This window comes from Triticum dicoccoides, chromosome 7B, assembly GCF_002162155.2.
Source record: "Triticum dicoccoides isolate Atlit2015 ecotype Zavitan chromosome 7B, WEW_v2.0, whole genome shotgun sequence".
Taxonomy (NCBI): Eukaryota; Viridiplantae; Streptophyta; class Magnoliopsida; order Poales; family Poaceae; genus Triticum; species Triticum dicoccoides.
The window spans coordinates 104,107,920-104,180,008 of record NC_041393.1 but is presented as its reverse complement, the minus strand read 5'-3'; the positions used below and the strand labels follow the sequence as shown (position 1 = coordinate 104,180,008).

Sequence of the window (72,089 nt, the reverse complement as noted above, 5' to 3'; positions counted from 1 at the left end):
TGTTCCTGCATTTTCTGATTCTTCCCTTTCACCGTTTCTTATATACCCAAAGATCCATAACTCCGATTGGATTGAAACCTTCGCCATGATTTTTTTTCTTCTGAAAATTAGCTTTCTTGCGGCAAAAGAAGAGCAGCAACTGCCTTACGGGGTGCCCACGAGGGTCAGGGGCGCGCCCACCCCCTGGGGCGCGCCCCTGCCTCGTGGCCCCCTCGGGCATCGTCTCGCGTTGATTCTTCTTCCCAACTATCGCAAATATTCCAAAAATATTCTCCATCCGTTTTTATCCCGTTTGGACTCCGTTTGATATGGGTTTTCTGCGAAACATAAAACATACAACAAACAGGAACTCGCACTAGGCACTGGATCAATATGTTAGTCCCAAAAATAATATAAAAAGTTTCCAAAAGTATATGAAAGTTTAATAATATTGGCATGGAAGAATAAAAAATTATAGATACGACGGAGACGTATCAGCATCCCCGAGCTTAATTCATGCTCGTCCTCGAGTAGGTACATGATAAAAAAGATAATTTTTGATGTGGAATGCTACCTAGCATAATCTTGATCATGTAATCTAATCATGGCATGAATATTAAGACACGAGCGATTCAAAGCAATAGTTTATCATTTGACATTAAGACGATAATACTTCAAGCATACTAATAAAGCAATCATGTCTTTTCAAAACAACAAGGCCAAAGAAAGTTATCCCTACAAAATCATATAGTCTGGCTATGCTCCATCTTCACCACACAAAGTATTTAAATCATGCACAACCCTGGTTTTAGCCAAGCAATTGATTCATACTTTAGTATTCTCAAACTTTTTCAACTTTCACGCAATACATGAGCGTGAGCCATGGATATAACACTATAGGTGGAATAGAATATGATGGTGGGGGTTATGTGGAGAAGACAAAAAAGGAGAAAGTCTCACATCGACGTGGCTAATCAACGGGCTATGGAGATGCCCATCAATTGATGTCAATGTGAGTAGTAGGGAATTCCATGCAACGGATGCACTAAGAGCTATAAGTGTATGAAAGCTCAAACTGGAAACTAAGTGGGTGTGCATCCAACTTTCTTGCTCATGAAGACCTCGGGCATTTGAGGAAGCCCATCATCGGAATATACAAGCCAAGTTCTATAATGAAAAATTCCCACTAGTGTATAAAAGTGAAAGCATAGGAGACTCTCTCTATGAAGAACATGGCGCTACTTTGAAGCACAAGTGTGGTAAAAGGATAGTAGCAATGCCCCTTCTCTATTTTTCTCTCATTTTTTATTTTCTTTCTTTTATATATATATTTTTTATTTTTTTGGTGGGCTTCTTTGGCCTCTTTTTTTATTTGGGCTTCTTTGGCCTCTTTTATTTTTCATAAAGTCCGGAGTCTCATCCCGACTTGTGGGGGAATCATAGTCTCCATCATCCTTTCCTCACTAGGGCAATGCTCTAATAATGATGATCATCACACTTTATTTACTTACAACTCAATATTACAACTCGATACTAGAACAAAGATAAGACTCTATATGAATGCCTCCGGCGGTGTACCGGGATGTGCAATGATCTAGCATAGCAAAGATATCAAAAAAATGGACAAGCCATGAAAACATCATGCTAGCTATCTTACGATCATGCAAAGCAATATGACAATGAATGCTCAAGTCATGTACATGATGATGATGGAAGTTGCATGGCAATATATCTCGGAATGGCTATGGAAATGCCATGATAGGTAGGTATGGTGGCTGTTTTGAGGAAGATATAAGGAGGCTTATGTGTGATAGAGCGTATCGTATCACGGGGTATGGATGCACCAGCAAAGTTTGGACCAACTCTCGAGGTGAGAAAGGCCAATGCACGGTACCGAAGAGGCTAGCAATGATGAAATGGTGAGAGTGTGTATAATCCATGGACTCAACATTAGTCATAAAGAACTCACGTACTTATTGCAAAAAATTATTAGCCATCGAAACAAAGTACTACACGCATGCTCCTAGGGGAAGGGTTGGTAGGTATTAACCATCGCGCGATCCCGACCTCCACACAAAGGATGACAATCAAAAAATAAATCATGCTCCGACTTCATCACATAATGGTTCACCATACATGCATGCTTCGGGAATCACAAACCTCAACACAAGTATTTCTACTAATCCACAGTCACTCACTAGCATGACTCTAATATCACCACCTTTATATCGCAAAACTATTGCAAGGAATCAAACATATCATGTTCAGTGATCTACAAATTTTATGTAGGATTTTATGACTAACCATGTGAATGACCAATTCCTGTCATCTCTCTAAATGGATATAAGTGAAGCAAGAGAGTTTAATTCTTTCTACAAAATATATGCCCACGCTCTAACAAATATAAGTGAAGCAAAAGAGCATTCTACAAATGACGGTTTTCTATGTGAAGAGAAATAGGCAATCCAAACTTCAAATGATGTAAGTGAAGCACATGAAGCATTCTATAAAGCCATACTCAAAAGATTTAAGTGAAGTGCAATGAGCATTATATAAGTCAACCAAGGACTATCTCATACCAGCATGGTGCATAAAATAAAAGTGAAAACTAAATGCAAAAGATGCTCCAAGATATGCACATATCGCATAAACGAAACGAATCCGAAAACATACCGATACTTGTTGAAGAAAGAGGGATGCCTCCGGGGCATCCCCAAGCTTAGATGCTTGATCCTCCTTGAATATTTACTTTGGGTGCCTTGGGCATCCCCAAGCTTGAGCTCTTGCCTCTCCTCCTTTTCCTCATATCGAGACCTCCTAGATCTTTGAACACTTCATCCACACAAAACTTCAACAGCAAACTCGGTAAGATCCGTTAGTATAATAAAGCAAATCACTACTCTAAGTACTGTTGAAAACCAATTCATATTTTGTTTTTGCATTGTGTCTAATGTAATATAAATTTTTCATGGCTTATTCCACTGATAGAAATTTATAGTTTCATCAAAACAAGCAAACTATGCATCAAAAACAGAATCTGTCTTAAACAGGATAGTCTGTAGTAATCTGAACATTCACCATACTTATGGTACCCCAAAAATTCCACCAAAATTAGGAAAAATAAACAACTTTTATAGAAAGACAGTGCAAAATTAATCATAATCGTTTGACGTTCCAGTAAAAAATGTAAAATTGCGCACTATAGCCAAAGTTTCTGTCCTGCACCGCACAAACCAACAAGCATTGTAAACACCCTAAAGGCAAACCTTCGCACATTATTTTTATAATACAATGGAATTGTACAAGGGGATAATTATTTTTGTTGAAAAGTTTCTGTAATCAAGATTCACAAAGTTTCCGTGAGCATGAACAAGGTTCAAGGAGCTCCCCCACTTCAACAATGCTTGTCTTTCCCACTTTCACTTTCCTTTTTGAAAAGTTTTGGTTTCCCCTCTTTATTTTTTTGTCTCCCTGGCAGCGCTTTCTTTAAAGCCATTAATCTAGGCATATAGTGCTCAAGTAATGAATCCACCCGGATCCCAAGGTATATCAAAGCCAATTTTAATTAACAATGATTTGTGATTTAGTAGTGATCACAAAGTAACATATATCATGCAACAACAAAGTCTAACTCTCTTCCTATGCATCGGCATGTCATAAAATAACAATTCATGCACACCAAGTAAAGGCCAATGCATAGTATAAATAGTTTCTTGCAATTTCATTGTGTGGGAAACATAGAGATGTGGAGTTATAGTTCCTCTCTCATAATAATTGCAAGTAAGAGCAGCAAGCACATGCATATTATATCTATCAAAATTATCATGTGTAGTAGTAAAACACAACCCATCAATATAATCCTTAATAAGGGCAAACTTCTTCGATATAGTGTAGTAGGGAGAATTCAAAAATATAATAGGACTATCATGCGTGGGTGCAATAGCAACAATTTCATGTTTAACATAAGGAACTATAGCAAGTTCATCTCCATTAGCATAGTTCATATTGGCATCCTGGCCACAAGCATAGCAAGCATCATCAAAAAGGGGTATTTCAAGAGAATCAACGGGATCATAACAATCATCAGAGCAATCATCCTTCGGTAAGCACGAAGGGAAATTAAACAATGTATGAGTTGAAGAGTTACTCTCATTAGAAGGTGGGCACGGGTAGCTAATCTGCTCTTCCTCCCTTTGTTCTTCGCTCTCCTCATCATCTTTTTCATCCAATGAGCTCACAGTTTCATCAATTTCTTCTTCCACAGACTCCTGCAAAATATTAGTCTCTTCTTGGACAGCGGAGGAGTCCTCAATATATGGTTTAACATAGGCATTAGAAGCATAATTATCATAACAATATTTAAGTATGGCAAAATTTTCAGATTTGTAGAGAGTGGCATCATACTTTTCAATCCAAGAAGCAATTTAAATAAGCACCCTTAAAAGCAACAAATTCTTCAATTTGTTGAACATCATAGTAATTATAAACACCCTTAGCATACGAAGATGCGATTCCATTATCACTAAACTCACATTGGTAGGGAAGGTGTTTCTTAGGGTTTTCAGAACAACAAGTAACATCATATATTTCACATAAATTCCAAGCATAGCATTGCAAATGATGAATTTGATCCAGTAAAAGTTTCCCCTTTTGAGATAAGCGGTGTCGCACATAGCAAGCATGTTCATCTAAAGATTTGCCCTCAACTAAGCTAGTTGGGGTTTCAGCACGAGCACATAGGGATCAAAGATGATCCAAGTAAAAAAGCTTCAGGAGTGTGATAGATTTTGAGTGGTTCTTCAACCATTGGTGTAGTAGGTACAACTAATTTTTTTGGTATTTTGCATTCCCTACCCATAACTAAAGATAGAAAACAAGAGCACAAAAGAAAAACTACTTAGTGATAAAGCAATCAAGCACACACGGGAATATTCATCCCACGCTATGACTCCCCGGCAACGGTACCAGAAAAAGGTCTTGATAACCCACAAGTATAGGGGATCAATTGTAGCCTCTTTCGATAAGTAGTCGAACCCAACGAGGAGCTAAAGGTAGAACAAATATTCCCTCAAGTTCTATCAACCACCGATACAACTCTACACATGCTTAACGTTGCTTTACCTAGAACAAGTATGAAACTGGAAGGACTTTGCAGGTGTTGTTGGATAGGTTTGCAAGATAATAAAGAGCACGTAAATATAAACTAGGGGCTGTTTAGATAGAGAAGCAATAAAGTAAATATAACGAGTGTGGAAAAGTGGTGGTAGGAGTTGTGAAATTGTCCCTAAGCAATTGACTACTTTACTAGACCGAGGCAAGTTTTATGTGGGAGAGGCATAAGCTAATATACTTTCTCTTCTTGGATCATATGCACTTATGATTGGAACTCTAGCAAGCATCCACAACTACTAAAGATCATTTAGGTAAAAACCCAACCATAGCATTAAAGTATCAAGTCCTCTTTATTCCCATACGCCATGACCCACTTATCTGTGTTTGTGTTTCAGTCACTCACGCAACACAGATAATAAGCAAACCATGAACATATTGCAACACCCTACAGCGGGGGCCCCTCACGCTTGTGCGACACGGAGAGCACCATAGGACGGCAACATAACCACAAGCAAATTAAACCAATCATACCAATTCACCAATTACTGATAGGACAACGAAAATCTACTCAAACATCATAGGATGGCAACACATCATTGGATAATAATATGAATCATAAAGCACCATGTTCAAGTAGAGGGTACAGCGGGTTGCGGGAGAGTGGACCGCTGAATATAGAAGGGGGAAGGTGATGGAGATGTTGGTGAATATGACAGCAGTGTTGGTGTAGATCGCGGCGATGATGATGGCCCCCGGCGGCGTTTCGGCGCCATCGGGAGCGAGGGGGAGAGAGCCCCCCATTTTCTTCTTCTTCTTCTTCTTCCTTGACCTTCTCCCTAGATGGGAGAAGGGTTTCCCCTCTGGTCCATGGTATCCATGCCGTGGGAGGGGCAAGAGCCCCTCCAAGATTGGATCTGTCTCTCTGTCTCTCTCTGTTTCTGTGTTTTTTGATTCTGCCCATTCACCGTTTCTTATATATCCAGAGATCCGCAAGTCTGATTGGATTGAAACCTTCGCCACAATTTTTTTTCCCGAAAATTAGCTTTCTTGCGGAAAAAGAAGAGCAGCAACCGCCTTATGGGGTGCCCACGAGGGTCAGGGGCACGCCCACCCCCCTGGGGCGCGCCCCCTGCCTCGTGGCCCCCTCGGGCACCGTCTCGTGTTGATTCTTCTTCCCAACTATCACAGATATTCCAAAAATATTCTCCGTACGTTTTTATCTCGTTTGGACTCCGTTTGATATGAGTTTTCTGCGAAACATAAAACACGCAACAAACAAGAACTGGCACAGGGCACTGATCAATATGTTAGTCCCAAAAATAATATAAAAAGTTGCCAAAAGTATATGAAAGTTGAATAATATTGGCATGGAACAATCAAAAATTATAGATACGACCGAGACGTATCAGTTACAAATTGAAAACACAACTATTATGTAAATAATGGGCGTTCTACTTACCAATTACGTGCCGCCATGCGTCCCTTTTTTTATTGGCTAGGAGGTGCGATGCGGGGTAGTTATTTGAGTATGGGAGGCGTGCGATCGGACCCCTGCACGTGCTCACCGGGAGGAGAGCCCTTTGACCTCTATCCGCCGTGCACCTCCCTCCCAACGTCTCCATTAATGGCACCCGAGCCTCTGTTTCAGGGCGTGGCTATGTCTCACTGGACTGAGATTTAAGAGAGAAAAATGAAAATTTGAAAAGAAAGTTTTGCACGGATCTTGATGTAAGATCCGACGGACCTATATAGCATCGTCTGCGACTTATAGAAAGTATGATGAATATAAGAACGATGACAGTGGATAATAATTGTGCTTACATATTTAGGAACATAATTAAAAAAGCCACATGCGGCAATGCCCGAAATACACAAGGGCAAAAGAAGAAGGAAGACAACGATCTGGCTCGCTGATCTCTACTTTCTTGATGCGTTGATGCAGGCCACGGGAACTAGTCTCCGCGGCAAGCGGCGATTAGCTCTTTCCTGTCTTTAATATGCTGCTTGAGAGCATCCACGGATTCCTCCACCAGCCTTTTGCACTTCATGCACAACACATCATTCTCGTCCATAAGTTTCTCGACGATGACACTGGTGCTCTTCAACAAGGCAGTGGTCTCCTCCTGCTGCTCCGCACTTCCGATGATCTTCGCCCTCAATAGGTCATGCTCGCCTTGGAGCTCCTCATTGCTTTCCGTTAGTTGCCGGATGACGACGGTAGCCTGTTCAAACGAGGCTTTCATGTCATCCTGCAACCCCGCCCAGCCAGAGATGTGATCCATCTAGCTATGGACGATCACATGCATGCGACTGTAAGAGTCCTCGCCTGCCCGCGAGACATTTTCCCAGGCCGCCACAGCACGAGAGGACATATGTGCTGCTTCCGCGGCATGGCCGGACATCTCTGCTGCTTCCGCGGCGCAGCCACACCAGTTTGCTGCATCGACGGTGCGGCGGGGACCTCCGTGCTGCCTCGGCGGCACGGCGGCACCTCTGTGCTACTACGGCCGTGCGGCGGGACATGTCGGCTGCTTTCGCGACGAGGCGGGACATCTCTCGTGCTTCCACTTCCATGCTCGCCTCTCCCTGGTGGCAATCTCTCGACCCAGAACTCATGTGGCCATGGCAGACGCAAGGGAATGATGATGAATGACTTGTTTGTTTTTATGGATGAGGTATTGAGGAGGAACGTGCAGTCATCTTGGAGTAGTAATATTTATAACTGAGTACTAATATGCTCCTAAGTGGGAAACCATTTAGCTTTTGATCGGTGTGAACAGGTTTGCAATTTGGAATGTGACGGGATGCAAGCTCAAAATTTATTGACGGTTCTATAATTTCTAAGTGCGGCACTATTCCCGGACGACGTAACGTGGGCATGCTTTCTCGGCCGCGCACGTGGCGTTTGCACCATAGGGTGCACTGCTACGTCTCGAGCTTGCGTTGGTTTTCCCCGAAGAGGAGGGAGTGATGCAGCACAGTAGCATAAGTATTTCCCTCAGTTTTTGAGAACCAAGGCATCAATCCAGTAGGAGGTCATGCGCAAGTCCCTCATACCTGCACAAAACGATAGCAACTCGCAACCAACGCTTAGGGGTTGTCAATCCCTTCACGGTCACTTACGAGAGTGAGATCTGATAGAGATAATATTTTTGGTATTTTTGATATAAAGATGCAAAGTAAAAAGTAAAAGCAAAACAAGTAAAATAAAGTAATGGAGATTGATATGATGAGAATAGACCCGGGGGCCATAGGTTTGACTAGTGGCTTCTCTCAAGAGCATAAGTATTCTACGGTGGGTGAACAAATTACTGTTGAGCAATTGATAGAATTGAGCATAGTTATGAGGTTATCTAGGTATGATCATGTATATAGGCATCACGTCCGTGACAAGTAGTGTTGGAGATATTCCCTAGAGGCAATCATGTATGATGATATTTCCTATGTGTTTATGAATAAAGATAGTCCTTGGACATTATCAATGATGTGTATCAGCAAGTACGTGACTTGTTTGTGGGACTATGCATTGTATGATGACTGTCCTAAAAGGTCCCTAGTCGAAAGGGCTGTGTGGATGCGCAGCCGACTAGACTAGCATATGACTCGGTCGATGGCTGGGTCTCACTAGCCATGGAGCATTGGATGCTAACCGGATAATATGGACTTGGAAAGGTCTGGTCGGATTCGACGTAGTCGGATCCGAGTCGAGATAAGGTCCGAGTCGGACAGACCCAACTATGAGACGCACCGATATGTCATCTGTGAGTCTCTAGTACAACATACGTTCTATGTCCTAAGACCTGAGCTGACGCATGTACTCGGGATGGTGACAGACTTGCTTTGGGCCGACCAAACGCTACTCCGTGACTGGGTAGTTACAAAGGTAGGTTTCGGGTTTGTCCAGTCCCATGCTGCGAGACATGGTCGAGCAAGATGGGATTTGCCCCTCCGGTCAGGAGAGATATACTCTGGGCCCCTCGTGTGATCCGACCAGGAACAGCATGGCCACGCGACAAGGATTATGAGATAATCCGGATAGTGGTCGGTATCACTGGAACGAGAAAGAGGTCGGGTTAGCACAAGGATGACAGTCTCGCCTTGAGCCCGACAACATATATCGTGCGACAAAGGGAACAGAAGTGTGACATGTTGTACAGGTTCGCCTAACCAGCTTCATCGCCTGCTTGGTGGTCGGCACGCCTTGCTAGAGGTTGCTACCAACCGTGCAGGTCGGAGGTGATCCGAACTATGACCAAGCCGACTTGAACCTAAGGGGTCGCGCGCTTAAGGGAAGGAACCTACGAGGTCGGTTCTAGGACACTGGTCAGATGTGATCTGAACTGGACTAGGAACGTGACCGAGTGGACTTTGGGCTTTAGGGTCCGTGCGAGGCCCAAGTGTTGAGCCCGCGACGGGCGCCTATATAAAGTGGAGGTGCGGCACACTCATGGGGTTGATCGCTTCGGCGCTGCGACTAGGGTTTGCATGTGTTGCGAATAGCCACCTCCACTCGCTGCCGACTGTGCGATCGGACCTAGCAGTCCGCCGCACAGTGTTCCTCCTGCACGCGTGGATACCGTTAGAGGCGGTGCACTTGCGCCGCTCCGGCGAACTCGTACGTGGGATCGGACGACCGGCTGTTCGAGGGAGATCGAACGAGGAGGAGACGATCCATGCGGACGCATTGCCCCAACTCTTCTTCCGCTGCACGGCACCGCGCGTCTAGTGGTAACGAACTGTGATCCATCTCCCGTAGCATGTTCCTGGATGTTCTGCGCGTAGGAATTTTAATTTGCAGTCGACGCACCCTACCGTAGAACCCAACAAGTAGATCGAAACGATTCTGCATCTACTACTACTATTACTCCACTCATCGACCGCTATCCAGCATGCATCTAGAGTATTAAGTTAAAAACAGAGTAACGCTTTAAGCAAGATGACATGATGTAGAGGAATAAATTCATGCAATATGATAAATACCCCATCTTGTTATCCTCGATGGCAACAATACAATACGTGCCTTGCAACTCTTTCTGTCACTGAGTAAGGACACCGCAAGATTGAACCCAAAGCCATGCACTTCTCCCATTGCAAGAACTACCAATCTAGTTGGCCAAACCAAACGGATAATTCGAAGAGACTTGCAAAGATAACTCAATCATACATAAAATAATTCAGTGAAGATTCAAATATTATTCATAGATAAGCTGGATCATAAGCCCACAATTCATCGATCTCAACAAACACACCGCAAAAGAAGATTACATCGAATAGATCTCCACAAGAGAGGGGGAGAACATTGTATTGAGATCCAAAAAGAGAGAAGAAGCCATCTAGCTACTAGCTATGGACCCGAAGGTCTGAAGTAAACTACTCACACTTCATCGGAGAGGCTATGGTGTTGATGTAGAAGCCCTCCGTGGTGGATGCCCTCTCCGGCGGAGCTCCGGAACAGGCCCTAAGATGGGATCTCGTGGATACAGGAAATTGCGGTGGTGGAATTAGGTTTTTGGCTCCTCTTCTGATCATACGGGGATACGTAGGTATATATAGGAGGAAGGAGTACGTCAGTGGAGCTTCGAGGGGCCCACGAGGCAGGGGGCGCGCCCAAGGGGGAGGGCGCGCCCTGCACCCTCGTGACCGCCTCGTGGCTTTCTTGACGGAGGGTCCAAGTCTCCTGGATCTTATCTGATGAGAAAATCACGTTCCCGAAGGTTTCATTCCGTTTGGACTCCGTTTGATATTCTGTTTCTTCGAAACACTGAAATAGGCAAAAAACAGCAATTCTGGGCTGGGCCTCCGGTTAATAGGTTAGTCCCAAAAATAATATAAAAGTGGAAAATAAAGCCCAATATAGTCCAAAACAGTAGATAAAGTAGCATGGAGCAATCAAAAATTATAGATACGTTGGAGACGTATCAAGCATCCCCAAGCTTAATTCCTGCTCGTCCTCGAGTAGGTAAATGATAAAAAAGAATTTTTGATGCGGAGTGATACTTTGGCATAATTTCAAATTAAATCTTCTTAATCATGGTATGAATATTCAGATCCGAAAGATTCAAGACAAAAGTTCATATTGACATAAAAATAATAATACTTCAAGCATACTAATCAAAGTAATTATGTCTTCTCAAAATAACATGGCCAAAGAAAGTTATCCCTACAAAATCATATAGTCTGGTTATGATCCATCTTCCCCACACAAAGTATTTAAATCATGCACAACCCCGATGACAAGCCAAGCAATTGTTTCATACTTTAACATTTTCAAAACTTTTTCAATCTTCACGCAATACATGAGCGTGAGCCATGGATATAGCACTATATGTGGAATAGAGTGGTGGTTGTGGAGAAGACAAAAAAAGGGAAGATAGTCTCACATCAACTAGGCGTATCAACGGGCTATGGAGATGCCCATCAATAGATATCAATGTGAGTGAGTAGGGATTGCCATGCAACGGATGCACTAGAGCTATAAGTATATGAAAGCTCAACAAAAGAAACTAAGTCGGTGTGCATCCAACTCGCTTGCTCACGAAGACCTAGGGCGTTTTGAGGAAGCCCATCATTGGAATATACAAGCCAAGTTCTATAATGAAAAATTCCCACTAGTATATGAAAGTGACAAAATAGGAGACTCTCTATCATGAAGATCATGGTGCTACTTTGAAGCACAAGTGTGGTAAAAGGATAGTAGCATTGTCCCTTCTCTCTTTTTCTCTCATTTTTTTATTTTTTTTATTTGGGCCTTTTTTCTTTTTTTTATGGCCACTGTTTTCTCTTTTTTTCGTCCGGAGTCTCATCCCGACTTGTGGGGGAATCATAGCCTCCATCATCCTTTCCTCACTTGGGACAATGCTCTAATAATGATGATCATCACACTTTTATTTTTCTTACAACTCAACAATTACAACTCGATACTTAGAACATGATATGACTCTATATGAATGCCTCCGGCGGTGTACCGGGATATGCAATGATTCATGAGTGACATGTATGAAAGAATTATGAAAGGTGGCTTTGCCACAAATACGATCTCAACTACATGATCATGCTAAGCAATATGACAATGATGGAGCGTGTCATAATAAACGGAACGGTGGAGAGTTGCATGGCAATATATCTCGGAATGACTATGGAAATGCCATAATAGGTAGGTATGGTGGCTGTTTTGAGGAAGGTTTATGGTGGGTGTATGATACGGCGAAAGGTGCGCGGTATTAGAGAGGCTAGCAATGGTGGAAGGATGGGAAAAAGTGCGTATAATCCATGGACTCAACATTAGTCATAAAGAACTCATATACTTATTGCAAAAATCTAGAAGTTATCAAAGAAAAGTATTACGCGCATGCTCCTAGGGGGATAGATTGGTAGGAAAAGACCATCGCTCGTCCCCGACCGCCACTCATAAGGAAGACAATCAATAAATAAATCATGCTCCGAGCTCATCACATAACGGTTCACCATACGTGCATGCTACGGGAATCACAAACTTCAACACAAGTATTCTTTGAATTAACAACTACTCAACTAGCATTACTCTAATATCACCATCTTCATATCTCAAAACAATTATCAAGCATCAAACTTATCTTAGTATTCAACGCACTCAAAAGAAAGTTTCACATATCTTGAACACCAAGTATATTAACATTAAGCAAATTACCATGCTATTAATGACTCTCAAAATAATCTAAGTGAAGCATGAGAGATCAAGTTTCTTTAAAACAAATCCACCACCGTGCTATAAAAGATCTAAGTGAAGCACTAGAGCAAAAATTATCATGCTCAAAAGATATAAGTGAAGCACTGTGAGCAAAACTATCAAGCTCAAAAGATATAAGTGAAGCACATAGAGTATTCTAACAAATTTCAAATCATATATGGCTCTCTCAAAAGGTGTGTACAGCAAGGATGATTTTGGTAGACTAACAAGAAAAGACTCAAATAATACAAGACCCTCCAAGCAAAACACATATCATGTGGTGAATAAAAATATAGCTCCAAGTAAATTACCGATGGAAGTGGACGAAAGAGGGGATGCCTTCCGGGGCATCCCCAAGCTTTGACTTTTTGGTGTCCTTGGATTATCTTGGGGGTGCCATGGGAATCCCCAAGCTTAGGCTCTTGCCACTCCTTGTTCCATAATCCATCAAAAGAATTCACCCAAAACTTGAAAACTTCACAACACAAAACTCAACAGAAATCTCGTGAGCTCCGTTAGCGAAAGAAAACAAAAGACTACTTCAAGGTACTGTAATGAACTCATTCTTTATTTATATTGGTGTTAAACCTACTGTATTCCAACTTCTCTATGGTTTATAAACTAATTTACTAGCCATAGATTCATCAAAATAAGCAAACAACACACGAAAAACAGAATCTGTCAAAAACAGAACAGTCTGTAGTAATCTGTAACTAACGCAAACTTCTGGAACTCTAAAAATTCTAAAACAATAGGAAGTCCTGGACAATTTGTTTATTGATCAGCATAAAAAAGAATCAACGCAAAAGCACGTTCCTGTGATTTATCATAACTAAATTCGTGCGCGCAAAGTTTCTGTTTTTCAGCAGAATCAAATCAACTATCATCGAAGGTTATCCTATAGGTCTTACTTGGCACAAACACTAATTAAAACATAAAACCACATCCAAACAGAAGGTAGATGGATTATTTATTCCTAAACAGAACAAAAAACAAAAAAACACAAAATAAAATTGGGTTGCCTCCCAACAAGCGCTATCGTTTAACGCCCCTAGCTAGGCATTGAGATTATGATGATGCTCACATGAAAGATAGGAATTGAAGCACAAAGAGAGCATCATAAAACATGTGACAAACACACTTAAGTCTAGCATACTTCCTATGCATAGGCATCTTGTAAGTAAACAAATTATCAAGGCAAGCAAAAACTAGCGTATGCAAGGAAGAACAAAGAGATGATAGCAATCTCAACATGAAGAGAGGTAATTTAGTAACATGAAAACTTCTACAACCATATTTTTCTCTCTCATAATAATTACATGTAGGATCATAAGCAAATTCAACAAAATAGCTATCACATAACATATTCTCAACACGATTCAATGTTGACACTCTTCCACGATAGTGGGATTAACATTAACTAAAGTCATGACCTCTCCAAACCCACTTTTATCATTATTGCAAACAATATTATCAATCTCATATTCATCATGGGGATTAAATAAATTTTCAAGATCATAATAAGAATCACCCCAATAGTGATCATTGCAACAAGTAGTAGACATAGCAAAACTAGCATCCCCAAGCTTAGGGTTTTGAATATTATTAGCACAATTGACATCAAGAGAATTTATAGTAAAATCATTGCAATCATGCTTTTCATCGAAGGAACTACCAAGTATGGGTGCAATAGCAACGATCTCATGTTTAACATAAGGAACTATAGCAAATTCATCTTCATAAATATTGGCATCATGGCCACAAGAATAGCAAGCATCATGTTCATCAAGGGGTGTTTCAATCAAATCATCGGAATCATCATTTTCTATAGATTCATGCATATCATTATTTTCTTCCAAAGCAACGGTCATTCTTTCAATACACTCTTGGACATGGACATTATGAGCAAGGTTTTCATTGCAATACTTAAGTATGACGAAATTTTCAGATTTTTTGAGAGTAAAATCATACTTTTCAATCAAAGAAGCAACTTCATGAGCACCCTTAAAAACGACAAATTCTTCAATTTGTTTGATATCATAGTAACTATAAACACCCTTTGCATAAGAAGATAATATTTCATTATCATTGAACTCACATAGGTAGGGAAGGTGTTTTTTAGGGTCCTTAGAGCAACAAGTAAAATCACACATTTCACAAAGATTCAAAGCATAGCACAACAATCTGTTTATTTGCCATAGGCGTCTCCTTTTTTAGACAAACGGTGACACACATAATAAAAATGCTCATCTAAAGATTTCCCATCAACTAGGCTAGTTGGGGTTTCAGCATGAGCACATAAGGATTGAAGATGATCCAAGTAGAACACTTTAAGTGGATCCATATCAATAGATTTTCAGCAAGCGAAGATGCAAGCATAAAGAAGGCACAAGGAAACACAAACAAAGATACATACGGGAAGAAGGCAAACAGGAAAGAGAGGTCGAGATTGGGAAAGAGAGAGCAAATAAAACGGCAAGGGTGAAGTGGGGGAGAGGAAAACGAGAGGCAAATGGAAAATAATGTAATGCGAGAGATAGGGATTGTGATGGGTACTTGGTATGTTGACTTTTGCATAGGCCTCCCCGGCAACGGCGCCAGAAATCCTTCTTGCTACGTCTCGAGCTTGCGTTGGTTTTCCCCGAAGAGGAGGGGGTGATGCAACATAGTAGCATAAGTATTTCCCTCAGTTTTTGAGAACCAAGGTATCAATCCAGTAGGAGGTCACGCGCAAGTCCCTCATACCTGCACAAAACGATAGCAACTCGCAACCAACGCTTAGGGGTTGTCAATCCCTTCACGGTCACTTACGAGAGTGAGATCTGATAGAGATAATATTTTTGGTATTTTTGATATAAAGATGCAAAGTAAAAAGTAAAAGCAAAACAAGTAAAATAAAGTAATGGAGATTGATATGATGAGAATAGACCCGGGGGCCATAGGTTTCACTAGTGGCTTCTCTCGAGAGCATAAGTATTCTACGGTGGGTGAACAAATTACTGTTGAGCAATTGATAGAATTGAGCATAGTTACGAGGTTATCTAGGTATGATCATGTATATAGGCATCACGTCCGTGACAAGTAGATCGAAACGATTCTGCATCTACTACTATTACTCCACTCATCGACCGCTATCCAGCATGCATCTAGAGTATTAAGTTAAAAACAGAGTAACGCTTTAAGCAAGATGACATGATGTAGAGGAATAAATTCATGCAATATGATAAATACCCCATCTTGTTATCCTCGATGGCAACAATACAATACGTGCCTTGCAACTCTTTCTGTCACTGAGTAAGGACACCGCAAGATTGAACCCAAAGCCATGCACTTCTCCCATTGCAAGAACTACCAATCTAGTTGGCCAAACCAAACGGATAATTCGAAGAGACTTGCAAAGATAACTCAATCATACATAAAATAATTCAGTGAAGATTCAAATATTATTCATAGATAAGCTGGATCATAAACCCACAATTCATCGGTCTCAACAAACACACCGCAAAAAGAAGATTACATCGAATAGATCTCCACAAGAGAGGGGGAGAACATTGTATTGAGATCCAAAAAGAGAGAAGAAGCCATCTAGCTACTAGCTGTGGACCCGAAGGTCTGAAGTAAACTACTCACACTTCATCGGAGAGTCTATGGTGTTGATGTAGAAGTCCTCCATGGTGGATGCCCTCTCCGGCGGAGCTCCGGAACAGGCCCCAAGATGGGATCTCGTGGATACAGGAAGTTGCGGTGGTGGAATTAGGTTTTTGGCTCCTCTTCTGATCATACGGGGATACGTAGGTATATATAGGAGGAAGGAGTACGTCGGTGGAGCTTCGAGGGGCCCACGAGGCAGGGGGCGCGCCCAGGGGGGAGGGCGCGCCCTCCACCCTCGTGACCGCCTCGTGGCTTTCTTGACGGAGGGTCCTAGTCTCCTGGATCTTATCTGATGAGAAAATCACGTTTCCAAAGGTTTCATTCCGTTTGGACTCCGTTTGATATTCTGTTTCTTCGAAACACTGAAATAGGCAAAAAATAGCAATTCTGGGTTGGGCCTCCGGTTAATAGGTTAGTCCCAAAAATAATATAAAAGTGGAAAATAAAGCCCAATATAGTCCAAAAAAGTAGATAAAGTAGCATGGAGCAATCAAAAATTATAGATACGTTGGAGATGTATCATGCACCGCAATAGGCAATGCCAGCACATGTATTGTTCCAAGAACCGTGCACGCTCATTATTACCATCGCGCATGCTTCTTTTAATTAGAATGTGTGTCCGTCTAGCGCACACACGTTGATCTGTCTAATTGTTTCTGTTTGTTGTGGCTAATCGCAAACAGTTCATCCATGTTCATTGAACTGAACCGTATGCCCTACATCGCACATGCAACTAAAATCTGAACCGTGTTTGATGAATCTGTCATCGCAAACATTTTGCACCTTTTTTGACGGTTTTTTACACCACCGTTTGCGATTATTGCATCACACACAGTTTCGTCGAAGGGTCTCTGATCGTAATGTCGCGTTAGCAGCATCCTGCAGTAGTGTAAAGACAAATAATATGATGCAACCTCAATTCCATTTTCTGTAGTTTTCTTTTATAAACCAAACTAGTGATAAAACAAGAAAATAAAAGATTCAATTGCAAGATCTAAAGATATACCTTCAAGCATTCACCTCCCCGGCAACGGCACCATAAAAGAGCTTGATGTCTACTATACAACTTTATTCTTGTAGACTCATGTTGGGCCTCCAAGAGTAGAGTCTTGTAGGACACTAGAAATTTTCCCTCAAGTGGATAACCTAAGGTTTATCAATCCGTGGGAGGCATAGGATGAAGATGGTCTCTCTCAAACAACCCTGCAACAAAATAACAAAGAGTCTCTTGTGTCCCCAACACACCAAATACAATGGTAAATTGTATAGGTGCACTAGTTCGGGAAAGAGATGGTGATACAAGCGTAGCAATGATATTGGATATTGATTTTTCTAATAGGAAAAAAACAACAATGTAGCAAGTAACAAATTGAGCACAACCGGTATTGCAATGCTTGAAAATGAGGCATAGGGTTCATACTTTCACTAGTGCAATCTCTCAACAATGCTAATATAATGAGATCATATAACCATCCCTCAGCGTGCGATGAAGAATCACTCCAAAGTTCTTATCTAGTGGGGAACATAAGAATAAATTGTTTGTAGGGCAGGAAACCACCTCAAAGTTATCCTTTACGATCAATCTATTGAGCTATCCCTGTAAGTGTCACAAACAGCCCTAGAGTTCGTACTAAAGTAACTCCAATATGATACACATATACCAACTCTAATGTCACCTAGATACTCCAATGTCACCGCGAGTATCCGTGAGTTTATTATACAATATGCATCAAACAATTTCAGATTCATAATACTAAATCCAACACAAAGAACCTCAAAGAGTGCCCCAAGATTTCTACCGAAGAAACAAGGACGAGAACATGCATCAACCCCTATGTATAGATTACCCCAATGTCACCTCGAGAATCTGCGAGTTGAGTACCAAAACATACATCAAGTGTTGTCAAATCCATAAAACTATTCAATCTGATAACAACGAAATCTCAAAGGTAAAACTCAATCCAACACAACAAGATAGAGAGGGAGAAACACCATATGATCCAACTATATTAACAAAGCTCGAGGTAGATCAAAATTGTGCCAAATCAAGAACACGATAGAGAGAGATTAAACACATAGCTACTGGTACAAACCCTCAGCCCCAAGGGTGGACTACTCCCTCCTCATCATGGTGGCCACCGGGATGATGAAGATGGCCTCCGGTGATGATTTCCCCCTCCGGCAGAGTCCAAAACAGGGTCCAGATTGATTTTTCGTGGCTACAGAGGCTTGTGGCGGCGGAACTTCTGAACTAGGGTTATTTCTAGGGTTTCAGTATTTATACGATTTTTTGGCGTCGGTCTCACGTCCAGGTGGGCTTCAAGGGGCCCACTACCCACCAGGGCGAGCCAGCCCCCCTGGCGCGCCCTGGTCGTAGTGGGGCCCTCGTGACTCTTCTGGCCCTCCCACGATGCTTCTATTGCCTCCTTCCAAAAAAATCGTCAAAAGTTTTGCTGCATTTGGAGAACTTTGATTTCTGCACAAAAAGCAACACCACGATAGTTCTGCTGAAAACAGCGCCAGTCCAGGTTAGTTCCATTTAAATCATATAAAATTGCGCCCAAACCATGTAAAATTGTTGTAAACATGGCATGAGTACTTCATAAATTATAGATACATTGGAGACGTATCATCAATCCCCTTGTACTCATTAATTGCAAGGATTAAATCTGGTGATGGTAGATTGATAAGTTGCAAAGTAAAATGATGGAAAGAAAATTGAGCAAGGTAATTTGGGTTTTTGTAATATGATTAAAATAGACCCGAGGGCCATAGTTTTCACTAGAGACTTCTCTCTTATAAAAGTAGCATACGATGGGCTGATAAATTACTGTTGGGCAATTGATACAAACGTGCATAGTTATGACGATATTCATGGCATGATCATGTACATAGGCATTACGTCCATGACAAGTCGACCGACTACTGCCTGCATCTACTACTATTACTCCACCAATTGACCGCTATTCAGCATGCATCTATGGTATTAAGTTCACGACAAACAGAGTAACGCTTTAAGCAAGATGACATAATATAGACAGAATAAACTCAAGCAATACGAGTAAACCCCATCGTTTTCTCCTTAGTAGCAACAATGCAATATGTGCCTCGCTACCCCTGCTATCACTGGGTGAGGATACTGCAAGATTGAACCTACAACTATGTACCACTTCCACTGAAGATCAACGAATCAACTTGGTCAAAGAAAACCCATAGATCGGAAAGCATTACATAGCTATAACAATCACACATAATAAAGTTCAGAAAAAACTCAATTACTTTCAATGGATATTCCAATCATAAACCCACATTCATCGGATTCCAACAAACACACCACAAAACAAGATTACATCAGATCGATCTTCGAAGAGAACATTGTATTGAAGATCGAAGAGAGAGAGAGAGAGAGAGAGGGAGGGAGAGAGAGAGAGAGAGAAAGCCATCTAGCTAATCACTATGAACCTGTAGGTTTGTGGTGAACTACTCACACATCATCGGTGGTGCAACAATGCTGATGTAGAAATCCTTCGTGATTGATTCTCCTTCGACAGAATACCAGAAAAGGCCTCCAGATGGGATCACGGATGAACAGAAACTTGCGACGACGAATAAATTATTTCGGGTGGCTCTCTGGGGGTTTTGCAATATTTAGGAATTTATAGTGCTAAAATTAGGTAAGACGGAACCACGAGGGGCCCACAAGGCATTAGGGCGCGCCCTATTGCCTTGCCGTCTCCTCGCACGTCTTCTGGTCCTCACCCGAAGCTTCTAAGGTCTCTAATGTCCAGAAAAAATCGTCATAAATTTTCATCGTGTTTGGACTTCGTTTGGTACAATTTTTATGTAAAACAAAAAACAAACATGATACAATAACTGGCACTAGGCACTAAGTTAATAGGTTAGTCTCCAAAAATAATATAAAATTACATATATAGTATCTAAGATTGATAATATAATAGCATGAAATAATCAAAAATTATAAATACGTCGGAGACATACCACAGCTCCAACTATTTCTCATTCAGCCACAACCCAAACAAATAGGACCTGCTATGGTTGATCTCAGTGGGAAGGTTGGATTCGGTATTGTCCAAGAAGGGTGAATGAAGTGGCTTGTGAGCCAGCTAACACTTCTTTTCGTGAAATCTTGACTTCTTTTGTATCGATCAAACCCGAGATTGTTCTTACCTAAACTTGTGGATGATGTAATTGTTGTTCAATTATTAATAGAACTAGCTATGGCGGTCTTTCCTCAAAATATTATAACAACTAATAATAATACAATCTATCTACTATATCACTAAGCTCCCTAAGGGTTGAAGGCCCATGCAGCATTACACAACTTGGATGGCTCCTCTTCCCTCTCTCCCTCCCCACCCTTCCTCCCCTTCTCCTCCTCGGCTCGGCAGATCTGTGCCCCGCCCTTCCCCGGTGACTAGCGTCCGGTCGCCCTCACCTTCAGGTGTAGCTCCCCCTTCCCTATCCTCCCCTGTTTCTTCGAAGGTGGATCCCTCCCCCTCCCTCTCTTTGCTGCCAGTTCTTGGATCTCGTTTTTGGGCGCTGTTGTCGGATGAGGAGGACTCATGGTCTCTGCCTTCCTCCCCCGGTGGGGCGGTGGCCTGCGCTGGGGAGGTGGCGGTCGCCTGTGCCGCCCCTCGCCCTCGTAAGTTTGCCCCTGGGGGTCGGGGCCGGCCGTTGGGGGTGTCTCCGTCGGCCGACGGCTGGTTCTGGGTCTCGCGGCGTCGGCGTAGATCTGGTAAGTTTGCGTCCACGTCTCCTGCGCTTGGTGTCTTGGGTCGTGCTCCTGATGGGGAGCTTGGAGGCTCTCCATCTCCCTCTCCGTCTCCGGCTGCGGGGTCTCCGTCGCCGGCGGTGGCGGCGGCGGGGCCGCTGGTCGCTCCGTGTTCCCTAGATCCAGATCTCTGTGTAGTGGCCGCCGGTTCGCGGGCCAGCTCCCCGTGTGGGCCTGCTGGGCCTGTCGGGGCGGTGCTGGCTTGTGGGCCTTCCCCCCTCCCTCTCTTTGGTTATCGATTTCCCCCCGCTGGTTTCTCTAGGCCCAGGTGGGCCCCCCGCCCGGTTACTGGCTCCCCGTCCCTCTCCGGCCCACTTGGCGAGCCGGGCCCAGGGGGGCACGGCTCGCTCGGGCTATTTATGGATCCCTCGCGGCTCGATACCCCCCCTGCTAGGGTTTACTGCGTCCGCCGCTGACTTGCGCCGCTATCGTCTTCCCATCCGTCGCATCATCAGATCCCCCCCACCTCCACCCCTCCTTCTTCCTTTTGCTGCGGTGATCTCCATGGACAAATCTAGGGGTTCTTCCTGCGAGGCGCTTTCTGGTTGCAAACGGCGCCGTGAGGATTCCCCCGCCTCTGCGGTGGAGCTGGAGCTTGAGGCTTCGCTCCGCTCCAAGCTGGAGTCGGAGCAAGCGGCGCGCGAGCAGGCGGCTCGTGCCCGCGAGGCCTGGGCTCCGGGTCCAGAGCGGGTGAAGGAGGGTGTGACTGGATCTGGCTTGCAGGGCTCTGGGTCTGGTCCCTCTCCTTCCCCGGTGGTGGACCCGTGGGAGGCGGCGGTGGCTTCTGGCGGTGGGATGTCTTCGTCCTCGGCTTCCCTCCCGGCTCCGGGGGTTGGGCGTGGTCCGTCGGCCCCGTCTCGGCCCCTACCTCCCCCTCCTCCTCGCTCGTTTGGGGCCGGATCTGGTTTTCGTCCGCCGCCTCGATCCTTCGCGGGGCCGGCGCGTCGGCCGCCCGGTTCGGCCTCTGGGGATGGGATCCTTCCCCCTCCCCAATTGCAGCAGTAATCCCGCCCCTCTCCCTCTTCCCACAGCAACCCCTCGGCTCTTACCTGCTTCGCTTGCCACAGACCGGACCACTTTCAGTCTCGCTGCACCAATCCACCATTCTGCTTGATTTGTCGCTCTGATGGTCACCTCACGGTCAATTGCATGGATAGACAGAAACCTCCCGCGGTCATCCAGTTTGGTCTGGGTCTTCCTGGCTGCTCCTTCTTCGCTTTTGATGGTGACCTGCCTGTTCGGGAGGTGGCTCCTACGTTGTCCAATGCGGCTATTGTCTCTGTCAAAGACCAAAAGATCTCCCCCCAAACTCTGCTGGAAGGGCTTCGCATCTGGGATGTGGCTAGTTGGGACTGGCAAGTTGTGCAGCTGTCAGAGTTTGACTTCTCTGTGGTGTTCCCCTCCAAAGATTGCCTGCGAATGATTGCTTCCTGCACCAGCTTCACCTTACCTCTTAATCAATTGGTGGTTTCTGTCAAAGCGGCTGCATCCAACGGTACTGCTGTTGGTCCTTTGTCTCAAGTGTGGGTGTTGATTGAAGATCTACCTGCTAGTCTGCGCTCGTCTGTTTTCCTCATGTCCTTTGGGGTTTTGATTGGGAAACCCATCGAGGTGGGTGAGGAGTCTTTGAACAAGGTTGGTCCTGCTCGGTTGAAGGCCTGGTGTGTTGATCCTGATCGGGTGCATGGCTTCATTGATGTCTATCCCTCTCCCAATGGCATCAGGTTGCGGGTGCGGGTGGAGGGGACGACGGCGGCTGCACAACCTCCCCCCCTCCTCCTGCTAACCCTTTGGATAAACATGACAAGGAAGGGGATGGTTCTTTTGGTGGCCCCAATCAGAGTTTTGGGTCTAATCTCCGCTTCACTCAATCTGAATGGGATAGCCTGGCAGACTTAGAACGTGAGATGTTTCATTCTCAAGCGCCTGCTGGTGATGCTCCTCGTGAAGATGTAGTGATTCCCCCTTCAGTCCAGATGGCCCCCTTTCCTGCTGCTGATCTGCCTAAAGCTCCGCCCTACTCGGCTACTCCTGTGTCTGCTGCATGCTCCAACCTCCCGGCTCGCCCTATCTCCCCCACTCGTTCGGGTATTGAAGATCTCCCTGGCTCTCCTGCTCGTGATATGATGGAATCACAACACCCCTCGAAGAAGAAATCCTCAGTTCACAAGTACTTGGCTAAGAGCCGGACCTCCTCGGGCTCGAAGCAATCTATGACGGGGATCTGTCGGCGTCTTGATCATGATCTGGGCTCCATGTCCCGCTCCGGCCCCCACGCTGGCTCTCCTGCCGCGCGGTCGCCTGCTATCCGCTCCCCGGTGTCCACGTCCCGCAAAGGTAGGCGGGTTTCACATTCTGGTGGCTCGATTCTGGAAAGGGCGGAGAAGCGGGCTGCGGCGAAGGACCTCCCTCCCCCAGGTACCCCCCATCCCCATCGGTCGCCGTTTCTCCGGTTCCGGTGGTTTTACCTTCGATGTCTGATGATCATCTTTTAAACATTATGTCGGACGTGGGTTTGGTGGTTGATACTTCTGTTGGCTCTCCCAGTTCGCTCCTTGCTATTATTCGGGCTAATGAATTGGCCCAAGCTACCATTGCGAAAGCCAAAGAGGCTGTTGCCTCGCGGGTGGCGGATGCTGGTTGTGTTGTGGGGGAGGCTTCGGGTGCTGGTAGTGGCCAGCCCTCATCCTCATCCTGCCTTGCTAAGAGGGGTACTAATAAACGATCTAAAACCTGTGTGGCCCCCAGCAGGTCGAGCCTCCGTATCAAGAACCTTTCGTATAAATGAGGGCCTTATTCTGGAATATTAGAGGGTCCGGTGCTAGGGGGCGCCGTGACCAACTGAAAGATTTGGTTCGTTCTAACTCTATTGACTTTGTGGGGCTGGTTGAAACTTTGAAGGATTCCTTTACCCCCAGTGAGCTTTCTGCTATCGTGGGTATGGATAGATTTCAGTGGCAATCTTTACCGGCTTCGGGCCACTCTGGTGGGATTCTGATCGGTTCTAATAAGGATATTTTTGACTTTGTTGCTTTTGATCATGGGTTTTATTGGGCTAGTGTTGTTCTCTCGCATAGATCTATGAATGCCCTCTGTGAATTTATAGTTGTTTATGGGCCCGCGGATCACTCCTTTTCGCACCTTTTCCTTGATGAACTTTCGATCAAGCTTGAGTCCTGTTCTCTCCCGACGGTGATTGGGGGAGACTTTAATCTTCTGCGATGCCCTCTTGACAAGAATAATGATAATTTTTCCTGGTCTTTAGCCAATGCTTTTAATGACTTTATTAGTGTCAACGCCATTTGGGAGCTTCCTCGGGGGGGAGCCCGCTTTACTTGGTCTAATCATCAGGCGAACCCTATCAGATCCGTGCTTGATCATGTCTTCCTATGTCCCAGTTGGGATGCCTTGTTTCCTAGGTCCTCTCTTGTAGCTAAATGTATTGTGGGGTCAGACCACACCCCCTTGATTCTGGATGATGGTTCCATTCGCAATAGACCTCCGACTAGATTTCAGTTTGATGCTTCTTGGCTGTCTGTTGATGGCTTTGTTGACATGGTTGCGGCGAAAATCTCCCAATCCCTCTCTCACAACCCCCGCTCTTTTGGCCCTCTGGATGATTGGCAGTCATGTGCCTATGCTTTACGAAAATTTCTTAGAGGCTGGTCGCGTAACCGTGCGGCGGAGGATCGCCGCTCCAAAGCCTTCCTTGAAAATCAGATCCTGGAGCTGGATCGTACTGCGGACTCTATTGGGCTCTCGGATGATGGTTGGGCTGTTCGCTATAATCTGGAGGCCGCTCTTCTGCAGCAGCATCATCAGGCTGAGATTTACTGGCGTCAGAGGGGCACCCTTAATTGGACTCTCAAAGGAGACGCTCCTACTGCTTATTTCTTTGCGATTGCAAACGGTAGGCATAGGCGTTGTGAGATTAATATCCTATTGATTAATGGTATGCGCTCTACAGACCAATCTGTGATTATGGCTCACGTGGTGGACTTCTTTTCGTCTCTGTTAGGGGCTAAACCTCCATCGGGCCTGTCCATCTCCCCCACCTCTGGAGTTCTGGTCTTAAAATTTCTCCTGAGGAGAATGCTTCCTTGATGATTCCGCTCTCCGATCAGGAAATCTGGGATGTGGTTAATTCTGCCAATACTAATGCTGCTTCCGGGCCTGATGGCTTCTCCATCCCTTTCTTTCGGAAATTTTGGCCCCAGTTGAAACAGTTGGTGTGTAACGTTATTCAGGGTTTTTGTCTTGGTACTGTCGACATCTCTCGCCTGAACTATGCTGTTATATCCCTGATCCCTAAGGTTAAGGGTGCTGATGTCATTTCCCAATTCCGGCCTATAGCGTTGATTAACAACTTTGCCAAGTTCCCTTCCAAAGGATTTGCGAACCGGCTGTCTCCGGTAGCTCACAGAGTTATTAGTCCCTTCCAATCTGCTTTTATCAAAGGGCGCTTTATTTTAGATGGCATTCTCTCCCTTCATGAGATAGTTCATGACCTCCATGTGCGGAAATCCAAAGCTATCATTCTCAAACTAGACTTCGAAAAAGCGTATGACTCAGTTAGCTGGTCTTTTCTCAGGCAGATTCTTCTTGCCAAAGGGTTCGACGGTGCCTATGTTCACCGTATCATGCAGTTGGTCTCGGGGGGCCACACTGCAGTTGCCGTAAATGGCGCTATTAGCAACTTCTTTGCGAATGGGAGGGGCCTCCGCCAAGGGGATCCGGCCTCCCCTGTTCTTTTCAACTTTGTGGCTGACGCTTTCTCCTGTATGCTCTCCAAAGCGGCTCGATGTGGACACATTATTCCTGTGGTCTCTCACCTACTTCCGGAAGGGGTCTCTCATTTGCAATATGCGGATGACACAATCATCTTGGTAGAGTTGGACAATGCCTGTATTGCCAATCTGAAATTTATTCTGTTGTGCTTCAAAGCTGTTTCTGGTCTTAAGATCAATTTCGCCAAGAGTGAGGTTATGGTGACAGGGGTTGACCGGGCGGAGGCCTTGCGGGTGGCCAGACTCCTCAACTGCTCCTTAGGTTCCTTTCCTTTCAAATATTTAGGTCTTCCTATCTCTCCTGGTCTGCTTCACGCGAAAGACTTCGCTCCGGTGGTTGCTAAAGTGGGGAATAGGGTGCTTCCTTGGAGGGGTAGGTATAATACCAATGCTGGCAAAGTGGCTCTAATCAATTCTTGCTTATCCTCTCTCCCGTTGTTCCTTATGGGCTTTTACCGTCTCACAGATGGTGTGCATGCCGGCTTCGACAAACATAGGGGTGGCTTTTATTGGAATTATGCAGATAACAAAAGGAAGTATAGGTTGGTTAAGTGGCAGCTTATGTGCAAGCCTAAAAACCTTGGGGGGTTAGGCATTATTAATACTCGGGTGATGAATATTTGTCTGCTCATTAAGTGGTGGTGGAAAATTATGACGGTTGGGGCCGATGTGCTGTGGTTTTCGATTCTTAAGGCTAAATATTTTCCTAACTCCAACCCTATGTTTGCCTCTGCGCAGCGTGGTTCGCAATTTTGGAAAGCCCTTGTTAAAGTTCGGCCGATTTTTTTGGAGCACGTTAAGTTTTGTGTGGGTAATGGGTCTGCCTTTCGTTTTTGGTTAGATTGGTGGTCCGGGGATGCTCCACTGGCTGTTAGCTTTCCGGTTCTGTTCTCTTATTGCCCCTATCCGCAAATCTCCATCGCGGAGGTGGCTGCTAATAATTGGGACTTGGCTTTTCGTCGGGCCCTGTCTCCTGAAGAGTTGGAAGAATGGCAAAGTCTTTCTGCCCTCTTCCCTATGCTCTCGGAGGAGGCTGACTCTGTGGTTTGGCCACTTACGGCCTCTGGGCTATTCTCGGTCAAATCGTTGTATTCTAGACTCATTGGTGGTACTACTTCGGCTCGCTTCTCTTGTATTTGGAAATCTAAGGTCCCTCCTAAGATTAAGATTTTCCTCTGGCAAGCCTTCCGAGGTCGCCTTCCTTCTGCTGATCAGATCAAAAAACGCAATGGGCCGGGCTCGGAATTCTGTAACTTGTGTGGGGCTTTGGAAAACTCTAATCACATCTTTTTCAACTGTGTTCTTGCCAAATTAGTTTGGTCTTGCGTAAGATCATGGCTTCGGGTCTCCTGGGATCCCTCCTCTTTCGCAGACACTAGAACCCTAGCCAAATCTCTGGTAGGGGTCACCAAGAGGGTATTCTGGGTTGGCTTGGGAGCCTTATGTTGGGCTCTTTGGACCATTAGAAACAAATTTACTATTGAACTTACCTTCCCATCTAAGCCTGCTGACGTTCTTTTCAAATCATGTATATTCTTGCAGCAGTGGAGATTATTGACTAAGGAGCCAGATCGGGACGCCCTGGACCTGCTCATTGCCAAAATTCGGGCTTCAGCCTCAGATCTCCGGGACGAATCATGGCGTATAAGCCTGGTGCTGTAGTTTGCGGGATTAGGTCTCCTTCTCTCCCCGGCCTGCGTGCCGTGTTTGGCAGCTGCTTGTTTCGTTAGGAATTTGGGCCTATTTAACTTCTCTTTGTGTTTCTGAGACTGTGTGAACCTTGGGTATTCGTGACGCTGCCATGTGGCTTTATTTATAAAGTCGGGCTTTGGCCTTTTCTCTAAAAAAAGGGTTGAAGGCCTATCATTCAAACACGGACATTGGTTTTGGATTGGTTCTTAATTTTGACTTGGTCTACATTATTTTCAAGGAGCTCTTTCATCCAAGTGAAGTGTTCAATTTTATTTTATTTTTCATGATTTTGACTAGTCAATGCTTTCTCAAATAAATCAACAACAACCAGCTTATAAAAATACACCAGTCTAGTGCACACTCTCATCATGTAACGAAAAATAAATGTCAATATGCAACACTATTGCAGCAATATGATTTTGAGTCCCCAGTTTTTGACTCTGTAACAATTTCTCAAGGAGCTCCCTCATCAAGTGATGTGTTCAATTTTCAATATGGTTTGCGATTTTGACTTGCCAATGATTTCTCAAATCAATCTGTAACAACCAGATTATAAAAATACATTAGTCTTGCTCCCTCTTATCACCTAAAAAAATACCAACATGCGACACTATAACACCAATACATTAAATGTGGTCACCATTGCAAGACACTTCCCTGCATACATGTGGATTAATTTGCAAATAACACATAACTATACCTCCAGAAGAGGCAATAAAAATATCGTATTATGAAAAAGAAAACACAATTCATTACCCCCACCAAATAATTGATTCTATTTATGAAATCCTAACAACACCAAATAATACATGAGATCACGATTGCACGTTGCCGCGCCCATCCATGTTTGATGCATTTATCTAATATGTTATAAGCATATAATACAATAAAGACGGAATATACGATTTGTACGTTTTATATGGTTAAACTATAATTTTTAAAATAGTCACACGTGTCAACTATGTTCCATATCTACTGTCCCGAAATGATAGGAAATTGTACAACCTATTCTCTTGGTTTTTAGAAAACATTTTAGTATAATTTGCATGCGTATGCTTCTTCTTTTTTGAACTGCACATGCGTATGTTTTCTTTCTTCTAGCCAAGTGTGTAGCACAAAATCTGTTTAGAGGTGGAAACAGTTAAGTTTAGTGTCCACTCGAAGCAAGCACATAAATCAATCAGGACATCTTATGCTCGCTTCAAAAGTAGTAGAGGTATAAGACAGGGATGTCCCCTGTCCCCTTATCTCTTTGTTCTTGCAGTGAATGAGCTCTCGCCAACCCAACCAGAATCTTTACAAGCCAACCACCTATCATGTATCTCTTTTGGATCAAACTGCCCTGCAATTCATTCTCTAATGTTTGCTGATTATTTGTTGGTTTGTGGAAAGGCTAATGTGCAGGAAGCTTTGGCTATCTCCAACATTTTAGATTAATTTTGTCATGCTTCAGGTCAAGTTCCAAGTGGAATAAATCTTCCATTTTATTTAGCAAAAATGTGCCTTTGCAGGTGAAGCGGGATGTCAAACAGATCTTCAGGTTCCAGATTCAGATAACACCACTATCCACCTTGGTCACCCTCTTATTCTTCCTGCTAAAGACAAATCTGCTGCTTACAACTGTGTTTACGACAAATACAAGAAAAAATTAACTGCCTACAAAGCTAACAGGATCTCACATGCTGCTAGGCTTACCCTCGATAAATCTGTCTTTGCCTCTATACATGTTTATTACATGTCTAACATTTTTCCCAAAAAATACCTTGCAAAGCTCACGTCTATGATCATGTTTTTATGGTGGACAGGACTTAAAGATGAGGCTATCACAAAAAGCTTGTGTCTACGGGCATGGACTGACATTTGCATAGAAAAGAAAATTGGTGACTAGGAGTTAGAAATTTGCAAGCTGTAAATCAAGGTCTTATCCTCTCGGCTGCATGGATGTTAGCTAGAGAATCATAGAGCCAACTTGCGTTAATCCGCAAAGCCAAGTACTATCATGATACTTCTATTTGGAGAGCAAAGTCAGACAAGCCTAAATATGCTTTTTGGGCTGCCATCCTCAAGGTAAAACCACTTTTAACTTCAGTAGTTTTTTTTACCAAATTATTGATGGTAGCAGTTTTATATTGAGTACTTGGTTCCACGGGTGGGAAACCATTTACGAAAATCTTACCATTCAGACTCCACCCTTTGTTTATCCTGATATAGTAAGGATCTTTGGCTACCTAACCAAAAGGCTTGGAATGCATAATTAGTGATTTCTCTGTTTAGCTCTCAAACAGCCAATGCTATCCTTCAAACTCCAATTATAAATTCAGATGGGCGGCACATTTTGCTGTAGAAAATAACCCCTGCACGTGACTGTACCTCTAAGAGTCCGTACAAGCAATGTTTCAACCATCTCGCCCTGCGTGCAAATCAGCAACCCAGTGTGGTCTCTTCACAGATAATATCTCTTTTAAATCAGGTTTGGTAGGTGAAATCCATGGCGCCTCGGGTACAAACTTTTGCCTAGAGGCTTCTTCAAAAGGCACCCCCACAGATAAACGTGCAAGTAAATTTTCGAACCATATTGAGCCCGAGTGGCTATTTGGGAAATGAAATGCATAGGTTCTTTCTTTGCCCTCTAAATTTGCATGGTATTGTCATCCTTGGTATACTAAAACTGAAGTTCTTGCTGCCTCTCACCGTTATGTTCATGACATGATACAAGCTCTACTTTCATCAGGTCATCCTCAAATCAATATCATAAAGCTTGTACACTTTCTTTGGTGCCTTTGGAAAGCAAGAAATGATTGTCTCTTTGACAAGAGGTGTCTAAGGCCTGCCCAGGTTTTTGCTATTTCTAATGCTATTGTTTAGGGATCAAAAATTGAAGACTCAACCCTCTATGGAGATCAACCTCCAAAAACTACAACTGACACGCATCGGGCTCATGTTACCGGACCTATGGTTCAAAATTTTCTTGTTTTGTAGGTGACACCATCTTCTGTGATGTGGCTTGGAAGACAGATCAGAATACGCACCCAACTCCAGCAGGCATCGACCTCTTCATCGAGGTGGACAGCAACCAACACTTCAAGCGGCTTTATGTCTCGGCCTTGTCTCCTCCAGCTACTTCACCACTCCAGGCTAAGGCCTTCGCCTTCTTCTTGCCACCAAGCTAGCAGAGATTTTACAACTGCAAGAGCCCGTCTTCAACACTGATTGCTATGTTTTGGCATCAGCGGCGGCATCAAGCAATATGATGAATGCACCAGGTCACTTGATAACCAGACCTCTTCTAGCGGATATACACGCCAACGCTTCCTTCCAAGCCAATAGGATCTCACGTATTCACAGGAACTCAAATGTCAAAGCACACACCAAGCAAGATTAGCAGGGAAAATCCAGCCTACAAGATTGACAATCACGTGCTTATGTCCAAACATAGGTCTGTGTCCAGGAAGGGACATTCTCTGTGTATCTAGCGTGTCACCATTCATGCTACTTTATGTAAAATGTTCTTAAAAGTAATAAAACTCCTTATGTTCAAAAATAAAATAAAATCAATCAAGCCAAGAATTGGAGGCCTAGTCACATCTCTCTGGTCCCATTAACCAAAGAGTTGTGTGGTTGCTCCTAGCTCGCTCCATTTTACCGTTTTTTAAACACAGTATATACATAGACGCTATTGTACTGTTTTTTAATTATTATGAGTAATGAGTCCACCGAAATATGTGATGTCCGATGACATCAAGTTGTTGGAACATGGTTATAAACTCTACACTTTGAACACATAAAATATATTGTTTTACCGGAATTTGTATTAAATAACAACCTATTAAATAAATGGTTTGTTTAGGACACATCTAGATGTGACATAGTTATGTCACATCTAAACTGATGTCCACTGTATTTGTGGTCTTTTTTTTTGTCCTAATTTTTTTTGTTTCTTGTTGTTGCATTATATATTTGTGGGAGCTTAGATGTGACATCCTTAAAAAACATCTAGATGTGAATTAGACTAACTGTTAAATAAAGCCCTGCATGTCTTGACGTGAGAGCATGTTTGGTTGATTGCCTGAATTTTCATAATGTGTACATTTGCCATTTTTTCGTTCTCAAGAAAATGGTGTTAATTCAGAATTCTTCTAGTCACGCGTTTGCAAGTTTTGATAGGTCTGAAGGCCGAAGTGCGGTATGGCTTGGATTTGGCTCAAAGGATATTTTGGACGTTATGCACCGTGATTGTAAACGCAGATTGAGTACCACAAGAATTATTTAGAAGAAAACAATGGTGTGTGATGTTGATTGCTTTATTGCCCAGCGGCAAGCACACTAGAGAAAGCAAATCGCCCATAACCGAGTAGTTTATTCCTTGCAGATGAACCTCTGTTGCCTCGCGCAGCACACCAGATCCACAATTATCTTCATCCATGGCCATCGATCGTGGTACATCAAGCAGCACGAATCGTGAAGCTGTGGTCTCCCGATCGTTCTGGAAGGCTCGAGGCCCCAACCCAGTTCACCATCCCCTCCCCCAAGAAAGCTTTCCCGCTCCTCCTTTACAAAACCCCCCAGCATGGCCCGTCTGCTGTCTCTGATGGAGGACGTCGCAACTAAGACCGGCGGCCTCTCCTCCACTGCTGGTGCTGGGGCGTCGCGGCTCGGACGGTGGGTGGCCAAGGAGGACGACGACGCGGTGTACCTCAAGGTGCCGATGCCGGGGCTGACCAAGGAGCACGTGAAGGTGCGCGCGGACAAGAACATCCTGGTGATCGAGGGCGAGGGCGAGAAGCAGCCCTGGGACGGCGACGACGACTCCGCGGTGCCAAAGTACAACCGCCGCATCGAGATGCCCGCTGCTGACGCGTACAAGATGGACAAGATCAAGGCCGAGATGAAGAATGGCGTGCTCTGGGTCACCCTGCTCAAGGTCAAGGAGGAGGAGCGCACGGACGTCTTCCACGTCAAGGTCGAGTAGGCAGTGCCGTCGTGGTAGTGCTCATGGAGGATGGCCGACGCGAGAGTGTGAGAGACGCCTTGTTGATGTGGGCATGTTTGGTGTCTTTCTCCTTGTTTTGCTTCGTTGATCGTCTTGGATCCAGTAGGTAGTGGTCTGATGGTGAAGTTGGTCGCGAACTCTGTCAAATTTGCTCTAGTTTCGGCATATGATGAACTTGCTTTGGTGGTGAAATTGGTCATGAAATTCTGTTGATTTCCTCAAGTTTGGCATATGATGAACTGATTTGGTGGCGAATTTGGTCATGAAACCTTGTTGATCTTCTAAGTTTGGCGTGCTGGACTAATTTGGTGGTGAAATCGATCAAGAACTGTGTTGATTGTCTTAAGCCTTTTTATCTTTTCCCGTCCTTGATCTGTATTGCTTTAAGCTTTCTGTAAAAGGCTGGTCATTCATGCCAACTCTCTGAAAATTTGACTGGTCTCCTCGAGTTTGACGTCATGGAGTTGGTGAACTGGCAGTTACAGGTTGTGATGATTTTTGCTTACTGTTCCGTGAATTTTTTGTGCTTATCCTTGAAAAGAAATTGTGGATTTTTTGCTTGTCTGATCTCCTCGAATTTTGTGTGCTTATCCTTGAGTTTAACTTTTTTTAAGAAATGTAATTGTTCCAGTTTGTAGTTGTAGGGTTTTTGCGTGAACAGTCACATGGGAATGGGATTTGTTTGTAGTTGTAGTTGTAGGGTTTTGTGCTTCGTTGATTTACTCGAGTGTAATGTGATAGAACTGATTTGGTCGTTCCCTGAATGTTTTGTGTTTATCCTATTTGTTTATTTCTTGATATTATCACCTGTACTCTCGGGAAGGTGTTGCGCAATCCAGGCCATCTGTTTGGTTTTAAAAGGACACAAAATGCGGTCCAACACGCGAGTAAATGAACAAACGTTCGTTTTTTGTCCCGCTTTCCACTCATTCTCGGTCAAATTTGGGTTGTGTTTGCGTCGAAACGGACATGCACGGACGGGTGGGACGCGTGCCCTTGTCCTCCCCTGGCCCGCCCGTTGGTGACACAAACGCTTGTTTTTCTATTCCCCTTCCCTTCGCCCCTACGTCGCCGCCATTTTTCTCGGCCACCTCGCTGTCCAGCCCGGCCGCCCTCGCCCCAAACCCCTGCCATAGCTGTCGCCATTTTCTCGGCCACCTCATTGTCTAGCCCGACCGCCGGATTTGAGTGCCTCCGGCCACAGGAGGCTACGCCTTGCCATGGGTTACTCGGGTACCGGACCACGCAGCCCCGGCAACTGCCGCATGCTGATATTGACTCCGCCTCTAGCCGCTCAGATCATTATCGTCGGAGGTTCACCGGCAAATAGACGCCCGGCCCTTGTCCGGACTAGGTGCTGGCCCTGCGGCTCGTCGACTCACCGTTGCCACTCATAAAATGCGGACTGCCCAGGGCAAGTCATGCGCCGCGTATCTACAACGTCAGAACATCCCAGATGGGTGTTTATCAAGTGCAAAAATGATGGGGTATATGTTTGTTTTGCTTCGGTTGTGCTTTCGGATTCTGCGCATTTTCGATAGCTCTATGCTTATAGTAAAAATTTGTATGTAGGATGGATGCAAGTTTTTGGTATTGGGAAAAAGAATACATCGATCTATTGATAGAACGAAATTGATAGATGCTCATGCACTCGTTGCTAGAATAGAAACTAGGGATGAGACTATATGTGAAGCAACGTCTATTTCTTTAGAATCGAACAAGAAAGAAGTATGCAAAATCGAGAAGCCGGAGATCAACAATGAAGACATCAAGAGGATACTAATCCAACTTGTGGGAGCAGTTATGAAAGTTGGATATCTTTTAACATGTCTAATTTTGGCTCTAGTTTGTTTGGTCTTGCTCATCTAGTCAAGAATTTGTGAATGTACTTCAATGTATGACAATATCGTTGATAAAATAATAAAAGAAATGCGGCCAAAAAATGTATATATACAGATATACTAGTTGGCCGTGGCGGACCAGATGTGTACGCGCGTTGGGTGCACGACCAGCGCATCCATGAAACCGCCCGACGCTGCTTCATTTCCTTATCCAAACGAACGAAATCCGGAAAAAATAGATGTTCACTTGGGTCGTGCATTGGAGTTGGCCTAACACCATCAAAAAATTCTCCAAGTGGAAACAATGAATCGGGGACCGATTCCTAGGGATGTTCAACCACACAAAATTCGCCTCGGCTGCCTTGGAGCATGAGATCGGTGGCCTTGCACCACCCACATAAACCACCACAATGAGCCGAAGCCCACGCTCCATGTCCAATCCATCAACGATGAGTGATGGAGGATATATGTCTCACTCCGGCCTGCGAGTGAAGATTGCCAAGTCCGCGTGAGAGGGATCTTGGGCGCAACTGGGGAGGACAACCGGGGCACCGCTAGCCATCTTCGCTAACGCTGGCCAACGGATCTCCCCCTTAGTCCAACTCCAACGCATGATCTTATCCTGTCCAGATGCGTCCGTTTGCGGTAAAACGGACAAACCAGACAGCTCAGCGTGCAGGCGCAAACGGACTTTTGTCCGTTTTATGTCCGCTTTCGACCCATCCTTGGTTCAAGTTTGGGCCGTTTTGGGGGTGAAACGGACATCGCGCGGACGGGCGGGACGCACGCGCTTATCCTCCCCTGGGCCGCCCGTCGGTGGCACAAAGCGCCACCCCGGCGCCCTATTTCGCGCCATTTCCCCTCAAACCGTCCCACGCCCCGCCCACCACCCTCCCCGTCTATGGCCGACGCCCCAACGAATTCCGGCGGCCAGGCCGTCGACGCGCTCGGAAAGGTGAAGAAGAAGGCGGTCAAGGGTCCGAGGAAGCCGCGGTCGGAATGCACGCCAGCGGAGCTCATAAAGTTGGACGCGGAATCGGCTAAGAGGAGGAACCGGAGGGCGGTCGTCAAGGGCAAGAACGCCGCGGCCAAGTTCGCAGCCGAGCGCGATGCGGTGGAGGCTGCGCGGCGCAGGCCGAGGTCGACGAGGAGGATATCGTCAACAAAGCGCACGCGCTTCTCATGCTTGGGATTTGTCGTCCGGCGGGTTTCTGTGCAGCGGTCATCGGCCCGGCGAGCACAGGCTCGTCAGTCGCCAGGCCTCCGCATTGCCCCTCGCTGACGTCGCAGACCATGCCTTTGTCGCCCGGTTTTCCTCCGCCGAGGCACGATGGCCAGACCCGTTTTTCGGGGTCGCCGGACGTTGGCATGATCGCGCCGTCCACCCCGCGCCCCTCGGTCGTCATCGACCTCAACGTCACGCCGATGTCCAGCAGCAGCGGCCGACCGGCCGTCGAGATGCAAAGAAAGCAAGCACGACCGCCGTCTACGGACACCATGTCGTCGCCCCGCGTCCTGTTCGACAAAATGCCAACACCAACACCAACGATCGACGACCCCTTCTACAACCAGTTCATGGAGAATGTCATCTTTGAGGGTGGGCATGGCTGTGCCTACGATCCCGACGAGACCCAAAGTCGGGATGGCCGCGCCCAGTACATTGCCGATGAAGAGGCCCACGACCATGCTGAGTACGACCATGGTGATTTGTGGCATGAAGATGATGACATTTATTGCGAAGGTGATGGTGATGGAGAAGAAGGCATTGATATTGGGGGCGAGCTATTGTTCATCGACAAGCTCACTCAAAGAGCGGAAGCACAAAAGAGAAAGAAGAGCATTCGTACGGGTTCATACTCACAAGAAGAGGACAAGTTGATTAGCCAAAGTTGGATGGAGATTAGTCAAGATACAAGGACCGATGCGCAATAAAAGGGACTTGTTTTTTGGACAAGAGTTCACAAGACATTCCATCAAAAAAAGTTGTTTGCGCCCTACCAATTTACGAGCGACCGTGGCATCACCTCGATTCAAAAGAGGTGGTTGTTCATCCAATAAGAATGCAACAAGTATTGTGCCGCACTTGAGAGCGTTGAAGCACGAACCGTGAGTGGTCTCGGCACTGGGGACATGGTATGCTCTCCTCATCCTAGTTCTTTCGTTGCTACGGCCACGAGACTTCGGCCTTCTATATGTTTGCATGTTCAATTGTTGTTGGTCGTGTAGGCATTTCAATCTTTGGAAGCATTAAAGTCCCGGCACAATGACAAGCTCTTCACTCTTACACATTGTTGGACGATCGTCAACAATTGCCCCAAGTTCAAAGATCAATACCGTGAACTTCAAAGGAAGAGAGGCAAGAAGACGGCCGCGTTGTCCGGAGGTGGAGATGGTTAGGCGTTGAAGAGGCCGAGGGGCAAGACCAACTCCAAGGTGCACGACATACGTGATGCGTCATCCATGGCCTATCATGAGACTTTGCATGATATGATGTCTCAAAAGGATGTGAGGGACGAGAAAAAGCGACAAAGCAAGGACGAGCAAATGAAGTAATACCTAGAGCTTCAAAGGAAAAAGCTTGAGATGGAGGAGGCGGCCAAGAAGAGGAAGATCGACATGAAGGAGGCGTCCCTGCAAAGGCAGCTCGACATCGAGGCCTCCAATGTCACATCTAGGCAGAGGCAACTCGACATTGAGGCCACCAACGCTGCAACCAAAGCAAAGGAGGTGGCCCTAGAGATCATGAGCATGGACTTGAGCAAGATGAGCGAGAAGACGAGGAGCTGGTTCGAGGCCAGGCGGAAGGAGATGTTTGATGCCGACGGCCTGAACTAGGTCGTCTGTTAGGCCATGGCCGTTCTTTTGGAGCCTGGCATGGGTGCCGACCGCTGGGCCAATGGTTGTGTGCCGGCGAGAAACCTATCATTTTGGGGGCTGGCTGTGTTGCCGGCGACAAAACTATTCATTTTTTTGTAGGCTGGCTCTGTTGTCGGTGTTGGGAAACGTGGTAATTTCAAAAAAAATCCTATGATCAAGCAAGATCTATCTAGGTGATGCGTAGCAACGGGGGGAGAGTGTGTCCATGTACCCTCGTAGACTGAAAGCGGAAGCGTTAAGTAACGCGGTTGATGTAGTCGAACGTCTTCGCGATCCAACCGATCAAGTACCGAACGCACGACACCTCCGCGATCTGCACACGTTCAGCTCGGTGGCATCCCTCAAACTCTAGATCCAGTTACGGCCGAGGAAGAGTTCCGTCAGCATGATGGCGTGGTGACGGTGATGATGAAGTTACCTGCGCAGGGCTTCACCTAAGCACTACGACGATATGACCGAGGTGGAAAACTGTGGAGGGGGCACCGCACACGGCTAAAAAATCAACTTGTGTGTCTATGGAGTGCCCTCCTCCCCTGTATATAAAGGAGGAGAGGGGAGGCCGGCCGACCCTCCTTGGCGCGCCCCCAAGAGGGGAATCCTACTAGGACTCCAAGTCCTAGTAGGTTTCCACCAAAAGGGAGAGATGGGGAAGGAAGGAGAGGGAAAGGGAGAAGGAAAGCCCCCCCTCTTCGTAGTCCAATTCGGACTCAAGGGGGAGGGGGCGTGCGGCCTGCCCTGGCCGCCCCTCTCTCTCTCAACTAAGGCCCATCAAGGCCCATTAGTTCCCCCGGGGGGGTCCGATAACCCTCCGGCACTCCGGTTTTATCCGAAACTTCTCTGAAACACTTCCGGTGTCCGAATATAGTCGTCCAATATATCAGCCTTTATGTCTCGACCATTTCGAGACTCCTCGTCATGTCCGTGATCTCATCCAGGACTCCAACAACCTTCGGTACATCAAATCACATAAACTCATAATACAAATCATCATCGAACGTTAAGCATGCGGACCCTACGGGTTCGAGAACTATGTAGACATGACCGAGACACGTCTCCGGTCAATAACCAATAGCGGAACCTGGATTTTCATATTGGTTCCTACATATTCTACGAAGATCTTTATCGGTCAAACCGCATAACAACATACATTGTTCCCTTTGTCATCGGTATGTTACTTGCCAGAGATTCGATCGTCGGTATCATCATACCTATCGTGGTCCTAAGACTGACAGTACAAAGGGGGGTAGGTATGGAGAGGCAAGATCTTAGCTATGGTGAAGGTGTACACACAAGATTTATGAGTTCAGGCCCTTCACGGAGGAAGTAATAGCCCTATGTCTCAGTGCCCGGAGGCGGTCGACTGGATTATATGTGTGTGGTGTTACAGGGAGTGAACCCTTGTGCCAGAGGAGGGTGGTGGCTTATATAGGGTGCACCAGGACCCCAACCATCCTCCATTACAAGGGGTTCAATGTACGTAAAGACAGGGCGTTACTGGTAACGCTAACTATAAGTGCTATTAATGACCTTTAAGACTCCGGAGCGAATGCCTGACCGTTGCAGTGCTGAGTGACTCCTGGTCTTCAGTAGGTCAAATGGTTCCTTGTATGGTCGAGTGACATTAGGTAAGAAGGGTACCTGAGTGATATGATTGGTCGAGTGGATTGCACTCAACACCTTTGACTGGGGGTTCTTTGTCGTCTCTTGGACTTCTTTGCTTCTAGGGTAGTGACCTTGGGTAGGGCGTATAGGTCAGGCCTATGACCCTACCCCGGGTCTGTATCCTCATTAGTAGCCCCCGAATGGATTAAGGTCTGAGTGGAAAGTAGGTTGAAGTTGAACTTGCTCTGAGCTTTGCGCCTCGCGAGTGTTTCACGCAGGATGGAGGACTCCTGTTGAAACTTCAGCTTTGATTCAGTCGCCTTGATCGATTCAAAAAATCGTCGAGTGAACTTGTGACATCATCTGTCGAGTATTGCTTTGGGGCGCAGAATCTTTGGCGCGATTGATTGCAGTGTATCCTGGATTTCACGGGATTCGAAATTTCAAGGAAGCGCGCGGGACGGAGCACGCCGAAGTAAGCGGGGTGGATAAACAGGAGCGCCTCGATCTCCGCGCCACCTTTTTTGCCACGTATGACGCGCGTGACTATTGCGGGATTTGACAGGATCGTCTGGTCCCACGCGTCAGCCACTCGAAAGCGGCCCTTTATAAGACGACGGAGCCGAGGCGTCTGTACTGTGCGCGTCTGTTTTCTCTCTTCCTCCTCCGCTTCTCCACCGCATTCGGCTCCTCCGCTCTCGACACCGCTGCTCCGCCACTATGGTGAAGGACAAGACAGCGGCACTGGAACGCGCGAAGAAGGCGACGGGGGCGGCGAAGGGCAAGAAGCAGAATCGCGGGTCGTCGTCGCGCTCGGGGCTGCTGCCAGGTTGGATCCAAGGTGATTGGATCCGGTCTTCGCTCCGGTAGGAAGATTTGGACGAGCCGGTGAAGTCCGGGCTGATCCCCAAGGGTGCAGCAAGGCTGCCTGAGGGAGAGTCGGAGCCGCAACCTCGACCGGGTGAGTGTGTACTGCTCGCTACCCACGTCGACCGGGCCTTCTCACTTCCTCTGCACCCTTCTTTCGGGGATTCTTGAATTTCTTCGGTGCCCAACTCCATCACTTTTCTCCCAATACCATCACATACCTTACTGCCTTCGTGTCTATGTGCGAAAACTTTCTTGGGTTTTGACCGCACTGGGGTCTTTTCAAGCATATTTTCACCATCCGTTCTCAGTCGGTAAAGAAAGCAAATACGAGCGACGAGAAAACCTATGTCAATCAGATGTGTGGGGGTTTGGGTATCGAAAAATGGTAAAGGAGCTCTTTCCCTTCCATGACTCTCTGTGAATCGGTTAGAGGCTGGCAGTCGACCTAGTTCTACTGCCAAGACCTCGCAACCCCAGGTCAGTCGACCGGACTTCCCCACTTCACCTTTGACCGTGTCCAGACTCCTTCCTCACTGAAAGTGACTGCTACTGAGAACATGGAGACAAACATGCTAGTTGATAGGGTGGTCCAACTGATCAACGAGGGTGTCACTGGTATGGATCTGCCGGAAGTATTTCTCAGTCGACGCATCCAGCCCCTCCAGGCTCGTGACCATCCCATGTGGATGTACTCTGCAGCTGACGACACTGCTTGGGTTCATCCATAGGAAGTGCCAGCCAAGACCGTGTCCATGTGGTTGAAGAGCATTACAGGCAATAAGGACAACCCCAGAGGAGCCAGGAGAGTCTTCCCCTTCAGTGATGAGAATCAGCCCGACAAGGTGTGTTCTTCATTACGACTGTTTTTTGCATATACATTCCGACTGCTCTTGAGCTCGACTGACTTTCACTCGACTTCTTGTCTTGTAGGTTTTTACGGACATGTATTCGATGCCCAATGGTGAACAAGTTCTGAAGCAAAGCCAGGAGGGAGAGGCCAGTGCGGAGGAGAGCAGTGAGTGGGAATCTTCAGATGATGATGATGAGGAGGAGAGCAAGGAGTCAAATGACGAGGAGGCGGTCGATGATGTCTACTACACAACCTTCTTCTTGTAGATGTTGTTGGGCCTACAAGTGCACAGGTTTGTAGGACAGTAGCAAATTTCCCTCAAGTGGATGACCTAAGGTTTATCAATCTGTGGGAGGCGTAGGATGAAGATGGTCTCTCTCAAATAACCCTGCAACCAAATAACAAAGAGTCTCTTGTGTCCCCAACACACCCAATACAATGGTAAATTGAATAGGTGCACTAGTTCGGCGAAGAGATGGTGATACAAGTGCAATATGGATGGTAGATATAGGTATTTGTAATCTGAAAATATAAAAACAGCAAGGTAACTAATGATAAAAGTGAGCGTAAACGGTATTGCAATGCTAGGAAACAAGGCCTAGGTCACTAGTGCAAGTTCTCTCAACAATAATAACATAGATAGATCATATAACAATCCCTCAACATGCAACAAAGAGTCACTCCAAAGCCACTAATAGCGGAGAACAAACGAAGAGATTATGGTAGGGTACGAAACCACCTCAAAGTTATTCTTTCGGGTCAATCTATTCAAGAGTTCATACTAGAATAACACCTTAAGACACAAATCAACCAAAATCCTAATGTCACCTAGATACTCCATTGTCACCTCAAGTATCCGTGGGCATGATTATACGATATGCATCACACAATCTCAAATTCATCCAACCAACACAAAGTACTTCAAAGAGTGCCCCAAAGTTTCTACCGGAGAGTCAAGAAAATGTGTGCCAACCCCTATGCATAGGTTCATGGGCAGAACCCGCAAGTTTGTCACCAAAACATACATCAAGTGGCACGTGATATCCCATTGTCACCACAGATAAACACGGCAAGACATACATCAAGTGTTCTCAAATAAAGACTCAATCCGATAAGATAACTTCACGTGGGAAACTCAATTCATCACAAGAGAGTATAGGGGGGAGAAACATCATAAGATCTAACTACAATAGCAAAGCTCGCGATATATCAAGATCGTGCCATAGAGAGAACGCGCGCGAGAGAGAGATCAAACACATAGCTACTGGTACATACCCTCAGCCCCGAGGGTGAACTACTCCCTCCTCGTCATGGATAGCGCCGGGGTGATGTAGATGGCCACCGGTGATGGATTCCCCCTCCGGCAGGGTGCCGGAACGGGATCCCGAGAGGTTTTTGGTGGCTACAGAGGCTTGTGGCGGCGGAACTCCCGATCTATATTGATATTCGATGGTTTTAGGGTACGTAGGGTTATATAGGCGAAAGAAGTCGGTCGGGGGGTGCTCGAGGGGTCCATGAGACAGGGGGCGCGTCCTGTAGGGGGGGGGGGCTCCTATCTGGTGGCCTCCTCGAGGATCTTCTGATGTGGACTCCAAGTCTCCAGGATGATATTCTTCCCAAAAATAACGATGCCGAAGGTTTCATTCTGTTTGGACTCCGTTTGGTATTCCTTTTCTTCGAAATACTGAAACAGGCAATAAAAAAACAATATGGGCTGGGCCTCCGGTTAATAGGTTAGTCCCAAAAATGATATAAATGTGTAAAATAAAGCCCATAAACATCCAAAAGGGGTAATATAATAGCATGGAACAATAAAAAATTATAGATACGTTGGAGACGTATCAAGCATCCCCAAGCTTAATTCCTGCTCGTCCTCGAGTAGGTAAATGATAAAAAAGAAATTTTTGATGTGGAATGCTACCTAGCATAATTCTCAATGTAATTTTATTTATTGTGGCATGAATGTTCAGATCCAAGTGATACAAAATAAAAGTTCATATTAACATGAAAATGGTGATACTTCAAGCATACTAATCAAAGTAATCATGTCTTCTCAAAATAACATGGCCAAAGAAAGTTATCCCTACAAAATCATATAGTATGGCTGTCGCTCTATCTTCATCACACAAAGTATTTAATCATGAACAACCCCAATGACAAGCCAAGAAATTGTTTCACACTTTAGTAATTTCAAACTTTTTCAACTTTCAGGCAATACATGAGCATGAGCCATGGACACACTACTAGGGAAAAGCCTATACACAGAATCTTATCAGCAGCGCGCTTCAAAATAACTCGCTGCTGCTAACTAGCAGTAGCGCACCCAGACGAAATTCGCTGCTGAAACAAATATAGCAGTAGCGCGTCCTCCCAAAGACGCGCTGCTGCTATTATTCCCACGAGGCCGCCGCGAGGCTAGTTATAGCAGCAACGCGTTATAGCGAGGCGCGCTACTGCTACGTAGCATAGTAGCAGCGCATTTCTCAGATAAGCGCTACTGCTAAGTTTCCTACAAAAATTTAGTCCCACCTCGCTCCGTGAAGAGAGTTTCTACCACCTTAAATATGTTACTTCTCAAACTTTGACAAGCACTTGATCTTCATTGAACTCTATGTGTAGAATTTGTGGCTGCAATATGAGTCTTCACCTGTTCCTAAACCGGTGAGGACTCATATTGACAAATCAGATTGTACACAAAAAGATCGTTGATGATCAATGTATTTTTGATATATTAAAGAAAGTCTATTTTTACGTAGCAGTAGCGCTTTATTGTGAAAGGCCCTGCTGCTAGATAGCTTAGCAGTAGCTTTTTTCCTAAAGCGCGCTACTGCTAAGCCATTCATCTCCCCATCTCCTTTATCCGATCCACTCACACAGCCACTCAATCCTCTCCGTCTGCGCCGCGCGCCGGTCCACCCCCGTCGCCCCTCCTCCGTCTGCCCGCGCGCCGTCACCTCCTCCTCCTCCTTGGTGGACTCGGTACCGGCCTCCTCCTCCGTCCTCCCTCTCCACTCGCCGCTGGCCGGCCCCTCCTCGCTCCGCCTTCCTCCTCCGTCCTCCCTCAACTGGCCGCGCCGGCCGGCCCCTCGCTCCGCCTTCCTCCTCCGTCCTCCCTCAACTGGCCGCGCCGGTCGGCCCCTCCTCGCTCCGCCTTCCTCCTCCATCCTACTCTCTTATCCCTCCTCGAGTGGCCCCTCCTTCTCCCTCCTGCTCATATGCAACATTTTGATTTAGTTGATATAATTTAGTTGATTTAGTAGGCTAGTTGATTTACTTGACTTAGAACATTTTGATTTAGTTGATTTAGTAGGCTAATTCATTTAGTTGATTTAGTTGACTTAGAACATTTTGATTTAGTTGATTTAGTAGGCTAGTTCATTTAGTTGATTTAGAACATTTTGATTTAGTTGATTTAGTAGGCTAGTTGATTTAGTTGATTTAGAACATTTTGATTTAGTTGATTTAGTAGGCTAGTTGATTTAGTTGACTTAGAACATTTTGATTTAGTTGATTTAGTAGGCTAGTTCATATGCAACATTTTTATTTAGTTGATATGATTTAGTTGATTTAGTAGGCTAGTTGATTTAGTTCACTTAGAACATTTTGATTTAGTTGATCGTTAATCCTTTGCTCATATTGCTTTAGAAAAAATGGCGCCACCACCACCACCACTATGTCGACTGTGCAAGTCAAGATGCGCCAGCAGCCTTGCAACTGGCAAGCTGTTCGGCATCTACTTCTAGCCGAGTTTTCATCATGCGGCGGTAAGAAATTAGATGTAATGTAATAACTATTTTATTTTTAGTGTTGGCATTACTGCGTTGTGTCATTTTGCTTATTTTACACAGATCGTTCCATGCAATGTGAGGTTGAAATTCAACAAGCTGACAGGAGACACTGTGACATTTGAGGCTCCTGTGGGGCCGTACACTATGGAGGTCGAGAAAGGACGCAATATGTCACAGATTGGAGGAGATGGATGGGCCCGTTTCATCGCTCGCATGCGTCTTACTGGTGGTGAGTTGATCAGCTTCTCCTTCCAAGCAGAAAGACCCAAGCTAGCTGTCATTTATCTCAACCTGGTGGAAGATGATGAAGATGACAAAGATGATGAAGATGATGAAGATAATGAGGACCCACTCGATGAAGATGATGAGGACCCACTTCATGAAGCCATCGTAGCTCAAAGAACAAGGCTGAGTGAGGAGGAGGTGTCCAACCTGTGGGACATAATTCCGCCACGTGCTGACTTTGTCGGGGTGCCATTCGTGACCCGCTTGACAAATACCATGGTTGATCGACATGATATGGTATGTTACACTTACAAATGCAAATTATCCGATGAATTACTTAGTGTACAGTCCAATGATATGGTATGTTGTGTGGAATCTAGTCGATGATATGTTTTAGTGTAGAGTTCGATCACATGCTTATTAGTGTAGAATCTAAGGAAACTATTAATAGTGTAGATAATCCATATGTACTTATTTGCGAGGCTATTTATTAATTGATATGTTTTTCTTATTCAAAAATTGGCAAAGAGCATATCTGTGAGTTATGGTATCGAGCCTGATGAAGAAGGCTTAGCTGGACTACGCCTTACTGCAAGGGGCTCCATCACAACCTGTACTTACCACGTGGACACGGACGGTCGCACACACTTAAACTCGGTTGGGTGGAAGAAATTCCTCGATGGCAAGAATCTTCGTGTTGGACAGGCCATCCTAATTACTATTAGGAACACCAACCGCCCAGGCTTGAGGATGATGATTGTCTTCGATATCATCTAGAACTACATATGTGTGTGTGGCTATATCATCTAGAACTACATATGATGATCGTCGTCGATATCATCTAGAACTACATATGATGATGGCCGTTGATATGACCTTGTACTGCTTGAGGATGCATCTTGACTATGCATGAAATTGTTATCTAGTACTCCCTTCGTTCCAAATTACTCGTCGTGGTTTGAACTAAAACCACGAAGAGTAATTTGTAACGAAGGGAGTACTACCTAGTAATGGTTTATGAATTTGATATGTACTAGCAGTACCTAGTATCTAGTATCTGAAAGGGAAACTGAAAGGGAAAGGGGTAATGGAAAATGATGAAAGATATAGCAGTAGTGAGGGATGGGGAAATCGCTACAGCTAGTTAATAGTAGCGCATTCCTAAAAAGCGCTGCTGATATCGTCAACAGTAGTAGCGGGGTTAGGGCCGCACTACTACTATGAGTTAGCTGTAGCGCCTTATTAGTAGCGCGGCCACCCGCGCTGCTGCTAGCCTCAAAACCCGCGCTACTACTAGGGTTTTCCCTAGTAGTGACATATCACTATATGTGGAATAGAATGGTGGTTGTGGAGAAACAAAAAGGAGAAGATAGTCTCACATCAACTAGGCGTATCAACGGGCTATGGAGATGCCCATTAATAGATATCAATGTGAGTGAGTAGGGATTGCCATGCAACGGATGCACTAGAGCTACAAATATATGAAAGTTCAACAAAAGAAACTAAGTGGGTGTGCATCCAACTTGCTTGCTCACGAAGACCTAGGGAATTTTGAGGAAGCCCATCATTGGAATATACAAGCCAAGTTCTATAATGAAAAATTCCCACTAGTATATGAAAGTGACAACATATGAGACTCTCTATCATGAAGATCATGGTGCTACTTTGAAGCACAAGTGTGGAAAAGAGATAGTAGCATTGTCCCTTCTCTCTTTTTCTCTCATTTTATTTTACTTATTTTATTTTTTCTCTCTTTTTTTCTTTTTTTCTTTGGCCTTTTTTGGCCTTTCTCTTTTTTTTCTTTTTTTTCTTTTTGTAAAGTCCGAAGTCTCATCCCGACTTGTGGGGGAATCATAGTCTCCATCATCCTTTCTTCACTGGGACAATGCTTTAAGAATGAAGATTATCACACTTTTATGGATTTACAACTCAAGAATTACAACTCAAAGCTAGAACAAGATATGACTCTATATGAATGCCTCCGGCGGTGTACCGGGATATGCAATGAATCAAGAGCGACATGTATGAAGATTATGAAGGTGGCCTTGCCACAAATACGATGTCAACTACATGATCATGCAAAGAGCAATATGACAAAAGTAATGCGTGTCATATGAACGGAACGGTGGAAAGTTGCATGGCAATATATCTCGGAATGGCTATGGAAATGCCATGATAGGTAGGTATGGTGGCTGTTTTGAGGAAGGTAAATAGTGGGTGTATGGTACCGGCGAAAGTTGCGCGGCACAAGAGAGGCTAGCAATGGTGGAAGGGTGAGGTGCGTATAATCCATGGACTCAACATTAGTCAAAAGAACTCATGTACTTGTTGCAAAAATCTAGAAGTCATCAAAAACCAAAGCACTACATGCATGCTCCTAGCGGGATAGATTGGTAGGAAAAGACCATCACTCATCCCCGACCGCCACTCATAAGGGAGACAATCAATAAATAAAATTGTGCTCCAACTTCATCACAAAGCGGTTCACCATACGTGCATGCTACGGGAATCACAAACCCCAACACAAGTATTTTTCATAATCACCTCAACTAGCATGACTCTAATATCACTACCTCCATATCTCAAAACAATTATCAAGCATCAAATTGATCATAGCATCCAATTCACTTTCTATGATAGTTTTTATTATACCCAACTTGGATGCTCATCATTCCAGGACCAACTTTGTAACCATAGCAAATACCATGCTGTTCTAAAAGACTCTCAAAATAATATAAGTGAAGCATGAGATTCTAGCAATTTCTACAAAATATAACCACCGCCGTGCTCTAAAAGATATAAGTGAAGCACTAGAGCAAATGACAAACTACTCCGAGAAATATAACTGAAGATCAATGAGTAGTCGAATAATTGTGCAACTATGAGAAGACTCTCTAACATTTGAGAATTTCAGATCTTGTTATTGTATTCAAACAGCAAGCAAAATATAAAATGACATTGCAAGGTTAGCACAACTCAAGTGAAGAAGCAAAAACTTAGGCTCAACCGATACTAACCGATAGTTGTTGAAGAAGAAAGGTGGGATGCCTACCGGGGCATCCCCAAGCTTAGATGCTTGAGACTTCTTGAAATATTATCTTGGTGTGCCTTGGGCATCCCCAATCTTGAACTTTTGTGTCTCCTTAATTCCTCTCATACCATGGTTTCTCTTCTTTTTATCAAAAAGCTTCATTCACACCAAACTCAACAAGAACTCGTGAGATAGGTTAGTATAAACCAATGCAAAACCTTATCATTTTCTACTGTAACAAATCACTTAATTTATTATTCAACATCTAATACTAAATGCCTATGCATATTTAATACTCCTATCCTCAAATAGAATCATTAAACAAGCAAACATATGCAAACAATGCAACCATAACAGCAATCTGTCAAAACTGTACAGTCTGTAAAGAATGCAAGAGTATCAATACTTCACTAACTCCAAAAATTATTAAATAAAATTCCCACTGTAGTAAATTTATCAGAGCTCATTATGCAAAAAGTTTCAACATTATATCATGCTCTGACTTTTCTAGGGAATTTTTGCAACAACGGTAAACTTTCTGTTTTCAAACAGCAACATGTATACTAGCAAAATAAGCATGGCAAAGGCTATCCTTGAAATTTTTATTGAAACTAAAGTTGCAAAAAATTATTCTAAATAACATCAAGCAAATACTAACAATAGAAAATGCCTCTCCAAGCAAAACACATATCATGTGGCGAATAAAAATATAGCTCCAAGTAAAGTTACCGATGAACGAAGAAGAAAGAGGGGATGCCTTCCGGGGCATCCCCAAGCTTAGGCTCTTGGTTGTTCTTGAATGTTACCTTGGGGTGCCTTGGGAATCCCCAAGCTTAGGCTCTTGCCACTCTTTATTCCATAGTCCATCGAATCTTTACCCCAAAGTTGAAAACTCCACAACACAAAACTCAACAGAAAACTCGTAAGCTCCGTTAGTATAAGAAAATAAAACCACCACTTAGGTACTGTAATGAACTCATTCTAAATTCATAATTGTGTACTATATACTGTAATCCAACTTCTCTATGGCTCATACCACTTAATACTAGCCATAGATGCATCAAAATAAGCAAACAACACATGAAAAACAGAATCTGTCAAAAACAGAACAGTCTGTAGTAATCTGTATCAAACGTATACTTCTGAAACTCCAAAAATTCTACCAAATTAGTAAGTCCTAGAAATTTGTGTACCAATCCAGAGCAAAAAGAATCATATCATAAGCACGTTTCTGTGAATTAACAAAACTAATTTACTGGGTGCAAAATTTTCTGATTCTCAGCAGGATCAACACAACTATCACCCGTAAGCCATCCTAAAGGTCTTACTTGGCACTTTATTGAAACAAAACTTATAAAACATAATTAATACAGTATCATAATCATGTGTACACAGAAAAACAGTAAGGATAAATATTGGGTTTTCTCCCAACAAGCATTTTTCTTTAATGCCTTTCTAGTTAGGCATGATGATGACAATGATGCTCACATAAAAGATAAGAATTGAAACACAATGGGAGCATCATGAAGCATATGGCTAGCACATTTAAGCCTAACCCTCTTCCTATGCATAGGTATTTTGTGAGCAAACAACTTATGTGAACAATAATCAACTAGCATAGGAAGGTAAAATAAGCATAGCTTCAAGATTTTCAACACATAGAGAGGAAACTTGATATCATTGCAATTCCTACAAGCATAAGTTCCTCCCTCATAATAATTTTCAGTAGCATCATGAATGAATTCAACAATATAACCAGCACCTAAAGCATTCTTTTCATGATCTACAAGCATAGAAAATTTACTACTCTCCACAAAAGCAAAATTCTTCTCATCAATAGTAGTGGGAGCAAACTCAACAAAATAATTATCATGTGAGGCATAATCCAATTGAAAACTAAAATCATGATGACAAGTTTCATGGTTATCATTATTCCTAATAGCATACAAGTCATCACAATAATCATTATAGATAGCAACTTTGTTCTCATAATCAATTGGAACCTCTTCCGAAATAGTGGAATCATCACTAAATAAAGTTATGACCTCTCCAAATCCACTTTCATAATTATCACAGTAATATTCAACATCCCCCAAAGTAGTGGGATCATTACTTCCTAAAGTTGACACTCTTCCAAACCCACTTTCATCAATATAATCATCATAAATAGGAGGCATGCTTTCATCAAAATAAATATTCTCATCAAAACTTGGGGGACAAAAAATATCATATTCATCAAAAATAGCTTCCCCAAGCTTATGGCCTCGCATATCATTAGCATCATGGATATTCAAGGGATTCATACTAACAACATTGCAATCATGCTCATCATTCAAAGATGCAATACCAAAAATTTTATAGACTTCTTCTTCTAGCACTTGAGCACAATTTTCCTTTTCATCATACTCACGAAAGATATTAAAAAGATGAAGCGTATGAGACAAACTCAAATCCATTTTTTTGTAGTTTTCTTTTATAAACTAAACTAGTGATAAAACAAGAAACAAAAAGATTCGATTGCAAGATCTAAAGATATACCTTCAACCACTCACCTCCCCGGCAACGGCGCCAGAAAAGAGCTTGATGTCTACTACACAACCTTCTTCTTGTAGACGTTGTTGGGCCTGCAAGTGCACATGTTTGTAGGACAGTAGCAAATTTCCCTCAAGTGGATGACCTAAGGTTTATTAATCCGTGGGAGGCGTAGGATGAAGATGGTCTCTCTCAAATAACCCTGCAACCAAATAACAAAGAGTCTCTTGTGTCCCAAACACACCCAATACAATGGTAAATTGTATAGGTGCACTAGTTCGGCGAAGAGATGGTGATACAAGTGCAATATGGATGGTAGACATAGGTATTTGTAATCTGAAAATATAAAAACAGCAAGGTAACTGATGATAAAAGTGAGCGTAAACGGTATTGCAATGATAGGAAACAAGGCCTAGGGTTCATACTTTCACTAGTGCAAGTTCTCTCAACAATAATAACATAGATAGATCATATAACAATCCCTCAACATGCAACAAAGAGTCACTCCAAAGCCACTAATAGCGGAGAACAAACAAAGAGATTATGGTAGGGTACGAAACCACGTCAAAGTTATTCTTTCGGATCAATCTATTCAAGAGTTCATACTAGAATAACACCTTAAGACACAAATCAACCAAAACCCTAATGTCACCTAGATACTCCATTTTCACCTCAAGTATCCGTGGGCATGATTATACGATATGCATCACACAATCTCAAATTCATCCAACCAACACAAAGTACTTCAAAGAGTGCCCCAAAGTTTCTACCGGAGAGTCAAGAAAACGTGTGCCAACCCCTATGCATAGGTTCATGGGCGGAACCCGCAAGTTGGTCACCAAAACATACATCAAGTGGCACGTGATATCCCATTGTCACCACAGATAAACACAGCAAGACATACATCAAGTGTTCTCAAATAATGACTCAATCCGATAAGATAACTTCACGAGGGAAACTCAATTCATCACAAGAGTGTAGAGGGGGGAGAAACATCATAAGATCTAACTATAATAGCAAAGCTCGCGATACATCAAGATCGTGCCATAGAGAGAACGCGCGCGCGAGAGAGATCAAACACATAGCTACTGGTACATACCCTCAGCCCCGAGGGTGAACTACTCCCTTCTCGTCATGGATAGCGCCGGGGTGATGTAGATGGCCACCGGTGATGGATTCCCCCTCCGGCAGGGTGCCAGAACGGTCTCGAGAGGTTTTTGGTGGCTATAGAGGCTTGCGGCGGCGGAACTCCCGGTCTATCTTGATATTCGATGGTTTTAAGGTACGTAGGGTTATATAGGCAAAAGAAGTCGGTCGGGGGGTGCTCGAGGGGTCCACGAGACAGGGGGGCGCGCCCTCCTATCTTGTGGCCTCCTCGAGGATCTTCTGACGTGGACTCCAAGTCTCCAGGATGACATTCTTCCCAAAAATATCGCTGCCGAAGGTTTCATTCCGTTTGGACTCTGTTTGATATTCCTTTTCTTCGAAATACTGAAACAGGCAATAAAACAACAATATGGGCTGGGCCTCCGGTTAATAGGTTAGTCCCAAAAATGATATAAGTGTGTAAAATAAAGCCCATAAACATCCAAAAGGGGTAATATAATAGCATGAAACAATAAAAAATTATAGATACATTGGAGACGTATCAGTCGACTCGCCGCCTCGCTCCGAACACCGATCCAAGCAACACCATGACCCGGTAGGCGGGCGCGGAAAGAACGTGGCTCCAAGCACCCAAACGCAGAAGCGCACTCGGACGTCGACTCCGGATCCAGCAGAGAAGGTCGCCAAGCAGCCCAAGGTCACTCTTCCTAAGACTTGGAAGACTCTGCCGAGGATCAAGATGGACGTCCCTGTTGCCTCAGGGTGATCATCTTTCTTGTGTTTATCCAGGCCGACTGATACTTCCGTTCTTACCGAATGGATCATGTTCCTTTCCAGCCCAACCTCTGCTGCGACTGACATGGATATTGAGAAGGCTCCAAGAGACGAGGAGACCGATGATGCAGCCACCTCCCAAGATGGTAAGTCCGCTTGACCAGAACTCGCTTAGTCGATTGAGTTGTCGGTCAGTTGAATTTCCGATGTTTTTCTTTTGCTGCAGTTCCACAAGACATCGTCGTGGTTCCTGATGATGATGAAGAAGAAGTGTCTCTACAGGAGAGGAGGAAGAGATGCAGGGGTTCAAGCGGAGAGGGCTTGAAGTTCAAGTCCATCAGTCGACGTCGGTGCTTGAGGTCGTGGTCGAGCGATCCGGAGATCTGGTTCGGACCAACATCACATTCGCCAACCCGCTGACGGCTGATCGCCCGTCGGGGTCGACTGTTCCTGCTCCCACTGTTCCGGTGCAACTCCACACATCTGACCCAGCGACAGCTTCTGCCGCCTTGGAGCCATCACTTTTTACTGCATACCAGACCCCGGATGACTCGCCAAGTGCTACCAGGGAGGCTCTTCGCTAGGTGAACCTTGTTATGGACCAGGTGAAGGTGATGCATGAGGCCAGCCAGGTGGCCTATAATGTCAGCACCGCTCTATAGACCAATGTTAAGGTCAGTGATCTCCCGACTGAACTTTTGAATGTTGTCCAAACTGTGAACCTACTATCATGAGTCTATGTTCCATATCCGATCGCCCACTGGGGTGTGCTTGCTTTAGAGTTTTAAGAGATCTTCCTCTCCACTCGACTCATTCTAAGTCTTAATGTTTTGTCGGAACCAGTGGGGGCACGCAGAGTGCACCCATTGGGTGTAGTCCCCGAGACCATGATCGACTGCTGGCAGTCGACTGAGGTCTGAGAATCTACTTTTGTTGTTTTTTTACTCACACTGGGCAGACCATGTTGAGTGTTTTTCTAGGTCAGTGGGGGCATGCTAAGTGCACCCACTGGGTGTAGTCCCTGAGACTACTGTTGAATATGTGATTCGGCAGTAGTCTTAGAGTAACTTTCACTGTCATTGTCTTTTGTTTCTGTCGACTGACATATCTCTCTCGCTGACTGCAGAGGTCTTGTGATCTTGGAGCTCGACTTTTCTGAGTTAAACAAGAAGCACATCAGCCTCGAACTTGATCTTGAACTGGCGAAGAAGAACCTCAAGACTGCTCAAGAAGAAACTGCCATCATGGGAGGTAACCAATCGACACTTGCCCACCTTGTGGCTCGCGCTTTTCAGTGTTGTTTCTTTCAGTTTCTTTGAACCGAGTGACTTCACAAGAGCAGATGTGCGTAGTGAAAACCTTCAGCTTCAAGCTCGTCTGAAGAGTGTTGTTTCTTTAGAGAAAATGAAGGAAGCTCTGGAGAAGAAGGATCTGTATCTTGCTGCTGCTCAGAAGGAAGCACGAGAGAAGACAGCGCTTGCGGACAAGAAGCTGGCTTCTGTTGGCAAATTGGAAGAGGAGAACTCGAAGCTGAAGACTGCCATCTCTGAAGCCAATCAGGAAGTTGAGCAACTAAAAAAATGAAAAGGAGAACCTGACCAATGAAGTCGGAAGCCTCAGAGCCAAGACGAGCAAACTGGAGTCCTATTTGGGACAACTTGCTGCGAAACTGGTCCTGAAGCTCGAAGGTATCACCACTCGACTGGTTAATTGCCGTCGACTGGAATATTTTGTTATATTGTCAACTCACCACTTTTCCTGATTGTGCAGAACTTTGTCAGGATTTTGAAGCTGAGACTGGGCGGGTCGAGACGGGTATCGACCCCATCAATTGTCCTGTGAAAGATGATGTTGCGATGAACTTGTTGCGGTTGGAATCACGAATGGACAGTGTTGTCGCTTATCTGGCTCGGCTGAAGACGGTGATGACTCGGGTTGATGCCGAACTCTGGCCCCAGGAAAAGCTTTCACAAGATCTCGAGTCGTTGATGACTCGACTGAATCAGATCCCTGGCCGAGTGCAGGAGGCTTCAAACCGCCAAGGCCAGGAGAACTAATCCGCTGGGCAGTTCTTGATTTGCACCACCAGGAACTGTTAAAAAACAATTTATCCATTTGGGCTCGTGGAGCCATGTAATAGGCTCATTAAGTACTGTTCTATCGTGCCATCGTGCACATTTTGTTTGCATAGCGCTTTGATCCTTCACTAGGAAATTTGTCCCTTATGCTTTGTGGTATGATCAATTATGCAGATCTGATTTGTTGTTTTTCCCTGTATATAAACAGACAACAAGTGCCTTGGCGGTTTACCCCAGGGCGGGTCATGATACCCCATATATAAAAAACCACTAAGGACTAATCAGTCCTAATCAGGGCCGATTTATAAAAAACCTTATACAATGAAATAAATATCATACCTGTGATATTTGTTCATCCTGCCGAGTCATCATAAGTCATGTGTAAAGGCAATAGCCCATAGACTGAAGCATAATGGCCTGTTCAATATATTTACGTTGCCAGTTTATAACACCGCATGCAGCAAGGGGTAACATCCCAAAACTTGAGTGGAAAGCTCTAAGTGTATGATCATTGTATCTTGGCGACTTATAGTCCAAAGCCAGATCGGGTTAATAATACTCCGGATAAGGATATACATGATCCATAAGGCAACATGGCCCTAATTGGTTTTATAACCATGTATTGATATGTGACAAAACAAAACTCCAAGAAATGTCAAATGAAACACAAACCAGAAAACGAGGCTTTCACAGGCCGCCAAGGCTAAAACCCAAGTGCTTTCATGGGCCGCACAACCGTTGAGTTAAACCTTAATTCAAAACCTAGTAAGCCGGGCCTCACATGACCAATCACCGTTTTAACTTTGACAAGTTTAGTGTATTTATAAGAATAATTGCTAAGAGTACAGCGGGTCATTCCAGGATTACGTGGGAGGAGTGGACAACTTACCAAGGCAGGATAACCCATATTTTTTTGTGAATACACCTAGGCGTCCAAGCCTAAAGGGTCATAGCTATGCTAGTGAGCCTCCAAGTTTTACTTCAGGTCTATAAACCGAAATCAGAGCTATGCTCCATGAGGAAGCCCCCAAGTATCTTTCAATCATGGTGTATAAGCCGGATCAAGAGGGTAATCTTTAGCTATGCCCAATGAGGAGGAAGCCCCCAAGTGATCATATGAAGTGACAATAAGGACTCATAATCTTAGAAATGAAATGACAGAGGCCCTGAATTATCAGGGATGCCAACTTTATTATATTCATGATAATATATACATCGATAACGTATGTACATCACAAGAGCCGATGGCTCAGGTGTAATAAGGCCGAAGATGAGCAATATTCCATGGCCGGCGGGTCTCCTCCTCCGACGTGCGTGAGTCCTTATGGTCTCGAACATCGATAAGGTAGTATGATCCATTGTTCAGATTCTTGCTGACCACAAAGGGCCCTTCCCAAGGTGGGAATAACTTGTGCATGTCAGTTTGATCCTGGATGAGCCGGAGCACTAAGTCGCCTTCTTGAAAGGTTCTGGTTTTAACCCGGCGGTTGTGATAACACCGTAGATCTTGCTGGTAAATCACCGAATGAGCTGCCGCAAGGTCACGCTCCTCATCTAACAGGTCAATAGCATCCTGACGTGCATTCTCATTGTCAGCTTCAACATAAGCCGCCACATGAGGCGAATTGTGATGTATGTCACTGGGGAGAACCGCCTCAGCTCCATAAACCATGAAGAAACGCGTGTAACCCATAGATCTATTGGGGGTGGTATTGATACTCCAAAGTACTGATGGCAACTCTTCCACCCAACAACCCAGTGTCCTCTGCAAAGGAACCAAAGCCGGGGCTTAATACCTCTCAAGATTTCCTGATTTGCTCGTTCAGCTTGGCCATTAGACTGGGGGTGAGCCACTAATGACACATCAAGGTGGATATGCTCTTATTCACAGAATTCTTCCATTGCTCCTTAAGATAGATTAGTACCATTGTTGGTGATGATACTATGAGGATACCCAAAACGAAATATCACCTTTTTAATGAATTGAACCACCGTGGCTGCTTCACATTTGCTGACCGGCTCAGCCTCAATCCAATTTGTAAACTTATCAACCACCACCAAGAGGTGGGTCTTTTTATCCTTGGACCTTTTGAAAGGCCCAACCATATCTAGCCCCCAAACTGCAAACGTCCAAGTAATTGGAATCATCCTCAATTCTTGAGCCAACACATGAGCAAGTTTTGAGAATTTCTGACAACCATCACATACTGACCAGATCTTCTGCATCAGCATGAGCCGTCAGCCAATAAAACCCATGACGAAAAGCTTTAGCAACAAGGGACTTAGAGCCGGCATGATGACCGCAATATCCTTCATGAATCTCCCTTAGAATTTCACGGCCCTCCTCAGGAGAAACGCATCATTGAAACACCCCTGTAACACTGCATCTATGAATTTCACCTTTGACAATAGTCATTGACTTAGACCATCGGGTTATCTGCCTGGCCAAAGTTTCATCCTTAGGTAACTCACCTCGGGTCATGTAAGCCAAATATGGAACAGTCCAATCAGGGATAGCATGAAGAACCACCACCAATTGTGTCTCTGGGTCAGGAACTACCAAGTCTTCCTCCGTAGGTAACTTCACTGATGGGTTATGTAAAATATCGAGGAAAACATTAGGGGGGACCGGCTTACGTTGAGATCCTAGACGGCTTAACGCATCAGCTGCTTCATTTTTCCTGCGATCAACATGCTCCACCTGATATCCTTTGAAGTGACCAGCAATAGTATCTACTTCTCGACGATAAGCCGCCATGAGTGGATCCTTGGAATCTCAGGTCCCTGATACTTGCCGAGCCACTAGATCTGAGTCACCAAAACACCTTACCGGCTTAAATTCATCTCTTTAGCCATCCGAAGACCATGGAGTAAGGTTTCATATTCAGCTGCATTGTTAGTACAAGGGAACATCAACCTTAAAAACACAACAAAATTTATCACCTCGTGGGAAAGTCAATATAACTCCAGCCCCTGAGCGTTCCAACTGCCTAGGTCCATCAAAATGAATAGTCCAATATGTATGATCCGACTTATCCTCAGGCATTTGCAACTCCGTCCAATCATTGATGAAATCCACAAGTGCTTGAGATTTTATAGCCATCTAAGGCACATACTTTACACAATGGGGTCCAAGCTCAATGACCACTTAGCTACCCGACCTGTGGCTTCCCTGTTTTGAATAATATCCCCCAAAGGGGCAGAGCTAACCACAGTGATGGGATGACCAAGGAAATATTGCTTCAAATTACGACTAGCCATGAACACACCATAAACCAGCTTCTGCCAATGTGGGTATCTCTGCTTAGACTCAATGAGCACCTCACTGACATAATAAACTGGCCTTTGAACCGGGTGCTCCTTACCTGACTCCTTCCTTTCAACCATAATTGCAACACTAACAGCTCAGTTGTTTGCAGCCACATATAACAACAAAGGATCCTTCTCAATGGGAGCTGCAAGAACCGGCGGCTCAGCCAGTTGCTTCTTAAGTGCATCGAACGCCTCATTAGCAGCATTGCTCCAGACAAAATCATCTGTTTTCTTCATCATCTGATACAGAGGGATGGCCTTCTCTCCCAGGCTACTTATAAACCAACTCAAAGCTGCGATGTGACCCGCCAAACACTGGACATCATTGATACACGCCGGCTTAGCCCAAGAGGTTATAGCCTTGATCTTCTCTGGGTTAGCTTCAATGCCTCTCTCAGATACTAAGAAACCCAATAACTTGTCGGCTGGCACACCAAAAACACACTTGGCCGGGTTAAGCATCATCTTGTAGACCCAGAGGTTGTCAAAGGTTTCCTTCAGATCCTCAATCAACGTCTCCTTCTTCCTGGATTTCACAACAATATCATCCACATAAGCATGAACATTACGCCCAATCTGGCCATGAAGGCAATTCTGGACACACTGTTGGTAAGTCGCCTGGGCACTCTTGAGCCTAAAAGGCATAGATACATAGCAGAAGGCTCCAAAGGGAGTGATAAAAGTTGTCTTCTCCTGGTCCTTAACTACCATTTTAATTTGATGATAACCAGAATAAGCATCTAAAAAACTCAATTGCTCACAACCCGCCGTAGCATCAATAATCTTATCAATACGAGGGAGAGCAAAGGGATCAGCTGGACAGGCCTCGTTAAGGTCTGTATAATCCGCACACATACACCAAGTGCCATTTTTCTTAAGTACTAGCACCGGGTTAGCCAACAATTCAGGATGAAAAACTTCAACTATGAACCCTGCTGCCAAGAGCCGGGCCATTTCTTCACCAATTGCCTTGCTCCTTTCCTCATTGGAACGGCGGAGAAACTGTTTAACCGGTTTAAACTTAGGATCCACATTAAGAGTGTGCTCAGCGAGTTCCCTCAGTACACCTGGCATATCAGAAGGTTTCCATGCAAAGATGTCCCGGTTCTCACGGATGAACTCGATGAGCGCGCTTTCCTATTTCGAATCCATGTTCGCACTAATGCTGAATTGCTTTGAAGAATTGCCAGGGAGAAAATCAACTAGCTTAGTATCATCTGCTGACTTAAACTTCATTAAGGGCTCATTCTCTGTCGTTGGCTTCTTCAAAGGTGTCATATCCGCCGGGTCAACATTGTCTTTATAAAACTTCAATTCTTCAGTGGCACAAGCCGACTCAGCATAAGCAGCATCACCCTCTTCACAATCGAGAGCTACTTTTCTATTGCCATGCACCGTGATGGTGCCCTTGTGACCCGACATCTTAAGCTGCAAATAAACATAGCACGGTCGTGCCATCAACTTTGCGTAAGCCGGCCGCCCAAATAAAGCATGGTATGGGCTCTTAATTTTCACCACCTAAAAGGTTAATTTCTCAACTCTGGAATCATTGTCATCTCCAAAACCACTTCCAGTGTTATCCTACCCACTGGATACGCTGACTTACCAGGCACCACCCCATGAAAAATAGTAGAAGGCGGCCAAAGATCCTTGTCAGTCAGATTCATACGACAAAAGGTCTCACAATAAAGAATATTGACACTAATGCCTCCATCCATGAGCACCTTTGTGAGCTTATATCCTCCCACCTGTGGAGCAACCACTAAAGCCAGCTGACCCGGATTATTGACTCGGGGTGGGTGATCTTCTCTGCTCCACGTAATAGACTGTTCAGACCACCTTAAGTATCGGGGCACCGCCGGTTCAACAGAGTTCACCGCCCGCTTATGGATTTTCTAATCTCTCTTGCATAGACTCGTAGTGAACACGTGATACTGACCGCAGTCCAGCTGCTTTGGGTTGCTTTGATAGCCAGACTACTGCAGCTGGCTTCCTTGGTTAGACTGTTGATTAAGACCACCTTGATTGCCTTGACCCTGAAAGCCGGAGCTTGAACCGCCACTACCAAAACTAGGTTCATGAGAGCCGGACCCTGAGCTGCCATGTGGACCATGATTGAAATGTTTTGTATTTCTAAACTCCTTCATGATGTAACAATCCCTCCACATATGACCAGATGGCTTATCACGCATGCCGTGCTTTGGACAAGGTTGATTTAGCATTGCCTCAAGGTTGAGTTTTGACCCTTGGGGTGGCTTTCCCTTGCGACACTGATTATTATTCTGCACATTGGTGTTAGCCACAAAATCAAAATTACCATCAGCCTTACGCTTACTGTTGTCGACTTGAACCGCCGAAATATGCCGCTGCCCTTTTACATTGCCGCTCTTCTTTCCCTTCCCGGCTTATCATCATCAGATTCGGGATCCTTGGTACTGTTAGAGTCGGCGTATTTGACGAGAGCCGCCATTAGCTCCCCCATATCATTGCAGTGACGCTTAAGCTGCCCCAGCTTCTGCTTAAGAGGGAGGAAACGACAATTCTTCTCTAACATCAGGACTGCAAAACCGACATTGATACTATCTGATGAATGTATGATTGACGAAATCCGGCGCACCCAATGGGTTGTTGACTCTCCTTCTCCCTGAATGCAAGAATCCAAATCCAGAATCGACATAGGCTGCTTGCATGTGTCCTTGAAATTTTGAATAAAACGCCTCTTTAACTCTGCCCATGACCCAATAGAATTAGGGGGCACTATTTTTAACCACGTACGAGCCGACCCATCCAAAATCATGGTGAAGTACTTAGCACACGCTGCATCGCCGACATCCAGCATCTCCATATCCATCTCATAACTTTTGATCAAGCCTCTGGGGGCTGATCCGTCGTGTAATTAGGCACTTTAGGGGGCCCTTGAAATCCTTAGGCAAGCGCTCATTGCAAAGAGCCGGCACTAAACATGGCACACCCAAGGTTCTAGAGGCCGCTCCTACCTCCATGGACGCTGAAGGATAAACCGGAGATTTCTGTTGAGCCGCCAGTTGAGCTGTCAGCTGAGCCGCTAGCTCTGCTTCACGCCATGCTCTACCCTGGTCTACCAAAATCTAAGCATCAGTGCCGACACGCGGCGGGTCAGGCCTGCGAGGCTGGTTGCGGTGCCGCTCACTGCTTGACACGGTCGATTCATCAATGTGCCTGCTATAACTCATGCCTGGACGAGGTGTTGAATGGGTACAATCACGACTGTATGAATAAGCCGCCTGCTGGGCCACAGCCGTCTGAAGAAGCTCTCCGGCTCTCCGTATTTCCATTGCCGCTGGCGACTCATCCTGGGACGGGAGAGCCGCCAGCCGTGTTGCCGAAGCTATCATGTTATCCAAGGGGTTAGGAGGTGTTGGAACATGCTGAGGAGGGGTCACATTCATATGTGGGGGATCTGTAGCCCGTGGCTGAACCGGTTCTCCTGCCCCTGGCGCCTCAGTGGTCCGATTCACACCAGGCGGGTTACTAGGTCTTGCCCCAGGCGTTTTGAAAAGATTCCTCGCATCATAAGTCGGGGGCAGACGGCTCACATGCCTTCTGTTGAAAACAGCAGTGGACGCATTCATGTCCAAGCTTAAGTGCAAGCTCTCTGCCTGAAGCTGTTCTGCTTCCCTCTGCAAGGCGGCTTGCTCCGTTGCCATCCGGGTGTTCTCTGCATTTAACTCCTTGGCATGCGCTATCTCATCACACAATTTTGTAACCTCTGTGTTATGCTGAGCTTGATTCACCGAGTTGACATTTGCCGTTAACAACGTTGTCAAAGCATCCAATAGATCAGACAAAACTTGAGCTGGCGGGCGCACAGGTCCTCCTGCCCTAGAAGTCGTCGCTGTTTCTGACCCGAAGATCATTGCCGCTACAGTCGTAGAGTCCTGCGCTGGCTGTGTACCGGCCATGAAGACTGTGACCTGGTGTGGCGGCTCGTAGGAGTCCAGAATACTGTCACCATCGGAACAACCCCCAAGCCCGCCATCCTGAACCTGGTAGATGGAGTTGGTCTCACCAGCAGAAGACTCATCGCCTAAGTAAATAAACGTCTCACCACCAGATTCATATCCTCCTTCTAGCTCCGCTCCATGAACGAAACCGACAAAAACATGCTTCGAGGCGGTGTTAGCCTTGGCGGGTCACACGCGTCGAGCCGACTTGACGATGTTGGTGCAGATGTCCGGCTCAGCTTCCGACTCATCGTTGAGTCGGCCTTGGGGCCCCAGCCCTCATCGTTGATGTAGAGCTTGCCGTGACGACTCTTGGTCATCCGGCCCACGGCGTACCCCTTGAGCCCTGCAAAGCTGCCCTTCAAGAACTCTAAACCATCGTGCGCCAGCCTCACAGTGGCCGCCAACTGTCGTGGAATTATCATGTCAGATGTCCTAGCATAAGGACTTAGGTGTGGATCCATCGGAACGTAGTTAGCTTGAAGGGGTTAAACGGGACAAGGGACACGGAGAGTTTATACTGGTTCGGCCCCTCGCGGTGGAGGTAACAGCCTAATCCAGTGTAGGGTGGTTATTGCTTGGGCTTCAATTACCAGGGAGCGAATACGCTTGACCTAGTTCTCGAGCTTTTTCTTTCCTGTCCTAACTCGCCGCCGAGACGTCCCTTTATATACACAGGTGAACGCCCCGTGGCTTACAGAGTCCCGGCCGGCTCATAGACAACGTGTCCGGCTCGGTGACTAACTAAGCCTGCCTTACAATACAAGTTTATCCTCATGGCGGTTCATCCTTCTGGGCCCTAAGTTGCCTCTGGGTCTTGGGCCGTCAGCGGGCTTGTTATGACCCACCCCCTTCATGGGTTATCGCTAGTGGTATGACCCGGCCCCTCCTGGGCGGTTCATACCCAATAGTTATATCCCCAACACCCTCCACGAGCCTCAACACCCATTGGACCACATACATCTGTATGTATAATTTTCAATAAGTTAGTAGCTCGTTCCATTGTTCCGGAGAACAGAATTTTAGTCATCTTGCCCATGAGGCACGGTTCGCAAGCACCAAGTGATTCATAATCAAGTGATTCCAAAAGTCCATCAGCATGGAGTTTCTTCATGCGCTTTACACCGATATGACCCAAACGGTAGTGCCACAAATAAGTTGCACTATCATTGTCAACTTTGCATCTTTTGGCTTCAATATTATGAATATGTGCATCATCACGATCGAGATTCAACAAAAATAGACCACTCAGCAAGGGTGCATGACCATAAAAGATATTACTCATATAAATAGAAAAACCATTATTCTCTGATTTAAATGAATAACCGTCTCGCATCAAACAAGATCCAGATATAATGTTCATGCTCAACGCTGGAACCAAATAACAATTATCAACGCTGACACCAAATAACAATTATTCAGGTCTAAAACTAATCCCGAAGGTATATGTAGAGGTAGCGTGCCAACGGCGATCACATCGACCTTGGAACCATTTCCCACGTGCATCGTCACCTTGTCCATAGCCAATCTTCGTTTAATCCTTAGCCCCTGTTTGGAGTTGCAAATATGAGCAACAGAAGCAGTATCAAATACCAAGGCGCTACTACGAGCATTAGTAAGCTACACATCAATAAAATGTATATCAAATATACCTTTCACTTTGCCATCCTTCTTATCCGCCAAATACTTGGGGCAGTTCCACTTCGAGTGACCAGTCCCTTTGTAGTAGAAGCACTCAGTTTCAGCTTAGGTCCAGACTTGGGTTTCTTCTCCTGAGCAGCAACTTTCTTGCCGTTCTTCTTGAAGTTTCCCTTCTTCCCTTTGCCCTTTTTCTTGAAACTAGTGGTCTTGTTGACCATCAACACTTGATGCTCCTTCTTGATTTCTACCTCCGCAACCTTTAGCACCACGAAGAGCTTGGGAATAGTCTTGTTCATCCCTTGCATATTATAGTTCATCATGAAGCCTTTATAGCTTGGTGGCAGTGATTGAAGAACTCTGTCAATGACACTATCATCGGGAAGATTAACTCCTAGCTGAGTCAAGTGGTTATGCTACCCAGACATTCTGAGTATGTGTTCACTGATAGAACTATTCTCCTCCATTTTGCAGCTGTAGAACTTGTTGGAGACTTCATATATCTCAACTCAGGCATTTTCTTGAAATATTAACTTCAACTCTTGGAACATCTCATATGCTCCATGATGTTCAAAATGTATTTGAAGTCCCTATTCTAAGCCGTAGAGCATGGCACACCGAACTATCGAGTAGTCATCAACACGCATCTGCCAGGCATTCACAATGTCTGTAGTTGCTGGCGCGGGTGGTACACCTAACGGTCCTTCCAGGACGTAATTCTTCTATGCCATCATCTTTCAACTTAGCTTTCTCTAGGAACACATTAAAATTCAAAGGAATGGTAGCACGGGCCATTGATCTACAATAACATAGACATGCAAAATAACTATCAGGACTAACTTCATGATAAATTAAAGTTCAATTAATCATATTACTTAAGAACTCCCACTTAGATAGACATCCCTCTAGTCATCTAAATGATCACGTGATCCAAATCAACTAAACCATGTCCGATCATCACGTGAGATGGAGTAGTTTTCAATGGTGAACATCACTATGTTGATCATATCTACTATATGATTCACGTTCGACCTTTTGGTCTCAATGTTCCAAGGCCATATCTGCATATGCTAGGCTCGTCAAGTTTATCTCGAGTATTCTACGTGTGCAAAACTGGCTTGCACCCATTGTATGTGAACGTAGAGCTTATCACACCCGATCATCTCGTGGTGTCTCGGCACGACGAACTGTAGCAACGGTTCATACTCAGGGAAGACACTTATACCTTGAAATTTAGTAAGGGATCATCTTATAATGCTACCGCCGTACTAAGCAAAATAATATGCATAAAAGATAAACATCACATGCAATCAAAATATGTGACATGATATGGCCATCATCATCTTGTGCTCATGATCTCCATCACCGAAGCATTGCCATGATCTCCATCGTCACCGGTGCGACACCTTGATCTCCGTCGTAGCATCGTTGTCGTCTCGCCAACTATTGTTACTACGACTATCGCTACCACTTAGTGATAAAGTAAAACAATTACATGGCGATTGCAGTGCATACAATAAAGCGAAAACCATATGGCTCATGCTAGTTGCCGATCACTTTGTTACAAAACATGATCATCTCATACAACAATTTATATCACACCATGCCTTGACCATATCACATCACAACAAGCCCCGCAAAAACAAGTTAGACGTCCTCTACTTTGTTGTTGCAAGTTTTACGTGGCCGCTACGGGCTTCTAGCAAGAACCGTTCTTACCTACGCATCAAAACCACAACGATTTTTGGTCAAGTGTGCTGTTTTAACCTTCAAAAAGGACCAGCCGTAGTCAAACTTGATTCAACTAAAGTTGGAGAAACAGACACCCGCCAGCCACCTATGTGCAAAAGCACGTCGGTAGAACCAGTCTCATGAATGCAGTCATGTAATGTCGGTCCGGGCCGCTTCATCCAACAATACCGCGGAATCAAAGTAAGACATTGGTGGTAAGCAGTATGACTATTATCGCCCACAACTCTTTGTGTTCTACTCGTGCATATAACATCTACGCATAGACCTCGCTCGGATGCCACTATCGGGGAACACGGTAATTTCCAAAAGTTTCCTACGATCACACAAGATCTATCTAGGTGATGCATAGAATCGAGAGGGGAGAGTGTGTCCATGTACCCTCGTAGATCGAAAGCGGAAGCTTATCAATAACGCGGTTGATGTAGTCAACCTTCTTCGCGATCCAACCGATCCAAGTACCGAACGTACGACACCTCCGCGTTCAGCACACGTTCAGCTCGATGACGTCCCTCATGCTCTTGATCCAGTTGAGGATGAGGGTGAGTTCCGTCAGCACAAAGGCGTGGCAATGGTGATGATGATGCTACCAACGCAAGGCTTCGCCTAAGCACTACGATGGTATGATCGAGGTGTGTAACTGTGGAGGGGGGCACCGCACACGGTTGGGAGAGAAACTTGTGTGTTCTAGGGTGCCCCTGCCCCCGTATATAAAGGAGCAAGGGGGAGTCCGACCGACCCCAAGGGCGCGCCCCAAGACGGGAGTCCTACTAGGACTACTAGTCCTAGTAGGATTCCACCAAGAGGGAGAGAGGGGGAAGGAAGGAGAGGGAGAGGGAGTAGGAAAGGGGGGCACCGCCCCCCTTCCCTAGTCCAATTCGGACCCAAGGGGGAGGGGCCGCGCGGCCTGCCATGGCCGCCCCTCTCTCTCTCCACCAAGGCTCAATGTGGCCCATTGATTCCTCGGGGGGTTCCGGTAACCCCTCCGGCACTCCGGTTTTACCCGAAACTTTCCGCAACACTTCCGGTGTCCGAATATAGCCGTCCAATATATCAATCTTTATGTCTCGACCATTTGGAGACTCCTCATTACATCCGTGATCTCATCCGGGACTCCAAACAAACTTCGGTCATAAAAAACACATAACTCATAATACATATCGTCATTGAACGGTAAGCGTGCGGACCCTACGGGTTCGAGAACTATGTAGACATGATCGAGACACATCTTCGGTCAATAACCAATAGCGGAACCTGGATGCTCATATTGGCTCCTACATATTCTACGAAGATCATTATCGGTCAAACCGCATAACAACATACGTTGTTCCCTTTGTCATCGGCATGTTACTTGCCCAAGATTTGATCGTATGTATCATCTTACCTAGTTCAATCTCATTACCGGCAAGTCTCTTTACTCGTTCCATAATACTTCATCCCGTAACTAACTCATTAGTCACAATGCTTGCAAGGCTTATAGTGATGAGCATTACCGAGAGGGCCCAGAGATACCTCTCCGAAACACGGAGTGACAAATCCTAATCTCTATCTATGCCAACCCAACAAACACCTTCGGAGACACCTGTAGAGCACCTTTATAATCACCCTTTTACATTGTAACGTTTGGTAGCACATAAAGTGTTCCTCTGGTATTCGGGAATTGCATAATTTCATAGTCTGAGGAACATGTATAACTCATGAAGAAAGCAGTAGCAATGAAACTGTAACGATCATAATGCTAAGCTAACGAATGGGTCATGTCCATCACATCATTCTCCTAATGATGTGATCTCGTTCATCAAATGACAACACATGTCTATGGTTAGGAAACATAACCATCTTTGATTAACGAGCTAGTCAAGTAGAGGCATAATAGGACAATCTGTTTTGTCTATGTATTCAGTATGTACTAAGTTTCCGGTTAATACAACTCTAGCATGAATAATAAACATTTATCATGAAATAAGGAAATAAATAATAACTTTATTATTGCCTCTAGGGCATATTTCCTGCATATACTAAATGTGGTCACCATTACAAGACACTTCCCTACATACATGTGGATTAATTTGCAAATAACACATAACTATACCTCCAAAAGAGGCAATAAAAATATCGTATTATGCAAAAAACACAATTCATTACCCCCCACCAAATAATTGATTCTATTTATGAAATCCTAACAACACCAACCCTTCTAATAATAACAATAATAATAATAATAATAATAATAATAATAATAATAATAATAATAATAATAATAATAATAATAATAATAATAATAATAATAATAATAATAATAATACATGAGATCATGATTGCGCGTAGCCACGCCCATCCATGTTTGATGCATTTATCTAATATGTTATAAGCATATAACACAATAAATACGGAATATACGATTTGTCTGTTTTATATGGTTAAACTATAATTTTTAAAATAGTCACATGTGTCAACTATGTTCCATATCTACTGTCCCGAGATGATAGGAAATTGTACAACCTATTCTCTTGGTTTTTAGAAAAAGTTTTAGTATAATTCGCATGCGTATGCTTCTTCTTTTTTGAACTGCACAGGCGTATGTTTTTTTCTTCTAGCCAAGTGTGTAGCACAAAATCTGTTTAGAGGTGGAAACAGTTAAGTTTAGTGTCCACTCGAAGCAAGCACAGAAATCAATCAGGCCATCTTATGCTCGCTTCAAAAATAGTAGAGTTATAGGACACGGATGTCCTCTGTCCCCTTATCTCTTTGTTCTTGCGGTGAATGAGCTCTCCCTAACCCAACCGAAATCTTTACAAGCCAACCACCTATCACGTATCTGTCTTGGATCAAACTACCCTGGAATTCATTCTCTAATGTTTGCTTATTATTTGTTGGTTTGTGGAAAGGCTAATGTGCAGGAAGCTTTGGCCATCTCCAACATTTCAGATCCATTTTGTCATGCTTCAGGTCAAGTTCCAAGTGGAATAAATCTTCCATTTGATTTAGCAAAAATGTGCCTTTGCAGGTGCAGCAGGATGTCAAAAAGATCTTCAGGTTCCAGATTCAGATAACACCACTATCCACCTTGGTCACCCTCTTATTCTTCCTGCTAAAGACAGATCTGCTGCTTACAACTGTGTTTGTGACAAATACACAAATCTAGCATGAATAATAAACATTTATCATGAAATAAGGAAATAAATAATAACTTTATTATTACCTCTAGGGCATATTTCCTGCATATACTAAATGTGGTCACTATTATAAGACACTTCCCTACATACATGTGGATTAATTTGCAAATAACACATAACTATACCTCCAAAAGAGGCAATAAAAATATTGTATTATGAAAAAAAACACAATTCATTACCCCCACCAAATAATTGATTCTATTTATGAAATCCTAACAACACCAACCCTTCTAATAATAATAATAATAATAATAATAATAATAATAATAATAATAATAATAATAATAATAATAATAATAATAATAATAATAATAATAATAATAATAATAATACATGAGATCACGATTGCGCGTTGCCATGCCCATCCATGTTTGATGCATTTATCTAATATGTTATAAGCATATAACACAATAAATACGGAATATACGATTTGTCCGTTTTATATGGTTAAACTATAAATTTTAAAATAGTCACATGTGTCAACTATGTTCCATATCTACTATCCCGAGATGATAGGAAATTATACAACCTATTCTCTTGGTTTTTAGAAAAAGTTTTAGTATAATTTGCATGCGTATGCTTCTTCTTTTTTGAACTGCACAGGCGTATGTTTTTTTTCTTCTAGCCAAGTGTGTAGCACAAAATCTGTTTAGAGGTGGAAATAGTTAAGTTTAGTGTCCACTCGAAGCAAGCACAAAAATCAATCATGCCATCTTATGCTCGCTTCAGAAGTAGTAGAGTTATAGGACACGGATGTCCCCTGTCCCCTTATCTCTTTGTTCTTGCGGTGAATGAGCTCTCCCTAACCCAACCGGAATCTTTACAAGCCAACCACCTATCACGTATCTGTCTTGGATCAAACTACCATGGAATTCATTCTCTAATGTTTGCTTATTATTTGTTGGTTTGTGGAAAGGCTAATGTGCAGGAAGCTTTGGCCATCTCCAACATTTCAGATCCATTTTGTCATGCTTCAGGTCAAGTTCCAAGTGGAATAAATCTTCCATTTGATTTAGCAAAAATGTGCCTTTGCAGGTGCAGCAGGATGTCAAAAAGATCTTCAGGTTCCAGATTCAGATAACACCACTATCCACCTTGGTCACCCTCTTATTCTTCCTGCTAAAGACAGATCTGCTGCCTACAACTGTGTTTGTGACAAATACACAATTCTAGCATGAATAATAAACATTTATCATGAAATAAGGAAATAAATAATAACTTTATTATTACCTCTAGGGCATATTTCCTGCATATACTAAATGTGGTCACTATTATAAGACACTTCCCTACATACATGTGGATTAATTTGCAAATAACACATAACTATACCTCCAAAAGAGGCAATAAAAATATTGTATTATGAAAAAAAACACAATTCATTACCCCCACCAAATAATTGATTCTATTTATGAAATCCTAACAACACCAACCCTTCTAATAATAATAATAATAATAATAATAATAATAATAATACATGAGATCACGATTGCGCGTTGCCATGCCCATCCATGTTTGATGCATTTATCTAATATGTTATAAGCATATAACACAATAAATACGGAATATACGATTTATCCGTTTTATATGGTTAAACTATAAATTTTAAAATAGTCACATGTGTCAACTATGTTCCATATCTACTATCCCGAGATGATAGGAAATTATACAACCTATTCTCTTGGTTTTTAGAAAAAGTTTTAGTATAATTTGCATGCGTATGCTTCTTCTTTTTTGAACTGCACACGCGTATGTTTTTTTTCTTCTAGCCAAGTGTGTAGCACAAAATCTGTTTAGAGGTGGAAATAGTTAAGTTTAGTGTCCACTCGAAGCAAGCACAAAAATCAATCATGCCATCTTATGCTCGCTTCAGAAGTAGTAGAGTTATAGGACACGGATGTCCCCTGTCCCCTTATCTCTTTGTTCTTGCGGTGAATGAGCTCTCCCTAACCCAACCGGAATCTTTACAAGCCAACCACCTATCACGTATCTGTCTTGGATCAAACTACCCTGGAATTCATTCTCTAATGTTTGCTTATTATTTGTTGGTTTGTGGAAAGGCTAATGTGCAGGAAGCTTTGGCCATCTCCAACATTTCAGATCCATTTTGTCATGCTTCAGGTCAAGTTCCAAGTGGAATAAATCTTCCATTTGATTTAGCAAAAATGTGCCTTTGCAGGTGAAGCAGGATGTCAAAAAGATCTTCAGGTTCCAGATTCAGATAACACCACTATCCACCTTGGTCACCCTCTTATTCTTCCTGCTAAAGACAGATCTGCTGCTTACAACTGTGTTTATGACAAATACACAATTCTAGCATGAATAATAAACATTTATCACGAAATAAGGAAATAAATAATAACTTTATTATTACCTCTAGGGCATATTTCCTGCATATACTAAATGTGGTCACTATTACAAGACACTTCCCTACATACATGTGGATTAATTTGCAAATAACACATAACTATACCTCCAAAAGAGGCAATAAAAATATTGTATTATGAAAAAAACACAATTCATTACCCCCACCAAATAATTGATTCTATTTATGAAATCCTAACAACACCAACCCTTCTAATAATAATAATAATAATAATAATAATAATAATAATAATAATAATAATAATAATAATAATAATAATAATAATAATAATAATAATAATAATAATAATAATAATAATACATGAGATCACGATTGCGCGTTGCCACGCCCATCCATGTTTGATGCATTTATCTAATATGTTATAAGCATATAACACAATAAATACGGAATATACGATTTGTCCGTTTTATATGGTTAAACTATAAATTTTAAAATAGTCACATGTGTCAACTATGTTCCATATCTACTGTCCTGAGATGATAGGAAATTGTACAACCTATTCTCTTGGTTTTTAGAAAAAGTTTTAGTATAATTTGCATGCGTATGCTTCTTCTTTTTTGAACTGCACAGGCGTATGTTTTTTTCTTCTAGCCAAGTGTGTAACACAAAATCTGTTTAGAGGTGGAAACAGTTAAGTTTAGTGTCCACTCGAAGCAAGCACAAAAATCAATCATGCCATCTTATGCTCGCTTCAGAAGTAGTAGAGTTATAGGACACGGATGTCCCCTGTCCCCTTATCTCTTTGTTCTTGCGGTGAATGAGCTCTCCCTAACCCAACCGGAATCTTTACAAGCCAACCATCTATCACGTATCTGTCTTGGATCAAACTACCCTGGAATTCATTCTCTAATGTTTGCTGATTATTTGTTGGTTTGTGGAAAGGCTAATGTGCAGGATGCTTTGGCCATCTCCAACATTTCAGATCCATTTTGTCATGCTTCAGGTCAAGTTCCAAGTGGAATAAATCTTCCATTTTATTTAGCAAAAATGTGCCTTTGCAGGTGAAGCAGGATGTCAAACAGATCTTCAGGTTCCAGATTCAGATAACACCACTATCCACCTTGGTCACCCTCTTATTCTTCCTGCTAAAGACAGACCTGCTGCTTACAACTGTGTTTATGACATATACAAGAAAAAATTAACTGCCTACAAAGCTAACAGGATCTCACATGCTGCTAGGCTTACCCTCAATAAATCTGTCTTTGCCTCTATACATGTCTATTACATGTCTAACATTTTTTCCTAGAAATTTCTTGCAAAGCTCACGTCTATCATCATGTTTTTTTTTGTGGACAGGAGTTAAAGATGAGGCTATCACAAAAAGCTTGTGCCTACGGGCATGGACTGACATTTGCATAGAAAAGAAAATTTGTGACTAGGCGTTCGAAATTTGCAAGTTGTAAATCAAGGTCTTATCCTCTCGGCTGCATGGATGTTAGCTAGAGAATCATAGAGCCAACTTGCGTTAATCCGCAAAGCCAAGTACCATCATGATACTTCTATTTGGAGAGCAAAGTCAGACAAGCCTAAATATGCTTTTGGGGCTACCCTCCTCAAGGTAAAAC

General features: G+C 44.2%; 1 protein-coding gene and 1 pseudogene across 1 annotated transcript; both read left to right on the top strand.

Annotated features, from left to right (window-relative positions):
• The first annotated feature begins 32,139 nt into the window (after nucleotides 1–32,139).
• LOC119338696 (26.2 kDa heat shock protein, mitochondrial-like) lies at nucleotides 32,140–32,971 on the top strand. The gene is made up of 2 exons (XM_037610960.1): nucleotides 32,140–32,155; nucleotides 32,209–32,971. The coding sequence occupies exons 1-2, from the start codon at nucleotides 32,140–32,142 to the stop codon at nucleotides 32,685–32,687; spliced, it is 495 nt and encodes a 164-aa protein (XP_037466857.1). The 3' UTR covers nucleotides 32,688–32,971.
• A 2,282-nt stretch (nucleotides 32,972–35,253) lies between these two features.
• Nucleotides 35,254–37,384, top strand: LOC119338695 (annotated as a pseudogene).
• Nucleotides 37,385–72,089: the final 34,705 nt, after the last annotated feature.